This window comes from Molothrus ater, chromosome 1 (genome assembly GCF_012460135.2).
Source record: "Molothrus ater isolate BHLD 08-10-18 breed brown headed cowbird chromosome 1, BPBGC_Mater_1.1, whole genome shotgun sequence".
NCBI lineage: Eukaryota > Metazoa > Chordata > Aves > Passeriformes > Icteridae > Molothrus > Molothrus ater.
This window is the reverse complement of record NC_050478.2, coordinates 120721371-120793459: the sequence shown is the minus strand read 5'-3', so window position 1 is coordinate 120793459 and position 72089 is coordinate 120721371. Positions and strand designations below refer to the sequence as shown.

Sequence of the window (72089 nt, the reverse complement as noted above, 5' to 3'; positions counted from 1 at the left end):
GACAACTCTGTGAGGCTTTTTTGGTTTTATGCCCCATTGGAGATGAAATACCACACAGCTGCCCACTCAACTCCACCTCTCTTCCCCTAATCCTGGTGGAATGGGGAGTAAAATCAAAGTAAAACTTGCATGTTGAGGTAAGAACAGTTTAATAATTGAAAATAAATTAAAATGTGATAATAATTGTAAATAATATTAATGATAATGATAATAAAAAGGGATAAAACAAGTGATGCACAATGAAATTGCTCACCACCCACTGACCAATGCCAGACTTCCCTTCCCAAAACTGGATCAGCCCCTCTTTCAGATAACTTCCCCCCAGTTTATATACTTGGCATGACATTCCCTTCATTTGGTCTGCTCAGGTCACCAGTCTCCCAGCTGCATTTCCTCCTAATCTCTTTTGTGCACCTCCTCACTGGTAGAGTGTGAAACAAGTGAAAAAAAAAAAAAAGTCCTTGACTTAGGTCAAAGACAACTTAGTAAGAAAACAAAACATCAGTGTGCCATCAACACCATTTAAATTCTAAATCTAAAACACAGCACTGTAACACCTACTGAGAAGAAACATTAACTCTACCCTTACTGAAATCAGGAGAGATGCAAATATATATATTCATGTCAAGCTGTGAATATTATTCTATTATTTCAGTTAACATGTAGAAATTAGTAATGGAGTCGCATGACAGAAGACAATAATCATCATATACAGCTGGATTCAGTTTTGAACTTCATGCAAAGGGCCTGTTGCCTCACACACACGAGAAAATCCAAGAGATTTCAGCCTGTGTAAAGGACACTGATCTCAAAGGGAGGGACGTACCAAGTGCTGTCAGAGCAGCTGAAAAGGCAGCACCTTTTCTGGCTCCATTGACTCAGTTTCCCCTGATACCAAGTGATAACATAGCCTGGCTACTAAATTTTCAGGCCTTCATCTCCTACTTTCCCCTCTCTTCCCCAGTTCCTGCAAAATTTGTGAAAGGCAATGTCCATCCAGTTCTATTCTCAACACATGACCAATAGCTGTTTTCAGCTTTCTGGTGCGTTCCTTTGGCACCGAGCACAGGGATAGGGTTGGTAAGGAATGGAGGACAAGGAAGCCACTGCCCATCCAGAAGGGAACACGAAGTTCAAGGCTCACTGTGCTTTGCAAGCAGGACACCCACCTGGCAGTGATGGTGAGAGGAAGCTGGGTCTCTGCAGGGGGATAGAACATAAGTAAATAAAGGTAGTGTAGAAAGTAATCTTACCCCCTAAAGAGTTGCAGCTGAACCAATTACTAAAGATTAGGAGCAGGCCTGACTGTTAACAGGCCACACCTGTAGCCAATCCGAAGAGTGTTATAAAAGAGTGGAGTGGTGGGAACTGGAGTCAGTTGGCTGCTGTGAGACAAGGAAGAGTCAGTGCCTAGAGGAGCTGCCTGTGAGAAACATCAAGGAGGTAGGAAACTCTGGCAATATGGAACCCTTGCAATGTAATGATAATAGAACTCTTGTGCTATAACGATAGCAGGCCTCTGTCCATCCTCTGAGAGCTGCTCTGTCTCCTGAAGCAGTGGATGAAGGATGGGACCTGCCCTCACCTGAGTGGGTTCTAGGGAGGCACCCTGCTCTGAGCCCATGGGGAGATGGGATGGATGAATTCCTGCTTCCAGAGCTCACTTGGATTGGATTCAGCCCAGTCTGAGCTTCCTCATCATGAGAGCAGATCCAGAGGAGGCTGGAGGGGGCTGCCTGCAACAGGGGGTGACCTGGGGGCTACAGGATGGCCAGGGTGGCAGGATACCTGGGGCAAGAGTAAGGATATGAGCCTTCTCCTTAGATATAGCTATCTCCTTAGATACAGCCCCCAAAATACCTGGGAAAGGACCAACAGAGGCTTTTTCTCCCTTGGCTGATCGAGGGTCCTGTGGCACAGGCAACTAAAGCCATCAGCAGAGAAAAGAGGGTATTTTAAGCACCTTGGTGTCTTCAGTGCTACAGGGCAGGACTCCTCCATACTTCAGACATCCTTTCTCCCTCTGCACTTGCTGAGCTTCCCCAGGGACAAGGGGATGGATGGGGGCTGGTAGGACAGTCCCCTGTTGCCTTTCCTTTTCCTGCACATCTGTGCACAGCCAGCCATTATTTGGTCTGAAATATTTGTTTTGAAAAGTGACAATCGTGTGGTGACATGGTGCAGAAAGTACTTCAGAGTTGCCTGGGGAACAGCAACAAGATTTTAAGTAAAGCTCTTTTTGTTAAGTAAAGAAGTACAAGGACAGGAATGGATAATGCAGGAATAATTGAAGATTAGAGAAAAAGAAAGACAAAACCCCTGAGCTTTGACCAGGAAATATCTTTTTTTCAACAATATTCTCCTACTGTGTAACTAAATTGTGAAAATACTGCCATCATCTGGATGGTTAAAAATATAGTCCTTATTTTTTTAATACTGTTTGGAAAAAAATTGAGAAAGTAGTAGCAAATTTTTGCCTAAAAATTTTTTTTGCCAAATCAGAACAAAGAATAAACAAAGAGTTTTTGAGATGGAGGACTGTGGTTCCATCTTTGATAATCTATGGTTGTAAAGATGCTAGACTTACTGAGCAATTCAGATAGCTGTGTGTTGGGGGCTTCTCTGTGAAGGAGGGGGCAGATAACTTTAATGAAGCATAAAGTGCTTGTCTGCCCTTAAAGATCTTGCAGGGCATACCTAATTTTGAGAGCAATTAAAATAAAATGCATGAAGCTTTATAGTTTTATTCTGAATGGAATTTCTCTTCAGAAATATGTTTTTTCAGACTTGGAATCTGATTTTTAGTTGGCATTTCCTCCACACGCCTTCTTTTCCTGTATTTCTTATGTCCAGTGACAGCAAAACTTGTAGGTATTTACCCTTTAAAAATTCTTAGTAATAAATATTGTCACAGACTGAAATCTCATACCTACTTTGAGGCATAACACTTGTAAAAATTAGTGTTTCAAATATTTTTAGGTAATGTACAAAACTTGGTTCTGCTTATTACATCTGTACTCAGTAAAAGACAGTGGCTTAATTACATTTTAAAATATGAAAGATCCTTTCATGCTTGTACTTGAACAAGTTTGTTAAATGAACTGAACCTTTGTTGACTTCTTAAATTAACAAGGGTATAAATTACTTGAAGAAAGGAAGCCTGCTTTTTTTTTGTCAATTCAAGAAAAGCACAACCTTCCTACATTAAAAAATAAACAGACTTCTTAATTCCTTAACATTTGAAGTCAATCCAAATGGCACACTGCCAAGATAGATAAAATGAGAAAACTCTATATTTTATATTCATTCATACTAATCTAGAAAATATATAGCTCCCCAAGGAGGGCTGTGAAAATGTCTTGGGAATACTAAACAGACAAACTGCATAGTTTCAGAAGAAATCTTTTCACAAAGGGACTTGATTACCACAGCATCATGATATTGTCAGCAAGCTTCAATGGATCAACTTTCTAGAGTCTTTCTGAAACTTGGAGTTGTTGACTGCATTTCACTTGCCATGTCTATATTTGAGTGTACAGTAGATTTCTTACATTCAGGATATCACACATACACATATATAAATTATATGAGTAAACAGGAGAGGGGGAGGAACTTAAATCTAAAATATTGGTGGCTCCAGCAGGATAAAACCTGAGAAAGTGATTGCAAAAATTGATCCTCATACGTAGACCCACCATTTGCTATTGCATACTTGTTTAAGAGGAATTTCCTTACCAGTCTGTATAAGTTCAGCTGTCTGAAATAGCTGAACCTTCTTCAATGCAGTTCAATGCACTACTACAAACCTCAGGTGCTTTTTTTTTATCTTAGGAAAATGAATGTGCATAGAGGCACCCTGAAGAGAAACATGGAGAAGATCTGACTAAGGGATGGAAGGTTTTAGTTTCCCTGTATCTCATTCATTTACCCATGACGTGATGGTTGAAAAGCTGAACACCCAAACCCCACAGGCTTACTGAGCGTTTACCGTCAATTTGAAAACAGCAATAAAATCAGCAAAACAGCATCCAGTGAAAATATATATCATGAAAACCAGTAGTTTATCATCAGGGAAAAGTCTCAAGAAAATATGCTGCTTAACTGCTGTCTGAGCACAGCCTTGTGATGAAAATGGTATTGGTGGTGGGAACTCCAGAGCTGGCATGTGTCAGTCTGTCCCACAAGCTGCCCTGGGCTGTGTGTGAAGCCCTTGGTACCCTGAGCTGATTAGGATCCTTAAAATCCAGGAGTTGGATCATCTAAACTAATTTTATTTTTAAACCCTGTAAAATATTATTTAAAACAATTTCTTTCTACAGAAAATATTAGAATTCTCTATCTTTACTAATTGCAGGTCTCTTTTTCCCTTCCTAGGCTGGAGTTGAAAGCATCCTGCATCCAGTCACCTCTGTGCAGGGCATGGTGTCCTTCCCACAGCACCCTGCCAGCCTTCTTGGCTCCCATCCTGCACTCCCTGCTGGCATTGGAGACTGCATCCACCCTCTTGGCTCTTTCCCATTCACCAGGATCAGATGAACTCCTCTGCAGCAGCATTCTGGATGGGAAGGAAGGAGGGGCCTCATATCAAACTAGATGATGCAAAGCTATGAAGACATCAGAGAAAAGTCTTGTTTTTTGACAGAATGAAAAGTAACTCTCACAATACTTATTCAAGTCAGAGTGCTACTTCACTTCTAAGGAGGAGAGAGGTACAAGTACATTGTTGCATTAATATATTGCTTGCAATTTTTTTTTGATGGTTAACTACGGTTGGAGGGGAATAAATAATATAATATAATATAAGAATGATACAGCTGCAGTGATCTATTCAAACTGCCAAGCAGCATTATACAACTTCCCTTATATTTAACTAATTCTAACTTTTTAGTAAAGTCTGAATGCTCCAAATTGAAGTTATAGGGTTTTTGTTTAAAAGAGATGGAGGACTGGTTCCTGATTATGCTCTGCTTGCTGAAACAGGATATTTCATGTAAACTGTGGCTAACAGTTTTGAGCAGATGGCAGTTCCAGGGGTCAAACTGTGATCACAAGGAAAATACTCGAAAACATTTTCTCCTTGTTGAAATGTTGTGTATTCACAAGGAAATTGTAAAATGACTGTTCCATCGACAGGAATAAAATAATCCTGAATGAAGTTTTAAAATAGTCTTTAGGAAATGTGAGTTTTGGCAAAAGTCCTGAGATGAGATTGTTCAAAGTACTGATGCTAGGAAGGATGGCTTGTGATAGGAGTGCTTTAGTCTGCAAAAGAAGGAATGCTAAAGGGAGAAGGGAAAAGAGTAGAAATGCTTAAAACATCTGTCAGACAGGAGCATTCTTATGCTTCAGTTCATTAGTAACCACTGTGAGTGGTGCCACTCCAAGAAGGAGCAGAAAAGCAGCCCATCTCTGACAGCCTTTCTAAACATTGTACAGCCTGTCTCAACCCACTTCTCCAGGCCTTTTGAAGAATTAAACTAATGGCATATTTTTATTTAATTAAAGTGTACCTTAAGTGCAGAGGTGTGGTTTGGCTGTTCAGCGTATTGAGCCCTGAAAATTGATAGGCAAAATTCATTTTAATACAGTGAATGCATGTTTTAGTGAAGTTTAATGAAAGGATTTCTGCAAAGCCAAACTTTGTTAAACCAAAGCTAAACATCCCTTCTTTTTAGTTTACTTAAAATATTAAAAAAAAAAAGAAAATAAAAAGATTGTATTTAATGGGTCTGTATGGTTTTGGCTTTCATTTGCTTGTCCCATGTAGAATGTCTAAGTCTACTCTCTCAGCTCATTTCAAACAGGCTAAATCTAATTTGGATGTTAATGCACTGCTTTAAACAAAAGGAGTCTTGAAAGTAATTAAACCTCTATAGATTGGTATTTGGGAAGTATAATCTATTTGTAGTCTTATGTAGAGAATGTAAGTATGCTGATGAATTTGTGACCTGGAAAATAATATTAATTTTAGAAACTTATCAAAGCTAATGCCTTTCTTTGAGTATTGTCCCACAACTTTATCAAAACCTTATTGCTTATTTCTCACCACCATTGTCTGGAATAATAAAAAAGAAAAGCAGAGTAATAGGAAAACACCATCAAGGAGCCAAAGAAATTCAATATTTATATGTAGTAATTTCTGTCTTTGGCAAATGTATCATATTTCTTAGCATACAAATCCTACTGGTATATGAATGAGCATTCTTTCAGCATCAGCATGAAACAGAAAAATGTCATCTATACCAAATAGCTACATAATTTGTAATTTGGGCTGTATAATAGTTTTAATAAACAGTAAACATTTTTAAATAATAATATTAGAAATACCTGCTGTTTTATTTTTACATTTCTCTGAATTTAGTAAACAACAATGGTGTCAACATTGAAATTCTTTTTTTTTTTTTCTTTTTAGTAAGAAGCAGAGGGCAAGTGTGTAAAAAGGATCTTCCTCACCGCCAAAAGGAATTTTATCCAAGTCCTGGCAAGATCAATAGTGAATGCAAGTCACATTTTCCTGAACATTTTTTAGAAATATGTGAAATGAACTGCTGGTGGTTTCCTTTTTGTTCTGGACAGATGTGTTTACAAACTACTAGGAAAAGGAATTTAGTTGGCAGCAAATTTAACACAAAAGTGAACACAAAATGAACAGCGAATGTGTATGGAGATATTTTCAAGCACTTTGAAGGCACTACAGGACTAAATGCAGAAAGCTGCATTTGAGTTTTTCAGCTTTTGAACATGTATGAAAATTGACTCTGAATTATTTTTCAGCTTACCTTCTATGTATATTTTCCATTAGTATTTTAAAGGGGTATTCAGTTAATAACTAGACAGTGTATAGACAGCAGACTGATCCAAAGACACATGCAGAAAAGGGATTGAAACTAGGAGGTTAATTCTAAAGGTTTTATCAGCCGTTTGCATTTTTCCCTCATTAATAATAATAAAGCTATATTAGAGTAAATTTAAAAATAGATGAGAAAAAAGAAAACTATAAGAAAATTTAAAAATTATTTCAAAACACTGAATGAAATGGAGCTAGGTGCTGGATGCACTGCAAAAGACAGAAAAAATACAACATTGCCTCATGGCTCATAGTCCAGACTGAGTATACTGTAGGACATTTAAAGCTACAAAGCCAGTATGAATGAAAGAACCATCAGACAGATACTTTGCTCATCATGACCCATCCTAACGCTGCATCACACCATGAGAACTGAGAGGAAAGCAATCACATAAAAATCCCAGTAAAGTAAAAGGCAACATCTCTTCAGCCTTCTGTATTAAGACCAGAACTTTTTATGGCACATCTTCTTTGATTTAATGGTTATTGCTCTAAAACACTCTTCAGTAATGAACTGAAATAGAAAATTAAATACAGGATCTCCCTATCACATCTTTCCTTATTGAAGAAACTTTAATAGTCATAAAATGATAGTATTTTCATCTTTCATTGAGGCTAATAGAACATAAATTCTTTATATTTATGATCTTGAAAATCAGTCCTTGCCATTCCTTCATCTGTGATTCCGTGATCCTATTTATTTCCAGAAAAAATATGTTTTGCGCAAAGCAAAGATTATTTCTAAATAAGTTTTCCTGTTCTGTATGCAGAGGTTCAGACACTAGTTACCTCTTATATAGTAGAGGGGGAAAAAAGCATATTGAGCTCATAACTGTCCTTTAAAATAATATTTTTGTGCCTTAAGGATATTGTTACTTCTTGTGGTAAGCGTTAAACTTCTAAGTGGTCAATAATGTTCTTTCTTTTTGTTGAATAGTAGGCTAGACATTTCAATATACTTCATTTAAAAACATTTTAAAATTGAAGTTCTGTATTTCAGCAAGGATGCTGCTTTATAAGGCAATAAAAGCTTTAAGAAAGACTTTTCAAACTTCCACAATAAAAGCAGCTAAACCCTAATCCCAGTGTTGCCATGGAGATCTGAGGTTTTGTGTAATAGCTTAGGATGATGGCTTCAGCCATAATTGGAAGCATCTTCCTGAGTTTCTTGACTATTGTAAACTACTTCAGGTAATCATTCCTTTTTGAGTGGGTGAGGAAAATGTTTTGAAAGAAACGTCATGCAGAGTCTACAAAATATTTTCTGTTGGCCAAATGGAAGATGGCAAATGAACGCAAGGGTTTAGCCACTCAAACACACTCCATGATCATGAAAAAGATCCTCAAGATGCCTGTTGCAGGTGGGTGCCTGGCAGGACTTCTGCTCATGTACAAAAGAGCTGTCCCATTGTCCTGCTCTGATGCTCAGCCTTGTCTCTAACACAGCCTTTCTTAGAAAATTCAGTTTATTAATCTATTTGCCTATTTCCTGTGGCTCACCCAGTCCAGGAGGTGAACTTGGGATATTCTCCATGTTTGCTACCCTGGGTTCCTTACAAAATGTTGTTGTCCCTCCCATTTCATTTGAGGCAGTATCTCTTTGTAACTTGTGCTGTGTGTTTTGTACTACTCCTTAGGAGCTTTTTAAATAGCCCACCCATGCATGAAGTAAGAAACTTGTATTTAGTTCTTTTTTTAGTGCAGAAGACATCCAAATCTGTATTTCACATTTAATGAGTGTGCCAAATGGCTAAGCAAGAGGGCAGTTAGGATTCAAGTATTCTCTGGACTCTTTGTTGAAGCCCTTTCAGAGGAAAAATGCAAATTCTTATGGCCATGCAGCTGAAGCACAGTAAATATGTTTTAAGATGGACAGAAGTGCAATTATACATTTAATGTTTAATGTATACTCAATTTCATTCTGAAAATTTAAGTCCAAAATGTGACAGTCCACTAAAGGTCTAAATGTAAAAACAGTTGTTTCTGTGCTTCAGCCTAAATTTTATGTTCTAAACCTCTGTTGGGGCCTAATATTTTAAGACCCTAGGGCCTATAGTCAAAAATTAAAGTAGTAGAGAAGGAGCCAGCTGCTGAGGAGGACTCTTCAAGCTTTTATCCACCTACATTTTTCTATATACATATGCTATGTCCTCATAGTGTATCATTGAATTATAATGTGGTTTGTGTTTAAAGGGACTTAAAAATCCCTTAGTTCCAAGCCCCCTGCCATGGGCAGGGACATCTTCCACTAGAACAAGTTGCTCAATGCCCATCCAGCCCAGCCTTGAGCACTACCAGAGATGGGACATCCACAGCTTCTCTGGACAACAAGTTTCTGTGCTTCAACACCCTCACAGTTATGAATGTCTTCCTAACACCTAATTCAATGTATCTTCTTTCATCTTAAAGCCATTACTCTTCTTGAGTAGACCTGAACCAATTCCTTATTCTCTAAAAAGAAGTCAGCTTGTAAGCTACAGAATGTGCTACAAATAATCCGGTTGGAAATGGTATTAATTCCATTAGCAAATTTTCATAACAGCCTTGCCTCCTGTCTCTCAGAAGAAATTCTTGCAACAGAGCTTAATGCCCACATATATTAAATGGAAAATCTGCTCTCTAACTCCAGTGGGAAGGCACCAGGAATGTAGATTTTGACTTCTACCTTGTACAACAGTGTTCCTCCCATCTTATGTAGTATAAAATAGAAGTTTTAATATGGATGTATGAAGCAAGATGTTGAATTCTTCAGAAAATCTCAGGTATTTTAGTGAACTTTTATTAAGGTCCTACTGCATTCCAACCAAGTGACAGAAGGTAATTTATCTTGGAGAGTGTGACATTTTTGAGACTGAAAGAACTCAAGATTTAAGGTGCTTTAAAGCAAAACCAACAAAACAAAATCAACAAAAAAAAACCATGAAAGGGTGAGTAGTGTAGTGGTCATAGTGTAGTGATTGAGGTCAGAAAAATTTCAAAATTGGTTTTAAGTAACTTCTTCCTATTCCCTATGGAAACACAGAGTATTCTTTCTACTAGAAAATGTATCTGCACTGGGAGGTTTTCCTTCAATTACTGGTCTTCAGTTTCAGCATGTCCTTAGCTTTATGCATTTCATACATTGTAAACCTTGCTCTGATCAAATCCTACTGTGGGTAATCCACTGACATCAAGTTACAGAAAGGCATTCTGCTTAAACACTTTGAAAGACTTCCATGCTTAAAAACATGGATGTTATAAAAACTAAAACATTAAAAGGTTGGAGGTAATGTGTGTTTTTATCTGGATACAACTTTAGACTAAACTTGTGTTTAACATATATCTTTCTCAGCACATTTCATAAAATCAGACTATCAGTTAATAAAACTGTACTGCACTTTAATGGAGATTATGGAGTCAAAAGAAGGTATGGACCCAAAAAAAAATGCCTGAGGTTTAATCTGCATTTCAAAGAAAGATTCTATAGAACAAAAGAATAAAGTAGTAATTGCTTCAGATTCACTGGTGTTGTGGTGGGCTTTCTTACCCGTGGCAGTATATCCCACTCATGCAGCTTCTGAAGGTTGACATCTGAGTACCCCCATGTGGGTTGAGCAGACACATTACTGCCTGCACATACCCTGGGAACCAGTGAAACAGATTCCGTATATGCAGCTCCTCTTGGCTCATAGCTTTTCTCCTTTGTAGTATTTCGTTATGTCTTTCTTGCCATTTTGGCTTTTTCCTCCACACTCTTCGGTTTAAAAGTGTTTAGTCTTCCTTTCTACAATAAGGAGGAGAGGGGAAACAAAAGCTTGCGTGCTATGAACTCAGATTTACTGTGCGATGGCAGCTCCACTCGTCATGTACAAATGAACCCTGCAAGATGCATTTCTGCTTTTCTGTTTTCACTGACAGTATAAATTGTGTCTAAAGGTCTGACACTTCTTTTATGGATCATTTGGATGAAAATGTTCTCCCATACATGCACTTCTCTGCCTGTACACTTAATATGGACACAACTTTTGCCACGCTGGAATGCGTACATGGGTTTGCAAAAAGATAAGAGCATTCAAAGGGTAAGCCTATGGATGGGAAAACATGCAAGGAGATTTAACAACTAAACAGAAAGCTAGATTAAAGGATGGCATCTTTTCACTGTGTTCCTTCCTCTACTAATGTAAGCTCTCATTTCCACGCAAATGTGGCTGAGGAAGTAGATCAGTCTCCTGCAAATGGGCTATGTCAAAACAATGTAAAGTAAGAGGAGCACAGGAACATTTACTGCATATCTTATTCCACCATAACCCCTTAGCACATCACACCTGGCAGTAATGTAAATATTGTAGTCTCATTTTATTTAAACACACATTTAAAGTATAAATATAAGAAGAGAGAAAATACCTGAAGAGATGTTTAGAAAAGTGACATCTTTCTCATTTAGAGGCTGATGATTAAACAACAGGTGTTTTCTCATTTGGTTTTTGGTTTGTTTTTTCTTTTGAGATATGTTGATATCTCCCCAGATATATTAGGTTGATAAGAAAATAGTTTATTTCTGAGCACTGGACTGAAAGCTAACGCTTCAGTGAAACACTTTTTCCTTCCATGACCCTATGGAAGTTGTTTGATCTCTCTGCCCAGTCTAACAGGCAATCTGTAAAGGCAGCAGGAAGAATATCTGCTCCCTACCTCAGTATGATATTTGAAATACTCAGTATTTGTAGATTACTTTGAACTAGAGATCAGTCAAGCATGAATACAACTCCCCATCAGGGGCAGAAGACAGCAGCCTTCCACTGCTGTAATATATGGTGGAACCTTTGTCCTGCTCCCACTCATACTTATAAAAGAGTGATTATTTTCTCTTTTCATCTGATTGATAATTTTCTCTTTTCATCTGATCACTTCTGATTTCTTTGTTTAAGAAACATGGTCATTAACTAAATGTGTTTGGTGTATCATCTACAAGAGAATTATGCATTCAGCTACTTGAAACAAGTTTTTCCAGTTCCATAAGGATTTTAGGAGATTTTTTTCTGTCCAGTTTGAAACAAGGAGAGAAGAGAAGAGAAGAGAAGAGAAGAGAAGAGAGAAGAGGAGAGCCCAATTTTAGTCTTTCAATAAAAAGCGATTTTTTATAATTTTGCCCTCTATATTTGCTGGGGGTTTTTTGGGTTTTTTTTGTTTGTTTGTTTGCGTTTTTTTTAATAATTAGAAATTTTAAAAAGCTGTTTACAATGGCAAAATCTGTGAATATTTTTGGAAGATGAAAATGAGATATTTTCCATTTTGAAGTGGGAGTGCTCCCCATATTTGAATTGATTATTTCCTGGATTTCAACAGTGACAAGACGTAGACTGAAGGAATTGAAGCATCTGAGGTGTGTTTTATTTGCTGAATGAAAACCATAGCACCAAAGAGTTTTCCCATATCCTTGCTTTGTATTTCCTGATGCAGATTATCTCTGTAAATATTGACGTGAAATTTTACGACCATAGGACAAGCAGTTGTGAGACTGAGGAGTCTTTCTGGAGGGAATTTGATAGAAAACCAGTGACCATAAGTCCTCTGCAGGCTGCTCAAATGCCTGCAGCTGCCATAGTACAGAGCCTTTCCCCTGTGAAGATGAAGGCCAGGGTGTGATGGTCTAGAGCTCCTCATACCTATGGAATTAATTTCCAGTCAGTTATCTGCACGCCACGGCTACTGACAGGGCTGCAGAGATAGCAAAGCAGAGGAAACACTCTGGCCTGTGTTAGACACTGTGGAGTGCAGCAAAGCCAGGAAGCTTATCTGTTGTCTGGGGACATCACACTCTGTAATGGCAATGTCTGCATCACCAGAGGTTCTGGCCAAAGAGAAGGATCCACGTGCAATCTGAACCAGATCAACCATCCAGGAAATTCTACTGTCACTCAAAAGAGCCTGTCCCAGCACCAGACTGTTTTGTTTCCTCAACATCATGAATGTACTTATATATTGCTAGTGCCATGTGTTGAGTACCAACTTATTGTTAGCCCAATACAAATATTTCATTAATTTTAATTCCTTTTTTAACCTCAGTTTTTCAAAAGGCTTAAGTCTGTTTTAGTTTTTCACTTTGTTTATTCTGGGTCATAATATTGAACATCAAAGCATTATTCAGAAATTTTGTTACTTTTTGCTTTATACTAGAAATTCAAATTGAGGGGAAAACCCCTCAAAATTCTTTTTCAGAATATATGGAGAAAAAAGCAGCACTTACATGATATTTCTCATATGAACCATAAGAAATGCATGTAAGTATTTTCAGCCCAAATCATAAGAGGCCAGGCAGTTTTGTGATGATGGGTAAGGGGACAGCTGGTGACCATGGGGAGCTTCAAGATTTTATAGTCACTGCCACTACTAACATTTTCAGTTACATTAATACAGTTGTTCATGGCAGTTACCTAAACATGCCAGTGGATTGCATAAGTATCTGTTCATCCTGGTTTCAAATTATGTTTGGTGTTTCTCCATCCAAAGTTTACATGAGCTCAGTCTCAACAATCACAGAGTCAGAGGATGAATAAGGTTGGAAGGGAACACAGAGGGTGACCTGATCCAACCTCCCTGCTCAAGCAGGGTTATCCTAGAGCACAGGGCACAGGATGGTGTCCAGATGGTTCTTGAAGACCTCCAGTGATGGTGCTGGATAAGGACATTCTGTACTAAATCATAGAACATGCACAAAAGATGAGAAGACATGGTGTCCTAAGTTGTATACAAATGTTCAATTATGCAAGATTTAATGGCTGGAGCTACTTCCAAGTTACTACAGAGAATATAATGAATGTTACATTTGCCCATATCAATACCTCAAAATCAACATTTAAATTGCCAAAATTACTTAGTCTACCTCATGGGAAAAACATTGTAACATTAAACTAAATCCTCAACTACTTTGAAATGCAGAACAAAAACCTGGAATAAAAGGCCCTAAGAATCTGTTTTGAATATGTGTTTCAAATGTTCTTTTCCAGACAATACACAAAAATGATTAAGAAAAGTTAATAGCTAAAGTTCTGTGGTTTATTCTTTATTATGTTGATGGAATAATGTATGAGACAATGATCTAGCTCTACCAAATATTAGAAACCTAAGTCCATTCCTAGCTCCATCTGACTTTGAAGCCAGTGTGATGCTAAGTACAAAGTGTCTTCATGGATTTGGACTTCAAATTTTATGCTGCTTTTAAGTTGTAAGCTGAATTTTTCAAGGGATGCAAAAAAATAATAAAGGTTCCTACTGGTACATTGGGCAGAAAGTGAAGGTCAAAGAAAACAATAAGACAGAAAATGTGACAACCAACATGGAGGAAGCTAAGGAACTCAGCCATTTTTTCACTTATTTTCAATGGTAATCTCTCTTCCTACATGTTTCAAGGCCTTGAACCTTAAGGCAGTAGCAGGGGCAATGAAGTCCCTCCTATTTTAGGACAAGACCAGGTTCAAGACCACCTGATGAACCTAAGCAGGTATCACACTATGGGACCTGATGAGTTGCATCCCAGAGTCCTGAGAGAATTGGTTGGTGTTACCAAGACACTCCCAAGGATATTTGAACAGTCATGGAAGTCAAGCAAAGTCCTCGGTGACTGGAAAAGGGAAACAGCAAGCCCATATTTTTAAAGGGTGGAAAGGATGACCCTGAAACTACCCACTAGTGAGTCTTATCCCAGTGCCTGGTAAGATCATGGAACAGATCCTTCTGGACATGTGAACAAGCATGTGTGATGGGGAACGTACATCAGATGAATAAGTCTCTTCACAGATGCTGTGGACTTTAATGAATACTTACATGGATAACATGAATCCTTACATTAATCCTTTCTCATAGAGGCAGTGGTAATTACTCTCAGGCCAGCATGGCACAGTTAAAAGAGTGGGGAATGAAAAAAATGCTTCAAAAATCTTTTGAAACCACTAATTTTTGGTAAAACTGGTTCTCTGTCTATTTGACAGACTTATGTACTCAAGGGAGATAGTATTCCTGATCCTGAGAGCTACCAACCAAAATTATTATGTATCCAAGAGTCTCAACATACCCTTGAAAGAAGTGTGAAGATCAGCCAGCTGAGGACTTCAAACACAGACAAAAGATGTTTATAATTCCCTCAGGGTTAAAGATTTCAGGTCCAGGTGTCTTGGTGGATCTGGGCATATGCCAATGTCACAGTCAGAGAAAATATGGACATCTTAAAAGCCTTCGTGGCTTGGATACACTAATGACTTGTGTTTGCCACCCTAGGGAGTCACTGGAAGAGCAGATGACTGAACTTGAATCCTGTCAATGCCAGGCAAGTGTCCAAACCAACAGACTCATTTTGCTATCTTGGGTGTTTTTGTTTAAAGTTCTCATGTTTAGAAGAGTTTTGGTTTTAATGCACTGTCTGCGACATCCATGGAAAAGTTGGATACCTTTTGCTGGTTTGGGCTGGGGAAAAGTTGGAAACACAGAACTTTCAGTTTCCTCAACCTAAACCAGCCATGGGTAAGCAATGCCCTGTGCAAAAACGTATTGTGGTTTTAGCTTAAAAAAAAAAAAAAAAAAAAAACAACAATTTTAGATAGAAAAAAACGTTTTGGATAGAAAAAATGGTGTAGATAGAAGAAAGAGTTTTAGATAGACTAAGTTAGCAAAACCTTTCCTATTTTCCATTGCTATACTGCACACAGTGCACAAACTGGGTAAGAAATTTTCTGTTACTGCTGAGATCTGTAATTATTGACTTAAAAAATTCTATCAAGAAGCCATTATATTTTAAAAATGTGTTTTTAGACTATAATCTGAAAATACTGCTATGGCAAAGGCCAGTAAAAATCACCAACCCACAAGGACTTACATTAGCTATATTCTCTCTTTACTCCTACTACCTCCCATGTCCTACTTTGACCTGGATTTTAAGGCAGGTGAAGTGAGATCTGTGGGTTTGTACAGTGCATAGGGCCAGGAAGCCATGATTATAACATCTGGATTTTGCCTCTGAATGAAGAGCAATTGCTTGGGGAATCTGCTTGCACTATAATTGGATATTGTGTGTAATGGACTGTGCTGTACTTGAATTGTCTAGTTTCAGATTCCCTTGTGCTCAAGCATCTGCTCTTCAGTAGCCTAACCCAATCAATTCACAATTCAGCCTAGAATTACTGAATTTTTTCTTGTTTTATTTCTCACATATTGTGCTACCATCTTCCCTGATGCATAGCAACATCACTGAAGTAAAATTTCTCAGTGCAGTCCTTTTTGTAGCCACAGGCCTTGGTCAGCTGTTGGGTTGTCAAGTCATAGCAATATTTTAGCTGCAATTTTCTGCTGCTTTCTTTTTATGAAATTAAATACTTGCCCATCTGGATCATATATTTGGCTTATATTACTAAGACTTTCTTCTGTCTTTCTGAAGAACATTAAGAATAGCCCTTTTTTTCATGGAAGATTATATCACACAGTTTGGAGCTGATTACTATCAGATATATACAGCTGTATAACATACTACACATCTTGGCCCCATTTAAAAGCAACATATGTAGCTAAATGTAAATTTATAAATGCATATGTATAAATATTTTTCTTTTGATTATAAATCTTGGGACATTTTAATCTCTGGTCAAAACACACATGTAAATACATTTTTTAAAAATACAATGGTGAATGTAGTTCACATTAGCTGGTGAGAATTTCAGCCACCAATTGTGACAGATCCAACTTTTTTTCTCTTCTGAACAAGTAACAGCGACAAAATTCAAGTATTGACTCTATATTGGAAAAAATCAAGATGTTTAAGATGGATTTAAAATGGAAACACTGAGCCCATTAGCTAGGACAAACAGTACTGAGAGAGAATTTATTAGATCCACCTGGTAGTGGACCTATTTGTAAGGAATTCTAATGGACTGGCATGCCATATTGGTCTTCCTAAGAGGAATATTCCACAACAATCAAGGTTTTACTCTCAATTCTGGACTGCATAACTGAGGCTATTTTCTTCTATTACTTCTATTACTTTCCAATTACATTGCTCTATTTCCTCTTTTTCCTTCAGTTTGTCGAATCCTGAGGCACAGTCTATAATGATTATGCTGCTTTCACTAATAAGACATTCCACTGAACTGAGGTTCATCAGCTTTATTGCCCCAAAGTTGATAATTGTTTTATATCAGTTCAGTGTAGGTGGCTTAAGCAGACCGATGGCTTTGTGCAATTGCACGTCAGGTTTTCTTTTCTGTCATTAGGGAAGTGCAGACAGAAACTGTGTGTATGTGTTGAGCACTTCATCATCTGGGATTTGCTTCTTGCTGTATTGTTTCCAGCAATACAATTTTTAATTTAGACTGAATCGGGAAGTAAATGAAGTCAGTTTACTGTGTTTGTAAGACTACTATTAATATCCAAGCTAATATTTACAGTCCTGACACAATCCACGTAATAAAGTTTCTACTAACACTATAAACATTAAAAAGGACCCAATGTAAATATTTAAATCACACAGATCCTCATCCAGCTTCAGATAAGGTATATGGAGGTGACAGATGCAGACAGTATTTCAAGCCTGATAGCCAGCTTCTGACAGAGGCAAGGCATGACCTAAGGCTGATGGAGAAGTTGTAGAGCCCATCTTTCCATCATCTGATAACTTAGTTATTATGAGCCAGTTGAAAGACATGCAGCATTTTCAGACTTTCAGCTTGTATATCTGAAAATCTTTTAGATACAAACATCTTACAAATCTCTCTAAAATGTTCTTATTTTTTCAGCAGCTCTCACTTGTATTTTCATTTTTCATGGCAAGGCATTCTCAGCTGGAGTGACCAATTATCTTTGCATATTTTTAACAATACTTTAAATGAAAAAAATATTTTTCAAATGGCTTCTGACCTTGACTAAACAGAATGAGTCACACTAACAGATCTAGTAATGCCTGTAACCAGATGTAAACATACTGGTGTCTTGTGACTTCCTGTGTAACACCATTGACTGGCATATGGCTGTCATCCTATTTGTGGCTCTGTTTAAGTAGTACAATCACTATGGGCTCTCCAAACACACATCAGGAAGTTCAATGCAGTGGGCAAAGCTGGCAAGTAAAGCATTTCAGAGTGTCTAAGACAGTTATAAACCTTTATTTAGTGGAGTATTTATGATGCTTTGAGCAGCCTGGTCTGGTGGAAGGTGTCCCTGCCCATGGCAGGGGAGTTGGAACTAGGTGATCTTTAAGGCCCCTTCCAACCCAAACCATTCTACCATTTACTCATGTGGGGATCCATGAAATGTACCAATAGGAAATAAAGCAAATTGGCTCCTGTCATGGATACAAAAAAACCATAAAACTCTGGATTGCTGGGCTACTTATAAAAACCGACGAGTATTTACAAATCAATTCATTCATCATCAAAGAGGAAGAGACAATGGAGAAGCAGTAGTGGCCAAGAATTCTCCTTATCTCCCCCCTGACCTGCCTCCCTCTCCTTCCTGCCTTCTGCCAGCCTCACTCACCCTTGGCCTCTCAGCCTGTCTTCCCTCTCCTTCTTTTCTTCCTGTCTCCCCTGATATAAGGTTTGAAGTTTTTCTTCTCATTTTAGAAATAGCTGGTATTATACATATAACCTGAGGTCCTCTGTGTACTTATGAAAGATAGAAACTTAACACTCTACTAATTTTCTGTAATTCACATGCCATTCCATGAAGCTTCTGACAAAATGAGAGATTTTACAGTTTTTTCATTACCTAAAAATCCAGCATCATTTCAGTGAAAATTACTGCTAGAATGCTCTATAACAGGATCTACTATTTTCCAGCAACTAAAGAGTGACTGTTGCAGTTTAAATGCATAATTACTAAATAATAACTTAATGTTAATATAGGTTTTTAACTTCGTAAATACTCCCATAAAATCTACCGGTTTTGACAACAGCAAATATAATGGTTAATAATAGTGGAAACAGTTAATTAACCTCCTTCATGGTCCTGAGACAAAGTATAACTGAAGCTTTTCTGAAAATCTACTTTCACATCATAGTTCATACAAATTAATGCAAACATATATTTCGACATATAAGTTTCTTACTTGAAACTGAGCAAATTTGGAAAGAAGAGAAATAAACTCTGCTGACTGCTAATTTTAATTCCTGAATAAAAATACATAATGTCTCTGAGGGTCAATATAATATGCTCAGGGAAATCATACAAGCTGATTAGACATAAGAGAAAAAGAAATTCATAACAGCTCATACTACTTTAGCACTGAATGTAGACTTTTAGATAAAAACACAAATATTTGTGAAGTACTAGTAGCTACATAATTGAAGAATGAGTACTAGTTGCTTTAATTTCTTTAGTTTTGAAATCAAAGATACAGTTTCCATTTCCATTGAAGGTATCCTTTTCTGGTTTTCCAGGTTGGTGAAACTGCAAAAATACAATGGACAGGTTTATCTACCCTGTATTTGAGAATTTGAGTATTTGAGAATCCTGTGCTAGGAAAGGAGTGGCTCGATGCCATCCTGCTTACCCAGGGCAGTTGCAGAGCATGCTAATGTTCTTGGTGCTGAATCAGTAACTCAAACCCTGGAACGGCCGTTGTATTACTGGAACAATTTTGATTCTAATGAATGCCAGAAATCGCACTCAAGAAGAAATGAAGGATTTAGAATTTTTTTAAAGATATCTTCCAGTCTGGCAATAATAGATGGGGTGATTCACAACAATCTGTATTGAAGGAGTTCTGTCAAAATGTTAGAATTCTTTAAAATACATACTAATGCCTTAAATACACTGGATAAAATACTTCACACTGTCATCCCATTGAAATCACCTGCATTTGTAGTTATTAGAATTTTCCCCAAGTAAAAAAAAAATTGTATCCAAGAAGCAAGGGTTTAACACACTGTTTGCAATGTGATATTAACTGTCATAGTTTAATGAAATTAAGTGATAATTAAATTCTACATTTAAAAAATCTGGTTCTTCATGAAAGTCACATATTCATTGAGAAGATAGCACAGTTCAAACAATAAGCTTGAATTAATATGGGTTTTATCTTCATATACATTCTACATAATTTTAGTAATAATTATCTTGCTTCTTGCTTTGAAATCTAGTGCAGTATCTCCACTCCAGAGAGCCAAAATGAAATCATTAGGAGAGGAACAAATTGTAAAATAAATGAGCAAATTAGCTAGGGTGTGTTCAACTGGTTGTATTTAGACAACAATTCTGATTAAAAGCTTCTAATTGTGAATCTTCCAAATTGTTTCACCTTTTACAGTGCTGAGCACCTGGTGTGTTTTGTCACTGAGCATGCCCTGTGCATAGGTTTCCTCATCTTCAGTTTATAATTAATTTCATTAAAGCACAACTTGCCTTCAAGAAAGGAAACACTTGAATACTTTTAATACTTTCTTAACTCCTCTTTGCTCTCCCTTCCTCAGAGCACCACCATATAAAGACAACCTCATAACCCCCTTTATCCTTTTATTCACTTTTTTTAATGTTTATATAGTGAATCTATGAATCTCAGCTCTGTACATACTAGATGGCATTTGTAAAATTTTTCCTCTGACTTTGCCACTGCTAATCTGATTTTGGTGCTGTAATAATATTTTATCGTTTCTCTGATGCAGTGTACTTTGCTTTTCTGCTTCTCTGTATACATTATCACCAGCTGACCCATGACACTGCTGATTCCATCCCAGCCTCTCCCTTAACTTGTGTCACTTCAGTGACAAGAAAATAAACTTTTCACAGGTCCTTCTCCTAATCCTTTTGTGTCAGTTTTAAAAACTGAATTTTTAAAAGTGGGTAAAAAATATTTAAGTACCTAATACCCATTCATTTGAGCAGGGCTTACCTTTAATGTAGCACTTATTGGCTTTTAAATTTCAAAGAATGCTTTTGATATTCATATGACAAAGTATCTAAAGGATGCTGCAATATTTATTTCCACATGTATGCAGCCTAGGCACTCCTCTAGCTGACACAGTTGTATCCTGGATATTTTCCTTCATCATGTTATACTGTCTCTTCCTTGCTTTTTCCTTAAGAGTGGTATCTAGGAATTAGGGGCCTAAGCATCCTTGGTGCATGGGTCCCAGCAGTTCTCAGCCCTCATACTTGATATGTAAATCCCTACCCCCAGAGGTATATGGGAACAGCTGACCATCAGTTCGACCATCAGGAAAAGAGAGAGACAAGGGAGACATCTTTGAAACACTCCTAGTCTATGTTTGAGTAGTCAAAAGCATTACTTCAATCTCAGGACAACAGAAAGGGTGCAACAAGTTCCTTAGTCCCATTAAATGTTCTGAAATTGTCCTAATGTACACTTGGAATTCTTGAACATGCTGTTACTTGCATAGCTGCCTATTTTAATAATCACAGAAGGCAAAACCTACAAATTGCCAATTTGGAAACTGTAAGAACAAACAGGTCTTGAGAGGCTATTGGAATTTTTGAAAAGAAAATCAATGGTTTGGTTTGCTGTAAAGGGCTGTATTGTCCTCTTCCAAGTAAATCAGAACATATCAGTATCAGAGACGGATACTTCAGTGAGGGAAAGATAGCTTAAAACAGAACACGGTGTTGATCAAGAGGAAATTATCACCCCTAGATCATGAATAAATTTAATTTGGGAGTTACAGAAACATCCCTAACTATGAAAGCAGTAAAGTATTAGAGAAAAAATAGAGAAAAGAAATTCAACAGGTTTCAAGGCAGACACTGTTCACCTGGTGAATGATATGGTGGGAACACCTGGACTATCAGGTGACTGAATTTAGTGAAAATCCCTTTTTAAAAAATTGTTCATTTTGAAGTTTTCTAAAAAATAATGCCATGGTGACTTGACTTTTTAATTTTGAGAAAATTAGGTTTTCTAGCTGACAACCACTATTCAATATCCACAAAATTCCAACCATCTCCACCTTAATAAAACAGTGCACTGTAATATTTATAACAACAGTCCATGAACACAATAAATTTCATGTCTCAAGCACTGTACAGCATCACTGGAAAACAATTCAAACTGCACTGGTAAGTTCACAAAGTCTGTCAAGACCATTCTTTCTTGGTTCCATGCTTTTAAAGATAATCATGTGGTGCTGTAAAACTTCAACTAGCACTTAGACTATTTTTGTGTTCATATCTACTTTGTATTTACTGAGATAGGGACTTCATCTCCAAAGAGACAGATAAATAGAATTACATAGTGATGCTAGACAACTTTTGTAGGGAGAAATGTCCACGTTGCTTGACTGTTGAGAAGTTATGAAGCTCCATCTGTCTCCTCAAGTCACTAAGCAATCTGCTCAAAGCCAGTACTAGCATGACTGAGTGGCAATGCTTGGTGGGTTTCAGCAGGCTGGGCAAAGATGAGCTGCAGAATGAAGAGCCCCAGTCATCCTTAGCCAATGTCAACTAAGAAGACTTTTCTAAATGTCTTTAACTAAAAATAAATTTAAATACATTTTTATTTAAATTTAGAATAAGTATTTTATTCTGGAGATTTTATTACTGTCCGGCTTCTATATTATTGAAATGGTAGAAAACTTGAAAATGTTACTCTCTGAACCACAACCCAATCCTTTGTTTGAGAATCAGCAAGGCTTATGGATTCTGAAAGAATATGAAATCACACAAAACTTATATTTGTGATACTGCTTGAAGTATATGAGCTGTTTTCCCCCGACTGCACAATTATGTACTCTAGTATATGTGGTAAGACAATCAAAAACTTGAAAACTTGTAATTGATAGGTGCTAGTACAAGGAAACTTTGTTCTTTATCAAAATGCTGACCACTGTAACTATTTCAACGTCAGGAAACTGTGTAATCTTGCTTTCAGTCTAATGCAGATGGGGCTAAGGAGTCCTCTGAGAATTAGCTCAAATGAACCAAGCAACATCGTGGTACTTTGAAAATAAAGTGCAGAAGACAAAGTAAGATTTATATTTCAAAGAGAAAGCATATGCAATTCTTACACTGTTCCATATTGCATTAGGAATTGATCACAGTCCACTACTTTTTATATGGTAATTCTAATTTTTGAAACATTTATTAGTAAAGTGAATTTCATAAGTAGGCAGTTTTCCTCTTCAGTGATGTTTAGATTTTCCATTAAAGGCAATTAGTTCACTGCAAATAGGTAAACAAGCACCCTCCAGTGACTACCTGACAAACTGAAACTACTCTAAGATATTGCATTAGAAAAAAACTTCTTGTATGGAAGGTACATTTGCAGCCAGAATTGAAATGGGGTTGGATTAGAGGTATTAAAAATAGAGAGCTTCAAGGATGCCTTGATGAGCACTGATGCTCCTCCCACACTGAGCAAAGCATACCTGCCTCTTTTAAATAAGCATCTCCTTGCACAAAGTGAGCCACCAGATGACACAACTGGTGGCTTCACCTGCCACAAGAACTTACTGATGTAAACATCAGATAAGGATTCAAACAGTCATATCTTTGTGTTCTTTATATATGTGTTGCTTCAGAGAGAAATCATCTGCAAACTTCTTGAATGGTAAGCGTAATATAGTTTTCGCTCAAATTCTGTCACTCAGATTTTTGTTTGGCCTATTTTTCTTTTGCTTTTAGGGAGATTTTTTTTTGTTAAAAATACAACATAGAATTTTTTTGATTCATATTGAAATGTAAATTTGGCATAATTTCAGATAATTGGAAAAATGTTTATACGTATTTTAGTTGATTTTCATAAAATCTGTCTTTTAAAAGTAGGAAAAGCAAGTAATATACAAATAATATTACATCCCTTCATGTTCAGTATGGACTTTACATTTCTTTTTATTGGCAAAATCTTTTCCACAATCTGTATTTTTTTTCTTTTTGGCCACCATTTATTTTCCCCAAGATATCCATATGAAAAAAAACATTCTAAGTATTGTACCTACCTTAGTGGTAGATATTAACTATATTTCCAATTGATGCTTGTAAAAAAGGAAATATTTAATTAAATATGCTTTAAATAGAATAAAATAGATCATTACTGATAGGACTCTGGTCATAGTTTCCTATCTACTAAATATGAAATAGAAAATATATTTCAAACAAATACCCATATCTACTCCATCTAATAAGCCTACATAACCTCATCTTAGGCAGTGAGACACAATGTCTGACTGATTTTAACTTAAGTACCATCCTTCAGTTAGGACAGGAATAGCCAGAGCTTGTGGAAATCAAGTCAATAGTCAACAAGTCTTGAAGAAGAGCTAAAATACCCAATACTGTACTTATAGCAATTTCATTGGTTTTGCCTATTTCTTCTTTCCTAAATTATAGTTGTTTAAACTGACTAATTTAAAACAAGACTATGTATTTTCAAATTTTTTTAGATTCAGTTATGTGAGCATGATTTTTGCTTCATTATAGATGTAACCATTTCCAAGATAATGTTTTCTTTTATTATGTAATAATATATATATAGCTTATGTGCACCATATAACTTACCTTTTAATAAAGTTAATTTTTGATTAGCCTTTTTTTCTAACCTGATAGAAATATAGTTTAATATACCAAAAGTTGTCCTCCTGCTTTCAGTGCAATTGCACGGGTGATTCATAGAGAAGAAATAGAAGTGATACAGAAAACTTGCAAAACACATTGTTGATATTTCAAAGAAGTGAAGACCTGAGGTATAACTTGACAATGAAAATAGAAATTGCATTCTATTTTGAAGAACATGGTACAGTCTATGATGATCCATAGAAAGCACTTATGAAGATTTCCAGTGTTGCCTGTTTCTGCAAAATAGATTCAATGCATTATTCCCAGTTACTTCAACAAGAGGGTCAGGTTAACCACTGGAAAGTCAGGATCCATGTCTCTCTTTAGATATCAGAAACCATGGAAGTGCTTTCAGAAAATGTGTGTCCCTAAGAAAGTTAGAGTTAAGTGAATCCTCTTTGTTTAGAAAAGAGAAAATATAGTCAGCAGAAGCTAATAGGAAGACACACTTTGGATAGATAATATGAACAGAAAGAAAACAATGTCAGGGGAAGAGAAGAAAGAGGATTAAGACTTGAAATATAGAGAAGCCAAGGGAGAAGAACAGAAAAGATAGATAATAGGAAGGATAAAGAAATTGTCATAAAAATGAGTTTGAAATGCCAAGATGAAGATACTGGAGATCATATGTGCTGTTGCTTTACTAATGCGGTACTTTTCCATGTTTGAGATTGTCATTCTTCATTTTCTATATTTGCAAACTGGTGGCAGGGGAAACATCCATGACATTATCCAAAACTAGTTCCCAACAACTTATAGCTTATACTATGAAAAGGTTTGCGCTCTGGTATCAGCAGTGAAATGTACACTGCACTCTGAGGAAATATATGACAAAATGGGGGAATTCCAAGACTGCGAGCTTAAAATTTACTGCATATTTTCATTAGAAAATATGCATGGAAACATTTGGCAGAATTATAAATATTGCAGTTTATATAATTGTGATAAGAAATTATTCCTACTTATTTTGTCCTTCTGTTACTGCATATGGTAAAGACAAGTACATCCCAACAGAGAACTATGAATTACTAGGACACATTCTGGCAGGCTTTCCTTCATACAGTCGTTTTTAAAAACTCCCACCTTTAAAGACATTTATCAATAACAGCTCAAAATCAGTAACCACCAAAAACTGTATCTTAGGAAGGACAAAAGTAACCTAAGGCTCTTTTCAGAGACGGAGAGAGAGAGTAGAAGTTGTCTGATCAAGATGTTTTTGTAGAGGACAGATTTGGCTGGATAGGATGTCCATAGGAGAAAAGGATTTCTAAAAGGACAAACTAATGAATGAAAAACACTATTGCAATGAGGATGCTGTGTTCCCTGACAGGAAGCAAATATACAGGAGGAAAATTCTGTGGATGCATATTAGTGATGCCTTGGTCATGTAAATCACAGAGCTGCTGAGGAAAGACCAAGCAGCACAAAGAAATAGTGTTTCTGAATGTATTACTGGTCATCAAGAAAGTGCTTGAATTAGATTGCAGGTGAGATTTGGGTTTCTGAAATCTAGGACTGTCTTGCCCCAAACAAACTCTTGTCTTATTCTCACATGTACAAATACCCTGAGGCACCAGTATCTTCAATCTGATGTAGTTGAAGATGTCTCTGCTCATTGCAGAAGGATTGGATTAGATGCCTTTAAAGGTCCTTTCCAACACAAAGTAATATTTAGTTCTAGATATTTTATCGAGATTGTCCTTTTTTTCAGATATGGTACAACTGAAGGTATATCTCCACAATCTCCAAAACCAAAATAAGTTCATTCAAAATAAGCAGTGTAAAGCATATATTCAATGTCTTAGTCTCATTGGGCTGAGGGATCAGAAGTTTTCTGAAGCCTGATAATTCTGTTAATCCTAAATTTCATGGTTAAGGAAAGCCCAGGATAGAGTTCTCCAGCTTCACAGATGGTTTCTGGGTCTGGTCAGTGGTAACTGAATGTGAAACCACAAAACCAGTGCTGAAGTCAGGAACAAGAAGATGAGTTTTCCAGGGTGGTGGAGAATCAAACATTAGCACTTTGACCCAGTCTGTGGCTGATCATGGGCATGGGTCCAACAGGAGGAAGAGAGAGCACCACTATCAGAAAGCAAGCTACCATTTGGTGACCGTGATTGTTTTCATTATGAAGTAGAGAGAATGTTTTAATCTCTTTAATTTGAGGGAGAAATATGATGCCTGCCATGTAAGAGGCCTTTCACTTGTTTAAAAGGTAGTTTGCAAGAGATTGTTCAGATCCAGCTTCACAGGAGGATTCCTGAAATGGGTGACATAAGTCACCCCTCACCTGTACACACTCCACTCTGAAGCATCCAACCCACCCAGGGACAAGGGCTTACATTCAGTTTTGCTACCATACCCCTAAACTTCTAGATCCAGCATAATGTTTTTTCTCTAGGAGCTAATTTGAAGCCAATAGTTTCTTCAATTAATTGCTGGGCTGCGCTGGATACCTTAGGAAGTACCCTTACCAAGACTGTTCTCGTGGAATGACACCTGCTTATTAAATAGATAGTAACCATAAAATCAATTTATACTTTCTTTCAAATCATTTTATTTTATAATCAGATTTACTCTGCAGGACTCTATTTAAATTTCTTCTTGCCCAAAATAGTCAGAGTAGGACTCAAAATCTGTAAGTTATTATTTCATATCATGTTTTATCATTAGAGAAAAAAAAAGGCTCTGCAGTGTAATAAAATTAATTATTGTTTTCTATACCCCCTTTTTTATTTTTTTTTTACAATTAGGCATGTAACAAACCTGTCAATAAGTTAAATCCTTCTGCTGAGCATAGCAGCATATTCCATACTACAGCAAAATCTCAATAACAAAGAATGCAATGAAAAATCCATTAGACATAAGTGTAAAGTGTTAGTCAAGTTGACCTCACTTGTTTGACAATGACAGTAGCATTTTTTTTTCCTTGGTAAGTACATTTCTGAAAATTTGTGGGAGACAATACATTCTTGCTTGTCAAGGCAGTAACTCAGATTAATTTCTGAATGGCTGCAATCAATATCTAAAGTGGCATCATGACTTCGCTTGGCTTACTGAATTAAGCTGATTCACTAAAACCTAATGATCATTTTACACATCATAATTTATATCATACTGGCTCCAAATAAATCACTTCCAAAGCAAAAAAACATACAGTGCATCCTTTTCATTACTGCCACTTGCTTGAATTTATGGTTCCTGGGTCTGGAAAATTAACAAAATTGCAGTACTGTGTTACTCAGGCTCCAGTATTCTAATGGTGCATATTTACTGTATATACAATTTAATTATTAAACAATCATATTTTTAATGAAATGCTGTGGTATGATTACCCTTAGTGAATTTTCCTAGTACTAATGGATCCACTCCTTCCATTAGCAAGATCATGTTTGAAATAAAATGGTATAAATGTATTTTAATCCACTCTAGGGAAAAACAGCTGTAGGAAGGGTCGCTCTTTGACTACTTCTGTGAATTAGTTCCTTATGTCAAATCATTATGCAGAAATAAAAGCTGTGGTCAGACCACTTAAAATTCCATTTGAATCCTACTGGGAATGGGAAACCTTTGTACTATTTTTCATACTCTGAACATTCTTCTGAACACTTACTAGAAGACTAAAATGTAGCAGTAATTTTAAAAGAAGGGAGCAGTATTACCAGATTCAAGCAAATTAGTAAAGCTATGGCTGGTTGAGGTTCATGACTTCTATTGTTTCACAGTATTTCTTGAGCTTAAATTGAGAGGATTTTAAGAAGAAATGGATGACAGTTTTACTAATTTTTACTGATATTTCAGTGACACTTCTATTTCCAGATAATGATTCCTACAGAAAACGGCATTTATTTTCTTTATACAATACCCAGATGTTGAGTTTAATTTCTCACTAAGAGGACTGTGAGCAACAGTCAAGGCCAGACAGGGAATTCAAAGGGATCTCACCACAGGAAGGTGAACATGCTCACTAACTGGGGATGCTTCTAATCAAGGCACCATGAAAACAATGGGAAATACAGAGATCTCCTCCAGTGTCTTAATCCCAGATCACATAATTAGAATCTCTGCAGGCACTAAGTGCTAGTTTTCCTGAATATAGCTTTCTTGCTATAGTATAAATATCCCTGTTCCTTTTGGTCCTAATTAATGATGATGTAGCAACAAAAACATACCTTAATGCACTGCTGTTTGCAATACCTGTGGCTACAGCACCTTATGGGAGGAGGTTTTTGTCTCATTTTTAAATGTTGCCTGATAATTGACAGGAATGTGGGTTTATACCACAAGCACTTAAACCCACCCATTTAGTCTTAGAACTATTTTGGTTTATGGTCTTAAGGCTACTTAGTTAAGGATTTGTAATTTCAGCAACTTACAACAAATAATTCTGGAGTTACAGGCTCAAAAATAACAGGATCAAAATAACAAACAGCATTTGTAGAGAGAAGTCTGGTGTTATGCACACCAGTGAAACTCTCTGAAGGAATCAGCAAGCAAAAAAAGGTACAAATGAGGCCAGAGATAAGTGGATTTGGGAAAGTTCTTCAAAAAGGTCCCTCCCTGTATTCTTTTAGTGAAACTAAACTGTCATAGGACAGGCAAGAATGCTTTTCTGAATTCGGTTAAGCATTCAAAAACATGGAGTAGGGATACAACTTTGTAAAGCAAGGAGGTTCCTTGGGACCCCTTAAACTCAGTGATGACATTAAGGTGCAAAAAACATTCTGGTGACTTGGAAGGCACTACTGAATTCTCAGAATGACCAAAAATACAGATGATTGTGGCAGATCCCAAAAGATTTGTGATGAAATGTCAGATAAGATTCAATGTTGATAAATTCTAGCTAAGTACCCATAAGAAACATAACTCTAACTAGCTTCATACCTGAATGCTATTTATTGATACTATCACTAGCTAGAAAAGGGACTGTGGTGGAGAAAATTTATATGTAAACTCAGCTCAGTGGCATACAAAAAAACCCAAATATATTTGTGAACATTTGTGAGAGGAATGAAGAAAAAAATCAAACACTACTGCCTGAACATACCTTAACCATGTAAGTCTTCCCATTCCATTTCTAAAGGAACATGGAAAAGATTCAGAGTAGCAGGATGTGGCTATTCAGAGATAAACAGTGGCATCTGTAAGAAGGAAAACCACATGTACAAGGCCCCATCAATGAGCAAAGTGCATCAAAGTGCATCAATGACTTTGTGAAATAATGAGCACTAACCGGGATGAAAGAAAAGGGGGAAGAACTTTTATTTTTCAAAATAAAAACACTAGGGCCCAGTAAGTGACGACAGTGGTAAAAGAAAACATTTTTTTCACAAATATGTAATGAAATTATGGCACTTAGTGCCACAGGATGTTGTGGCACAGACAGTATAAAAAGGATTTTAAAAGGGAATGAGCGAAATAACGGAGAATTGCTTGTTGACAGCTATTAAATAGGCTATATGGGGTGTGACACTTGGTTTTGGCAGTCCTTAAACTGCCGCTTGCCATAAACCATGAAAACACAGGCAAAAAATCACCTCCTGTGGCTCCTACTGCTGTTCCCAACCCTCTGCCCCTTCCACTACCTTTAGCAGGGCAACTCATTTCATGTTAAGTAAAGTAATAAAGTAATACGAGTTACTCGTATTTCCGTAAACATTGATTCAGTTACGGGCTCTTTAGGATTAACCCTTTGAAACACCTCGCGCTCCTTCTTTCTCTACTCCTCCTGCAGCTTTCCTACACCTCCCCAAACTGTCCGGTCAAACAAACTCTGCAAGAAAATGTTACGGCTACACAGAGAAGCTAGCAGTAGAAAACCCGACGCGCTTTTTCGGGGCGGGAGGGCAGCGCAGGGGCAGGCAGCTCCCCTTCAGGCGATGCCTCCCGTGGGGCACGGGCGCTCCGCTCCCGCGGGGCCCGCCGCGGCAGCCGCCGCCCGCCGGGATGCCCGCCCCGCCGGGATCGCCCCCGCCTGCTTTCCCTGCTTTCCCCGCTTTCCCCGCCTCCCCCGCCGGGCCGGGGCCCGGCCGTCACTCGCTGTGTCGCCCGGCAGGTCTCCGGAGCGGCCGGGGCGGGCGCGGCTCGGAGCCGGGCGGGCGGGCGGCATGAAGCGCTCTCTGCTGCGGCTCTGCCGCTCCCGGGAGAAGGCGGCCAGCTCCAGCGCCTACCAGGGCGTCGTGTGCGAGGCCGATGCCGCCTCCGTCGCCTCGCAGGATGTCTTCAAGGTGCGTGCTGGGAAAGAGGGATGAAGGGGGAAGGTGAGGTGGGCGAGGGGGCGGAGGGTCTCTGGGCAGGGGTGATGTCCCAGGGATCCATTCCTCCGTGGGATTCTGTCCCCTCGCTCAATGGACCCGGGAGGGAGGATCGGTGCGGGATGGGAGACAGGCTGGGAGCGTCCCTGGCCGTGCACAGGACACTGAGGATGTGCAGTCCAGGCTGAGCAGCAAAGTAAAGGAGCCGGGGAAGGAGGATGTGGGTGGCAGGCTGCTGAGGCTGAACTCACATTTCCCCTGGGCACAGGAGGAGACCCCCTCTTAGAGGGAAGCCGAGGTCACGATGGAAATGAATAGATCATCTGAGCAAAAATGATACAGGAGAGTATAGAAACACTAGAACTGTTAGAAAACGGAAAGGGAACCATCAGTGCAACCTACACGAGTGATATTGCAGGCAGAAAGACAAAATATCTTCTCATTTTTAACAGAGATTAGGATGAGAAGTCATGTATTTGTATTGCTGCTTGGGAGACCTAGACCAAACTTTAGTGGAGCCTTTTTAAGCATAAGAATAATTAAGCAAAGGAAGAGTTTGTTTACAGGATGGAAGACTTGGATAACTTTGGAGATTTTTAACAGCAGCTTAAACAAATTTGACAAAGTTTGTAAATTGGTTTAAATACCTCCTGAGGCCATTTCCATTCTCATATGTTTTCTGTGTGCTAGCTGGAGAGCTGAGCAGCACCTCTTCAGCATAATACGGCTGATCATTCTGGTGGGTGATCTGTCACTACAGAGCTGTTCAGGTACAGGGCAAAGGAGTTGCTGTTGTTTAAAATAGCTTGCTTTACTGAGAGCACCAAATTGACCTCTTTCTTCCTTATTTTGTTAGTGAAACACTGCAGTATTGGCTGATAAATCTTACTTTATCTTACTTATTTGATAGAAATTATAATCATGCCACATTTTGTCTTACGCTGAGAAATAAATCCAGTGTTAAAAGTAGAAAAATGTGGTCTTGATCAATGGAAATAATAAAGGCAGAATGTTAGAAGAAATAGAAAATACTGGGCTCTCTAATAAGGTTTTCTTAGACAGCTTTTCAGTGTGTTTAAAATATATAGATACTGCGTGTGTAATTGAGCTGTTATTTTTGTGACAGTGGATTAATCTTAAATATCTTTTCCACAATTATATCACATGTTTTCAATTACCTTTTTCTGATTGCACTGTTGAAGCTGATACCAGCCCCGTATTTGGCCTCAGTCTTATAAATGTTTAAACACATTTGTAACATTATTGACATGAGTAACCTCACTGAGGTCAGTGGGACCATTAAGCTGAATGAAGCTAAACACGTGCTCAAGCACATGAATGAGCTTGCCCTGTAATGTACATTTGCTTATGGCTGGCAAAAATTGTTGAGTCTTTGACACTCAGGGCATGCTGGAGAGCAAAGTTTTCTTTTTCAGGTGTGAAGTGATTTTAGGGAATTCCCTCTTTTCATTCTTTGCTTACTTATACACCATTTGAAGGTTTGCATTACTTTAGATAGCATTTTTCTCATTTTTCCCCACCCAATGTATTTGAACTGTTTTACTTTTTTATTCTCTCCTGATTTTTAGTGTCTGTTTCTTAAATTCCTGCCCATTCTACTGCAATCATGTTATTCTATCCCTTTACATAGAAATATGGGATTTTAATAGCTTTAACAAAAATATTTGGAGAATATCATAAAATAATAAACAGCAGAGTTTCCGTAGTGGGCTTCGGTTGTAAAGCATAGTACCTGGAATGTATCAAGCTGTCAGTGGGCTCACTTGGAAGATACTGAGTTGTTTCAGGCTGAGATAATAGTCTGATATTCTAAGCATGCTGCTGAAATTAAAAAATATATTGGTTTCTCTGACACAAAGAGCATCACAGAAGCCCAATGGCTGAACTTGAAAGCCAAGAACACAGTATCAATGTCTGTAAAAAGATCTAAAGAAAGGAATTTATCAAGACTAGTTCTTTTCCTCTCTGTTGGATTCATTTTACATGGCCACCACTAGAAAGAGTGTAAAAACGTAAGGGATGAATTTGCTTGAGATTTTCCATTGTAAAGGAAGGATCTTGATCTCACTACAGAAGAGAGAACAGTGTATTCAGGATGATTTTCAGTTTTGTTCATTTTGCACTGTTTCTCATCTGGATCTTTTATTGCAGTCACTTAAACCAATAACCAATCAGAGTTTCACTGTTGGCTCAATCTGCTCAGGATTTGTGAACTTCTGTATGAGCCCACACAACTGGGCAGGGGTTACTGATGGGTAACATGCCCACAAAATCACATTACAGCATTGCTAACTTCCTGCCTTTTAGGAGAATGAGAAAATGAGGATGTTTTTACCCAAAACAGGTTATTTCAGATGGAAGTGCCTGTAGGCTCCGGAGCTTCATTAAGAAGAATCGTTCTGGGCTTACAAAAGTGGATGAATTAAATGCCACCCCACTGCATCACGCTGCAGAAGGAGGACAAATAGAACTCATGCAGTTGATCATAGATGATTCTTCCTATGAAGGTAACATGTAGTTTATGAACTACTTTATTTAGCACAATAAAAAGGTGTGCTTTGGGTTGCTTTTGTTATGGAGGACTGTTTTCTCTCTAATGCAGTGAAACAATATGTCTTGCTTTGTTTGACACTCAGATATATAGACTTCAGATGTGAAAAAGAGAACTGCAATGATTGAACAGAGGACTTGACTTTCTGTCTTCCTTATTCATGTTATGTGTCTCTTACATAATAAGCATTGTGAATGACATCAGATTCCACTGATAGACTGTATGCTACTGAGTAAACCTACAATGGCCCTGAACAGCTTGGTTTTTTTCACCTGTTGATGGCCAATCTAATTTTAGATTAATCCAGCTGGAATATATATTTTTTTTATTTTTAGTCTGTCATTTTTGTCATAATTTTTTAGGATATTTGTAGAAGTTTATGTTCAGTTTTCAAGCTCAAAATGTATGTTTAGAACAGACCACTTTTTTAAAATTGTGTGAATGGATTTACCTTTGTGTTCTGAAGCAAAACAGAGTAGATATGATCTTTAATTTTTTTACAATTTGCAAGCACTCATTTGTTACCTCTTATTTAGGTTATTTGCACTCATTTATTCTGTGCAGTCTCTAAAGAAATTGCTGTGAAGTCAAATAAAACAGGAAAAAGAAGAATCAAGTAGAGAGGGAAATCAAGTAACTCTTGGGTGAGGAGAAACATGTATAATAGTGGGCAAGAAATAGACAGGTGTTTCACCACTTGCATTCCTCTCACCAATACTGTATATTCAGCACAACATTTAATCAATTTAACACAATGCACTGCATCTCATGAAATCTTTTCCTTTCTCTTTCCAAAGAAATGCAGTAGCACAGACCTAAACCTGACACTGAAGACATCTTTTTTTTTTAGTGCAATCAGAATATTTGATGGTTTTGCTTTGTTGTTTTTGATTTGTTTTGTTTTCTCTCCTTTGATCTAGTATTAAATGTGATGGATTCTTCTGGAAATACCCCACTGCATTGGGCCACAAAGAAAAACCAGGTCGAAAGCGTTCGCTTGCTTCTCAGCAGAGGAGCCAATCCAAACATTCTCAACTCCAATATGATGGCACCTCTGCATATGGCTGTCCAGTCCCTGCACAATGAAATTGTGAAGGTAGGTCTGAAGTCTGCCTAAATATACACACTTGATGAGTAGCTCAGGAGCAGCCATGTGCAGAGCACCAAGGCCTTGTTGATATATGCCTTATCTCCTCATGTGCTTTCTTTAGCAAGCAGGATGTGTAAAATGATGCCTGTAAAAATATTGGTGTCCTCTTAGCACTGCCAGTAAAAAGTAACTTACTGATTTATAGAAATACTGAAGTTAGTGCTATAATAGTAGCTCTTATGTTTCACAGAAAATGCTTTTCGATTTTTCAGACACAAGGAACTTTCTTTAAAGGTTTTTTTTTTTAATGGAAACTTTATGTAGGCATGTGTATTTCAAATTATAATATTCTGTTTCTTTTTTTACAGTTGTATAGGGTGTCTTAGAAGTATTAACATTCTTGAAACTAGTGTATTTTAAAATAAAAAACAGATTAAAACTAGTCAGAAAGCACAGTCCTTAAAACCAACATTCTAATAATCAATTGAATGGTAGCAGAACTAAATCTGCAATTAAAAATCACAAAAATATCTTGTGATGAAATTACCAAGGTGTCTAAGTTGAACCTTGTAAAACAGTGATAGCTATGAGATTTTAAGCAGCATAATTTTTAACCATTTGTCTAAGTGCAGTGAGATTTTTTTCACTTCATATGCAGCATTTTTAAGTTCTTTAATTTTTTAGATGAATACAACCTTAAAATTGCAACACTTCCTTGTCTCTTTAAATTTGTCTCTTTTTCTAGTTCATCCAAAAGAAAGAAACACATGTTATCTATATTCAAGATAAATAAAGAGTTCTTTGGAAATATTTCAGTGTCCTCAAATCTTTTACAAAATCTGTATTTATTATGAATTAAGAACAATGAAATCTGGAATCAATGACATTTTTAAAATGGGTTTTTTATCAGCTTCTGTGCTTTGGTTTTTGTCTAAATCTGTGCTCTCATTTTTTCTCCACTCTTTTGTTTATTCAAACTAATTCTCCCTTGGTTTTTATTGCCAAATTGCCTGAGAGTGATTAAATGTACCAGTTCCTCTAGTGCAGAAAAAATAAATAACTGACATTACAGAAAGACAATTAAATAAATATGTAGCTAGGGGAATAAATAAGCCAGTATGGTCATTATAATTTCCAGATCCTTTGCTTCTCAAAAAGTGCGGGAAGCAACCATAGAGATAATTGATCGTACTGATGGTCCAGTGTCAGCTGTTAGCATAGAGACTGGAGCAGGAGTTCAGGACTGCAGGGTCCCAGTTTCATCAAGACCCATCTCCCCTCATTTTACTGTTCAATTGAGCAGATTTCTAATTGTGCAGATTTCTATATATTGCCACTTGCCATGGAATTTTCTGTTGAAAACTTTGGTTAAAAATCCTTATCTACGATGTGCGACAGAATATACTTTCTCCCATTATTGAGAAATTGTTCAATCAGACTTTAAAACACTTTGCAGCTATGTGCAGAGTTTAACTTAGTTACCTGGCTGCCCACTGGAAAGAATTGCACTTCATATCTGTTCATATCTGCATTTTTCACCAGTATATTTTAGCATTCTGTAATTTTCCCTCTCATCTGCCCATGCATTGTGGGCCTTTGGCATGCCAAACGAGGATGTTGCAAGGGTTCTATGGGTTGTAAACAACAAAAATAATGGAATAGGCTTTTATTGTTGTGTTTGACTTATGATTGTCTGAATGTTTTCTTAAACATTTAGGTTTTAGTCCAACATAGCAGTACAGATGTTAACTTGGAAGGTGAAGCAGGGAACACACCTATAATTGTAGCGTGTTACAAGGACAATCCTGAAGCACTGACACTCCTGGTAGGTATAATTATCCATCATCTTTTGAGATTATTCTCTCTACCTTGATGCAGAGTGATTCTGTTCCTGGGTTTGGTCTTTGTTCAGTGCAGGAAGGTTAATCATGAACCTAGTGTTCAACTGGCTTTGCATGGGTTACTAAGAATCTTTAATCTTTTAAGAGGGTATATTATATCTATAGCTATGTGACTGGCAAACTCAAGCAAAAAAGCTGATTTTGAAGGTCATGAAAACACAATGAAGTCTATGCATTGTATGGCTACACCATGCAAAAGATACTTGTATAAAAACTTCATAATCCATATGTATTATCCATTAATAAAAGGAGACAGCTACCCAGGAGACTATATCTATAATAGCATATTCATTTGTCAGATTTTTCTGTATGTCAATAAGCTGTATTGAGACATTATTTTTCAGATTGAAAATGGAGGAAAAATATGTAAACCAAACAAAACAGGATGCATGCCTATCCATGCAGCAGCATTTTCAGGTGCAAAAACATGTCTGGAAATTCTGTTGAAAAAAGGTAAATACAATGTTCCCAAGTAGGGAGTAGCAATTTGCTGCTTTAGTTCTCAAATACCTGTGAAAACAAGCAATTATAACTGTGCTTGAACTTACAAGATGTTATTGCAGTTATTCCTATGGATGGTTTAGGCTGACAACTTTTGTATGATTGCAGCAGCAAACTAGCTGCTTTCCTAAGTGTATGTTCATCCATTGCTAAATGACAGATGTGACAGGTTCTTGTTTTGAGAAGGGAGAATATTATTGCACACTTAACATGCTTGTTTTGAAAGCTTTTATATCTTCTGCTATGTCATTCTCACTTTAAAAAAAATCCATTTCTTTTCATCTCTCAGGTGAAGAATTGGGTCACTCTGCTAAAACCCACATCAATTTTACCAATAATGGAAAGTGCAGTCCACTTCATTTGGCAGTTCAGAGTGGTGACCTCGAAATGATTAAAATGTGCATTGAATTTGGAGCTCAAATTGATCTAAAACAGGTAAAACTCAGACTGGAGTGAAATGTATTTTTGATAAAACGTAGTTATCTCTAAATCTCTGAGTGGTATGAAAAAAAGACGAGCAGATAATCATTGTTCATTCTCTCTTCTAATGCAAAGCAGAGGGAGCAGAAAATGAAAGCAAGTCTTTGGTTCAAATCAGGCAGAATGTGATGTTTCTTTACACAAGTTACATTGGGTCATCCTTTCCCTGAAGTGGAATCATAACTCTGACACTTTCTGATCATTCTTCTCTATCATCAGCCTTGCCTTGGCCTTTACATTATCCGCTTTCTAAACAAACACAAATTTGTGATACGACTGCTGCTTCAGGGTGTAGTACTGCTGGTGTAAGGGTCTGTGCCCACTTGCATTCATGAATAAACATTTTTAAAAATATCTATTGCTAATCAAAATGTTTGCAAGGATGAAATCAACTCATGAGAGCAAAAGTAAATATAGTTTTGCCTTCTTTTACTGGTTTGATTCTTTGAACACACAGAATTTTCGAATGAGATGATTTATGCTACTAATTTTGTGATGGGTAAAACTGTTTTGAGAATGCTTAAAAGCAGTCTCAAAATAGTTTTTGAGAATTTTGTGGATATTGTGTAAAAGCCCATTCCAATGCATTCACCAAAATGGTCCTGCTCTAAAAATGAGATATATATCAAAGCTTATTAGTCCCATCTTGCTAAACAAAAATCCCATTTTGGCAATATTGTCTTTTCATCTGTATATTGCTTAATTATTTATAAGTCTGGTTAATAATAGTTTTATAGCATACTGGACAATGTTATTTTTTACCTGCAGAAAAGTTGATTTAAGAATTACTTCTAAGGAGGATTCAATTTTAGGAAGTAAATGAAGTTTTAAAATAATGCAGTTTCTGTATAATATAGGCCCATTTGTTTGCTTATTCATTTGTATTGGCCTAGATATGGTTTTCTGTATCTTTTATTTGATTCATCTCCTATTTTAAAGGGTGCTGCATCTGTCTGGATTTTAATTAAACTACAAAAGGTTGTTAAGAGTATAATTATCTCAAATCTTAGGGACTTCGTATAGAGTGATAAGAAGCTTCATAGTAATCCCTTAAAACTATCTCTTTAGTCTTTTTTGGTTTTGTCAATCTCTTTAGAATTCCACTACAGTTAAAGACTAAAGCTTTATTGCTTGCACAGAAATTCAGGCATTTATCAATTACAAATCCTGGGCTGGTTCACTAGTGTGTTTAATAGATTGGAAGTTAGGTTTCTGAGGTTTAAATATTTGTATTTTGTCTGGTTTCCCCATTTATAGAATGAAAAATGCACAGCACTTCATTTTGCTGCCACTCAAGGAGCGACAGAGATTGTAAAGCTAATGATGTCATCCTATGCTGGGGAGGAATCCATTATTGATGCTGTAGATGGGAATAAGGAAACATTGCTTCACAGGTAGGAAACTGCTGTGCCAGATTTCATTATGAATTGTGAAGCATGATATTCCTAGTTTATTCCTTGTGTTTGGAGCACCCTTCCACATAATCTGGAACTTCTCCATGGTGTGGGAGATGGTTGTAGTGCAGTATGAAAGAGGAAAAGATTTGGTCAGAATATTAAAAACCTTGGTGATGATACCAAAATGAAAACAGTTCCAGTTATCTTGGAGCCATGTCAAGGAATGGTCACTACAGTTTGCATTGAAAATTTACTCCAGTAACATTGTTAGGGAGCAAGTCTGTGGAACTGTTAACATCTTCTGACAATGTGGAAGAAATGCTCTTATATAATCACATGATGTTCTCCAGAAAATGAGTGAAAAATAATATGAACTGTTTAAAAGAATATTTTCCTTTATTTTCAAAAGGAAATATATACCTGATCAGGTAAAAGGAAATGTTTGTACGCTTCCCTGTGACTTCGAAGTTGCAGAGATGGTGTTTGTGTATGTCCTAATCCTTAAGACTTGTAGTCTTTTATACTCCATTTAAACCCAGAGCACTAGACTGTGGAGAAGTTTCCTAAATCCTTTGTAGCAGAAAGGTACTTAGTTAAGCAAGCTGGCTCCCAACTCTATGGAATATATATTTCCCTATCTATACATTTTTTGCAAGAAAAATATGTTTCTCTGCATTTAACTGTAATAATTTGACAGTGTTATTCTACAAGTTTTACAGTATGAAGTAAGTGGTAGAAGCAGTGGATATGATTGTTCATTGGACACAGTATAAAGTGGAATGATTCAAAGATAATTGAAGACATTAAAGAGTTTGTTGTAAAACTAGGGTAATGTTTGGGTACACTTGGAAATGTTACCATGGCAGAACACGATTATAGATAAAGTGATGACAGAATGCCAAATCAAATTGTGCAGACACATGTACTATTTAATAGATAACTGGCTGCCTTATCTCTGAAAATTATTGTCCTTGAAAAAAGCTTGGTTAAAAGGACAACTCTATTTTAGTCCCTGTGTCTGTGAAACAGTAAAAATGATATTAGCAAGAATCATCATGAACATAGAAAGTCACCCAGATATTGCAGAATATAAAAAAAAACAACCTGAGTAGGAACGTTAACTTGTTGAGAAACAAAGAAGCAGTGAAGTATAGGTAGCACTTGATGCTTTCGCATTCTTACTGTCATGTTTCCAACTAAATATTTCATAAAATAACTTTGCTTTCTCTTCAGTCACATTGGAATTTATTTTAGCATTTGTGAAGCATTCAGTATTAATGTGTGGCTGGAAAGGTCCACTATAGATAATGGAGGCATCTCTGCATATTTGGAACCATGACTTGATTTTTAAAATATGTCTTTTGAGCAATCAGTTCTAACTATAGTACACCCAATGTTTTATTACCTCTTATAATGCTAAGGCAACTGTTATCATCTGAGATACAGTACAACCTTGGAACTGTCCTTCTGTGTTGCTTATTGAGTCAAAATATTTTGCAGAGGTCTGACTTGTGGAAATGTTTTGTGTGTGCGTATTTACTGTGCTATACTTTCATGCTTCGACCATTTTTTTTACTGTAATATATAATTCAATGCCTTACTGTAGAATAAAACCTGAGAAGATTCCAAATGTATAGACAGCTTTAAAATATTTTTGATAAATAGCATAAACTTTTTATAAGTATAAATAACTAATGCTACTGACTATGCTCCAAACGCCCAATTTATACCAATTAGTTTGTTCATAATTTTTCAAGTAGACTTGCCTGCCACAGTCAGAATACATGCTTAGACATTGCCATTTTAACCTCACACTGGCATTATTGCACAAAAAACTTTTGTACTTTTGTATAAAACCAAATTATTTTTGAATAATGAAATTAATTTGAGGCTCCAGGAATGCTTGAACAAAACTGCATATGAAATTTATGCAATTCTGTACTGACCTTGTGTGGCACATTGAATGATCTGACATAAGAAATTGCTGTTTCTCCTAAAACTCAGTGGTAAAGTACCTGTTTACCTACCAATAAGGTCTTTGTTTCCTGCAGTGAGTTTTCAATGTAATAACTGAAATGCACTTAGTTTGAAAAGATAACGCCATGCAAAAATATAAAACCAATTTATTAAGATGAATTATGTAATAAGGGTATACCTCTGTCTTTTTATTTTAAAATTGATTTATTTGAAAATATTAGAAAATGGAGAAGAGTGCTATTCTTTGGCTTGAAACATCTTTGTCCTTTCTAATATTACTGTATTTTTGCATTTTTCTCTACAGAACAGCACTGTTTGATCATTATGAACTGGCGGAGTATTTGATTTCAATGGTAAATATTTAATCAAGCAACATATTTAGAGAGATTATTGCTATCTATTGCTGCAGGTCTGCGTAGAGAAAATCATAAAGTAGAATGTGTTCTCAGGTATAGGCTAATTAGATAGGTAGATATATGCATTTCATAATGTATAATTGAGAGTTACATTACAACAGTAGTTGTTGATCCATTATATCATCCCACAGTTACAGAGGATGAAATCTTACATTTTTATTTCCATTTTACTAACTCAGAAAAGTTTCATAAACATCTTTTACCAGATATAGTGAAGTGGTCTGGTCATTCTACACTCTTCAGACATGAAATATAAAAAAAAAAGGCTAAATATGCATAGAATTTCATCTGACCTTTTTCAAGACATAAATAATTTCTTTAAAGAATGTTCATATGATTACTATGGGATAACATAGCCATATATCAAAGTTTTTGTATGATCTAGAAAAATTTTTTATTCTGTGTGGTTTGGTTGTATTTCTTCAGTGAATAATTATGAAGAATAAAGGGAAGAAATATAATCAGGCATGCTACTGGCTATGTTCCCAATTTGTCCATAGCTACTGGCTATGTTCCCAATTACGTCCATTATGTCCATTTGTGCCAATTAAACTAAGGCTCATAATCATTTTGTGCCCCTCTCAGCTGAGGACATCTTCAGAAATCATCAGATTTCTTTTTTGTTTTATGTGTGTTTTGCTTCATTTCATGGCAATTATACTAAAAGCAATTATCTCCTACATACAGTTTTGCTTTTCTCAGAAAGTTTGCTACAGAGACTTGATTTAGTTAGAACTAGATGTTGGGCTTACTTTTGATTTAAATATGAAATGGTGAGGTTTGACTACTCAAACTTGTCTGACAAAACCAACTGTCAACAAAACTTATTACCTGAGAAATGCAGGTAAAAGTTTTTGCATTTGGAAGCTTATGTGTGCAAAACATTTTGTCATAAATATCTTTAACGCTGCATTTGCTAAGAATAAACTTTCGTTCCTTGAGCGCAATTTGACGAGTTTGGCCTCTTCCATAGAAGGCTTGCTGAGGGTTTCTTTGGCTTTCCATATAAAGTATGTCAGGTTTGATGCTTTAGGACTGTTTTAGTTTTCCCTGTCTAGGAATGGCTCAAAATGTGTCAGTGGAGTGTTAAATGTACAACCTGTGCTGCCTCCTCCCTTGGACTCCTGGCAAGATCATTGAGTTCTGCCTCTGCTGGGGTGTACATGAGTGTGAAAATAAAAGGTGCAGCAATGTTACTGCCTGAAAGGACTAGCAAATTCCAGTTCATAAAGGTTTTCCAGTTTTAGGAAAGAACAAGATCTATTTATTTTACACATTAAATATTCACATTTTGCTCAAAATAAATAAGCAGTAATTTTACATATTTTCTTCCTGTTTTTTGGACTTTTTTTCCCTTTTGCTTCTTTCATCTTTTCTAAAAGGAAAATGAAAGATTAAATAGGTATAAATAATAATTGATATTTACAAAATTGGCATGATTGTTTTTATATTAATATCTGTTTAATTCATTTATGTTAATGCATTTGGGGCAACAGAAATGGAAAATTAAATGAAGTTCAAAAACTATTTTCCAAACTCTCAATTTAGTTGTATCATAAATGTGGTAAATATATAGTTACTTCTTACTGAGATAAGTATTTATGAATGCTGCAAAATTCATTTTACTGAAAGCTGAGCAATTATGTTAGCTGGTGAGAAGGTGATTGAATATTACATAAGGAGCTAGAAATTGCTGCCCTGTATTCATTGAAATAAATGAGACAATTGGATAAAAAAGATCTGTTTCTTAATAAAAAAAAAAACTTTTAAGATGTTGTCTGACCTTGTAGAAAGGTACATGGGGAAAGGGTCTTGCATATATTACTCCCAAATATTTAATGAACATACATTTTAAACTCCCTATTCTCTTTGGTAATCTTTGCACATTTATTATGTGCTTCTTATTACCACGTTACAGGTGTTACCATCCTGGAAAGTAAATATTACTTAGGATTGTGATTAATTCTCTCTCAAATTAAGACTGGAACCAAAGATGGTTCAAGTTAATGGAAAAACTGCCATCAATTTTTTTTTCAATCATCTTTGGATATTATCTGAAATAAAATAGATTTTTTTGTGTACTTTGTTCAACTCATCAAGTTTGACTTGCAACTTGGTATCTAGAAAAATTGATATCCAAACTGTCATAAAATATACATACATCTCATTGGTTCATTTGTGTGTATCTTCCTGTTCCCTTGGTGGGATTTTTTAGATAAATATGTTTATGCTTGTAGTAGTACTTTGCTGATATGACCATGGTGATACTGTGACTATAGTGACCATACTGTCCTGGCAACAGGTGTCAGTGCAAAAGTAGACATCACAGAATAAAATATGCCCCTGTTAATACAGCTGCTTTGGCATCAAAATGGACTTGGTTCAAACCACTTGTGCTGAAGGATAGAAAACTAATATAGATTGAACTATATTAATGTCTGGATGCATTATTTCTTGAATTATGTTCATACAGTGTAGAGGTTTAGAAAGATCTTTTTCTGGTAATTGTTTGATAGGTAAGACCACATCATTGAAAGGGCTACCATTTTTGCATTTTTCCGTAGCGTCAGTCCTGGTATTTTCAAGTTAGAATTTTATATTGAGAATACATGGAAAGGTTCTCTAACAAAAGACGATAAGCTGTAAGTTAAGTACACCTAGAAGTAGGCTGCTATTATTTCAGCATCTGAATATTTATATAAAGATGACTGGACTGTGGTTGATGGTTAGAAAACCTGGTAGTTTTATGGAGAGATGTAATGTGTTTATTTATTGATTGATTTATTTATGTAATGTGAAATTATTTATCTGGACCATCTGGAATTACTAAGAATGCCTGTATTTCTGCTATACTTAAAAAGGGCAAAAGGGCAGCACCATTTTAAAGTTTCATTTATTCATTGTTCACCATAAACTTGGAATTCTTTTTCTCAGGGGGCTAATATTGATAGTGTTGACATAGAAGGTCGATCCCCACTTCTGCTGGCCACTTCCTGTGCATCATGGAAAATTGTGAACTTACTGCTTTCTAAAGGTAAAAAGGAATATACACATTATCTATCTATCCATCTATCTATCTATCTATCTATCTATCTATCTATCTATCTATCTATCTATCTATCTACTTTCTTTGAGCAGGGTTCATTCATTTTAAAACTCTACATCCAGCTTCCCTCTCAATTTGACTTCACTACTTCAGCATCCAGCCCAGGAGCAGCTGAGCTAAACAGCTGCACACTGCTGGTATCCCCTGAGATAAAGGAAAAATTGGTGTGATGATTTCACCCCTTTTACTACAGCATGAACAGGCTGTAGAACTATCTGTGTGTGCCATGTGTCATGCTTCTCAAGGTGGAGGTGGCACTGGCAATCCATCCCTGCTCTCCTTAGCAGATCACAAAGTAAACAGAGCTGCAGAATAAATACACCACTTAAACAGAGCTGTGTTTCATACCAGCAATCATCTTTAAATGTTAAAGCCCACCATTTAATCCTTATCTGTGGTTTTATAAAATCACAGTCACCTTGAAAACTTTTGAGCTTTATCTCTTTCATTTGCTGCATTTTTGTGCAACTTAATGATTATTACTGTATTTCCTCTTGTTAATAATATAAATTATTTTCCTTAAGAGCCTTATAGTAAGTTTTGAAACTGCAAAAAGGCTACAGCTTTAAAGATTAGAAGAGGTGACTATCTGCATCTTTAAATTTCCTCTTGATTTGTAGGTGATCAGCATCTTGGAATGTAAGGGCCCCATATAAAACATTGTGCTGCTTAGATGAAATACAAAATGCATACACACAAAATGCTGAAAGCTGAGTTTCATTAGGGGTGATTTTTTTTGGGAAAAAAAATTGTACATTACAAGATTGACTTAAAATATTATTTTATAGATTTATAAGAATTATTTTATAAAATTTTATAGATTATTAAATATTTGTTCAACATTTGTCCCTTTGTCTTAAACATCATTATGTAGTGTCAAGAACCAGCATTTTGAAGTTGCTGGTGTTTATTTCCATATTTATTTAGGAGCAAATGTGTCATTAAAAGATCATCTTGGTCGGAATTTCTTGCATTTGACCGTATTGCAACCTGGAGGATTACAGCATCTGAATGAGAAATATCTGCAGGTACAGCAAGCATCAGTTTATGTCTTTGTGTTACCCTTTCTAGGAAAATGTAAAGAAAAAAGCAACTACCATTTTATTTTGGTATGTTTGTAAAAATTTTTGGTAATTGTTAAATAGTCCAGTGTCACAAAAAATGGTTTGAAGAGGTACATATCACATATCTCTCATGAAAACATTTCAAAGCCAATAATACAGTTTTCTTATTGCCAGGCAAAGGAATAACATAATCCCATAAATTATTTTGCTGTTGGGGGATTGAATAGCTCAAGAGGTAGGCAATAAAATATAGAACTTTTCACTTCTATTTTCCCAGCTTGCATGCAGCAACGCCAGGAGACATGCTCATAATCACTCAAGATCTAGAACTTTATAAATCGTTTGCAGCATATTCTGCAGGAGCTTTTTGTGGACTGGACCATAAAGAAGTCTTGGATTTGGTTTTTTAAATATTTCAAACATAAATTTGTATTTGGCTATGTTGAAATGCAGCAATCATATTGATAGAGACCAAGCTTGCCTGAAAAATTTAAATTTGTTGTCCTCCAGAGCTCCAGATATAGCATTTTAAATGTGAATCAAATATAATTCATCTTACAACATGCGATGAAATCTGTGAACACCTTTGATTGTTATTCAGGATGGGTTTAACCTCCCTTTTCAGCAGATGTAGTGAATCTGTTTCAAAACAGTGATGATAACCTTCAGCATTGACTTTCTGATTATTGATCATATCAATAATTCAGAGAAATAAGTGGATAGGATGGTGGGAGGAGTTTTTTAGTTGTGTTAAGAAAGGTTGTAGAATAGTGTTAGACAAGGAAAATGGGGAAATGAAGATGAAAAACGGGAAATAAATTAACACTGTAAGACAGTGAACTGCTGGGTTTTGACAGTCAGAGGTTTTGCTACTGACTATAGACTATAAGACTGCCTTTAGGTTTGGTACAAGCCTTCTGCTGCCAGCAGTGAGCATTGCATTGGAATGGCAGCAAAGAAGAATTTCTTTTATTGTGCTGTGAATGGGTTGCAGTGAGGAAGCAGGATGGTAAACTCCTGTGCTCTTTAAAGAGTAGTCATTTGAAAAAATTGTGACCCAAAAATCAGCAGATAAAAACAGTGCTCTTTGTTCCTAAATTTTATTTTATTTCTTATTTTTAGATACTGCTTTAGAGTATTAATGCTATTGTTGCAAACTATTAGAAACTATGGAGCAGAAGAGATATAGATGTAATTCTGTGCTTTTGTTTTTGGGTACCTCTTGGGGGATAACAGATGGAGCATATTAAAAATCTTGTAGTGGATGAAGATAATGAAGGATGCACTCCATTGCATTATGCATGCAGACAAGGTGTGGCCCTCTCTGTAAATAATTTACTCAGCCTCAACGTTTCCATCTACTCCAAGAGCAGGGACAAGAAGTCACCCTTACACTTTGCTGCCAGGTTAGTAGCACAGTCCAGGCCATGGAATCCATGTCTTGCCTTTCATCCCTGTGTCTCTGACATTAATTTCTGTGCATTAATTTCTGTGCATTAATTTCTGTGCATCTTGCAAAGCTATGGGCGCATCAATACTTGTCAACGACTTATCAGAGACATGAAAGACACAAGACTTTTGAATGAAGGTGATAAGAAGGGAATGACTCCCCTTCACTTGGCAGCCCAGAATGGTCATGAGAAGGTAGTTCAGTTTCTTCTGAAGAGAGGGGCTCTCTTCCTCTGGTAAGTATACAGATTTTCATTGATTAAGTCAAAAAAAAACCCTATCCCCCTATGTTTTATGTTCATCTGCTGGGAAGTTAATGCAATATAAATATAAGTACAGTATATCAAAATAATTATTATATTCATATAGGCAAATACAAACATACAGTATAGGAGCATGGTTATAAAATACTTGTAAGTCAGAGACTAGCTAGCTGTAAAACCAAGGCTTCTAGTGCTAGGGGAACTGAGGTTTCTCTAAATCCAGCTGAGAGATTATTGAACATTTTCATGTGAAAAAAAAATTGGTTTGGAAATGTTACAATCATTTCAGCTTCACTCACAGGCTTGAGAAGGGTTTCTTAGTTCACAGGCGTTCTGCCTTGCACTGTTAAGTTCTGCCTTCAGGTCAAAGAGCCTCAGATCTCAGAAACAGATGAAAAGGGAGAGATCTAACTACTATTATTGAGTTGAACCTTCTGCTTCTGAGTGGTGCATTGATCATCACATAATATTTGACAGAATGTATGGACATCTCTGCAACAGTCATGCCAAAGAAAAGAGGTCGGAGTCAAAGGAACAGGCATTTACATTCACTTTAAATTTATAAAAAGCTTTTTTATTTATAATTTCTAATTTTATACCATTGCATGTAAGTGATTATAAAGGCTGGACAGCCCTGCACCATGCTGCCTTTGGAGGATACACTCGCACAATGCAGATAATTTTGGATACTAATGTGAAGTGTACAGACAGAGTGGATGAAGAAGGGGTATGTGTTAACATTATTTATGTTATTATATGTTTCTTGTCTGCTGTTACTTCTAGAAGAAATGTCAGGGCTAGGCTATTGGTAGCTTTCCACTGTGCATTACATGCGTAATATTTTATTTCCTGTGGCAGACTCAGTGATAAAAGATTTCTTGGATAAATATATGATTGCTGAAATTTTTATCCAATTCTTTTAAGCAGGAGATAAAAAAGATTCAAATATTCTAATAGAAGACATGAAACACTGAATGTATTAGACATGTTCCTCTTGCCCCCTATACAATGCAAGCATATTTTAGCAATGTAGTACAAACACTGCTAATGCAAATTTAAAGAACTTACACAGATGCGAAAAAATCTGGTATCAACTATAGCTCATTAACATGTTGTTCGAAATCCACTGCACAGTGATGTCCAACAAAAACAGCACCTGTCTTGCTCTGGAGTTTGGACAGATGTAGTGTGTTTTAGGTCAAGACAGAATCCCTTTCAAGGATTGAAGGCCTCTTGTATGAACCTGTCCCGTCAGAAATACAGGGTGACCATTTTAAAGAACTGTTTAATTCCCAACACAGAAGCTGTTGCGAATTTCTCTGAGAACTGGTGTTGAAAATGTTTAAAGTACTAGATTAGAAACAAATCTTGACTATAAATTTATGAGAAGCCTTAACTTCAATTCATGAGAAGTCCTTAATTTCAATTGGAAAAATCTGTGTGCAGATTCTGTGCTCAGAAGACTCTCAAATGTCAGTTTTAGTGTATCTTTATTCCTAAACCACTGATTCCTTTACTTTTACAAAAAATCTAAAGAAAAAAATATTGAAAAGAAAAAATACAAAATTGCACTCTCAAATTTTCTTGCAGATTTTTTTTGTATGAACACATCTGGCTATGACTGGATGCTTCTCTTGTTGATTATCAAATAAGGTGTTCTGTGTCTGTAGATGCCATGATTTTTTACCTCTTTGTGACTTGAAGTTCATTAATTACAAAACTAAAAGATATTAATGATCTTACCTATAGTGAGTTTCCTCTTCAGATTTTGCCCTGGTGTAGCTGTAGACATAAAGAACATGTCTGTAATCTCTGTCAGAATCTGACAATATTCCAGTGTTTTGTGTTGCTAGTGAAAGCATTCGAGACTTGCAGCTGAGAAAAGCATGTGGCTTTTCAATGTGGGACAGCATTGAAATGTACTTTTTTAAAATTACTCATGTACTGCTTGTCTGCACAGAACACAGCTTTGCACTTGGCTGCACGAGAAGGACATGCAAAAGCAGTGAGGTTACTTCTTGACTATGGTGCAAAAATTCTGTTCAACAAAGCAGTAGCTTCTTTTTTCCATGAAGCAATACACAATAGGAGAAAAGATGTGGTGTCTGCTGTCATTTTGCACAAAAGGTAAGGCATAGAGAAAATGCTTCTTGAATTTTTTTGCCCTTGTGTTTTGTTTTCATTTTCTTAAATGAGATTAAGTTCTGAAAAACTGTTGTTTAATAAGTAAAACAGAGTACTTATTTTACAATTCCAGAGGTTATGTTCTGTTCTAATCAGCACAAATAAAAAATGGCATAATTGTAATGGACATCAGATATATGGCAAGTTGCTTTTCATATTACATTGAGTATTTGGATTCTGTGTGTAAAAGACATGTAGAAGCCATCAGAAATAATTTTGACCTTTCACATGATGCTTTAATGCCTATAAAATATTAATAAAGATGTGAATACAACGGAAATCGTTCAAGAGATTTAATTTAAAATCATGCTTTTTAATGTTGCAAATATTTTAAAATGTAGCATTTCAACTGCAGTTTAGAATATTTTAGGTTAAGGCATAGGGAAGCCCCACTTTTGGAAAAAGCAATGCACCATTGCCTAATGATGACATCTTTTGGTAAGAGTTACAGAAATACTGACAGGATTTCACTGTATTTATTATTATTCGTGTAATTTTGTAACCCAAGATTCCAAAGTTCGTTCCAGTTTCATATTTTTTTAGGAGGTCTTAGCATAATTGAAACATTTCTGTTTAACTGATAACAGAATTTAACATGAATCATTCTTACAGAAGTGTCCAGAATATTACTCAACTACTCCCCAGACAGCTTCGTTTCCATTTAATAGTGCATAAGATTAGCACATTATATATTATGCTTTTCAATATCTTAAATGAAACTCAAATAATCTAAAAGTAGTTAATTTAAAGCAGATTTAGTTAATTAATTTTCTATTATCTGAAATAATTTTTTGCAGATGGGAAGAAGCTGTTGTGACTTTCTCTCACTCTTCCAGTGCCAATAAGTGTCCTTTGCTGGAAATGGTTGAGTATCTTCCGATTCATTTAAAGTAAGTTTTCTACACATGTTAAAGAAATGACTTCACAAAATAACCTTTGTTGTACTGCATTCATTCTTCTGCTTGCTGTGCTCTCTAATACGTATTATTATAAAATAGAAATAAGTTCACAAAATTATTTCATAGTATTTTAGTGATAGTTTGTCCAGTTTAAGTTCTGTATTAGAAAAGTTCCTAGCTTCCTGAGATCAATGGATTTATAAAAGTAACATAAAAATTATGTATAGATGGAATGAGAGTCGTAAGTGAATTGGGTTCAAAATCATCTGAGATATTTTCATTCTCTTAGCTAACTGCTAAATGACACAGCAGAAATGATTTTTAATTAAAATAGCAAGTGGTGCATACATATATCACTGAGGGGTTATTGGGGACAGGCAAAGGTGTTGCAGAGACTCTATCATCAGAAGGCATGAAAAGGCACTTTATTATTAAAAATCTGTAGTTCTTATAGAAACAATGGTGGACCTAAGACCTGACTGGCTTTTAGGAATCTTCTCTCACATTATTGGTGAACTATGGATGGCACACTCTGGAGAGCTAAATCTATAAACAGTGGTTACAGAAAGAGAGATAATAGTTGTTTGAATTCTTTCCTCTAATTTTCCCACAGCTTCTAAAATCTTGGGAGAACTATGTCTCTATCTGTTCGGAGGATATGTGATTAATACATAGGTATTCATAAACTATTCACACTTCATACTGGTAAACTGGCATATAGCCTTGTAAACTGCATTTACATTTAACTCATACATGAGAACTCTGAAATTTTACGTCTTCAAAGCATACATCATAAAATCTGACTGAGTCATCACTTCTGTTAGCTGATCGTTGTATTTGACAGTCATTTTCTTCTGGTCTAAACATATTCTTTCTGTTGAATATTGCCTATTTTACCTTAATTTACTTTTCTGTTCCTCTGCAAAGCTGGTGTTGGACAACTGCATAATTGAGTCTTCAGAGGAGAAGACAAGTCGAGACTTCTATGTAAGTAGAAGAAGTCTGGGAAAGTACAAAACACATATATTTTAATGAACATGTCAAGCTCATATATATATAAGGTACTGTTGTAGATTAATCTCAGATCTAAACACAGACCATAGAAGACAGATTTTATCCCTTGGACTGTAAATAGTTTGAAGTTCAGTTTCTGTAATCTTCATGCTTATATATTTTAATAAGTGTGACATTAAACTTCTACAATCCATAATCTATCTTTGCTGTGATAATTTTTTCAATCAAGCTGGGTATCAGAGGTTATGGGTATTTCAAAATAGCAGTGAGAGAAGACATGCAATATCTATTTATGAATATTGAAAGTATGTTTATAATAAGTAGTGCAATTGTCATCCATGATTTAGAGTTCAACATGTTTCTTTGTTTTGTAAATACTTGTCCCAAAATCTTAAGCAGTAGATTGCTTTTAATGCCAGGGAGACATGAATGTTCTCTAGTTATGTTACCTTTGAAACCATATTGAAAACCACCTTATCAATGATTATATTGGATTGTGTCCACATCATTAACAGAAAACTTGCAAATTTTTTGCTACTTTGCATTTTCTTTATACTGTATTATCAAAGCCATATAACTTGTAAAGACAGGCTTTTCTTTAAAGTTGTCATTAAAAAAAATCATGGCTATGAAAATGACCTTTCTTAATTGTAACATTTTAGCAAGAAATGTGCACTTTTTATTTTAAAATTCAAAATGGCTGTTCATTTAAACACCTTGCAGTCACAGATGTGTATCTTGATGGCATGTGTTCAGCTAACAATGATATACATCTTGATTCTGACTACCTTGACACAATATGCTCTCTAAAAGACAGGCTTTTTGTATTAAGAACATTATCTAAGACTGAGATAATCATTTGCATTATATTTAACGTCCGGTGTATTATATAGATTGAATACAACTTCAGATATCTTCAGTGTCCCTTGACACTTAACAAGAAAGTAAAGGATGGTGAAGATATTTTCTATGAACCACTTACCACTTTAAATGTAAGTTTTACTCTGACATCATTGCCTGCTGTCTTGGTTTAGATAAAATGAAGAGGCTTGAATTTTTCATCATAATATTTCTTCTCCAAAGCCTGTAACTCTGTATATTAAAAGTATATTGAAATTAGGTTCTAAGTAATAAATAAAATTTCTTTAAGTTTAGATAAAACTGTGAATGCTCAAGATATTGTGCTGTATGTGCAGGTAGTACATCAAAGAAAACCACACTCCAGTCATTGTAGTGACATGCACTGGAATGTAAGGCACTAAAAAACCTGACAGGCTGATTTGTTTCATATGGTAATTGCAAAATATTTATAATATGAAACAAATTTGCTAGTTTTTTGCATTGTCAATCTGTTCTCTCATTCTTTGTCAGAAAATGTCTATATAACAAACTTTCTGGCTTAATATATTTACTTTTTGGAATTCGTATTGGCAATTGGTTGTTATACAGTCTAATATTAAATAAATAAATAAATAAATATTTTTCTCATTAAATGTAAAACTTGGTCTCACAGGTGTAGTTGAAAATAGGCTGTATAATTTTTGAAGCTTGAAAGAGACTAACGGAGCCCCAGCAGAGAAGCTGAATGCCTTAGCAGGCAGAGAGGGCAAGATAGTGATGGGTTTGGGCCAGAGTGCTTAATCAAAAGAACTTTGCAATATCTTACACACATTTTAGTTTTCATTGGGCTAAAAATCAGGTAAAAAAGGTGACCTAGCCAGTTTTGTAAGCACTTTGCTGGCCTAGATGAATTGAGTTTGACCCTTCTGTATTTGTGTTTTGCAGGCCATGGTGCGCCACAATCGCATGGAGCTACTCAGTCATCCTGTGTGTAAAGAATATTTGCTTATGAAATGGTTGGTCTATTTGAGTGGATATAAAATATAATACTGCATGTCAAGATAAAGATTATTTTGCCTGAAAGTTGTTTATTAAAATGTGCATGTTTATAGAGCTGACTGGGCAAATGTCTTTTCCATAAAGTACCACTTAGTATTAGTAAATTTTTTTTAATATTTACAACAAAGGCAGCTACTATCTTTGTTTACTCTTTGTTATAAAATATATAATAAGGTTGCCAAGTAAAAGTGAAAGGAACATTATTTCAGAGTGGCAAATACACTTTTGTCCACATAAGTGATGAACATATTCATCACAAAGGGGCATTTCAAGAAATGTTTATTTCCTTATCTTGAAGACTGTTAAATTTGTTATTGACTGTTAAATTTGAATGCATGCTCTTCTAAATTCGAAGTGTTGTAACTTTAACGTTCTCACTTTCAAGGATGGCCTATGGGTTTCGAGCACATTTAATGAATTTAGGCATATATTCTCTTGGTCTCATCCCACTGACTCTTCTGGTCACTCACATACAACCAGGAAGACCTTTGAATGGAACAGAGCTCTATGAAGCAAGACCATTAGAATATGAGGTACCTTTATTAGTAGTTACAATCTGTTTAGGATTTTTACAGCAAAAAGGTACGATTACTTAAATAATGTCTAGATTAATTTATGATCTAGCAATTCTATGGAGTAAAATCGAAGTATATATTTCTACGCATTCAGCAGCAACCTCTGCTGACAGATAATTTTCAGTTTAGATAATTTTCAGTTCTCATTTCTTATTTTTTTCTGAGAAATTTATATTGGTACATGGTTACTTCAGTTTTTTCTCTGAAGTGAATAATTTTTTTTTCATATTGAAGAAAAAATATTCATATGAGAGAAAAAGCATAGAACTGAAACAGGAACTCAGAAAGCATATGCTAGTAGAAATATGAAATAAAGTAAACTCAAGGGATATCAAAGGTTCATGAAGATATCCTGATGTAAGAAAAAATGATGAGATCACATATACAGCTCAACCCAGAACCTGGATTTCACAATACATATTAATTAAACAGAATATAGATAGTAATAAGTATATGATTAAAGCTAACAAGCAATATAATGTATGTATAATAGGTAGAGATCAAATGAACATTCCTTTAATAGTTTCTAATTTAATAATTTAATAATTATAATTAATAATTATTAATTATTAAATTAACTAATAATTTAATTTAATAATTTTTAATTTCTTTTGTGCTCTGATTTTTATTGCAGGACTCATACTTCACAAGGGTGTGTATGTGTTTAGTTTTAATTATGAGTTTACTGGGCATCTGCAAAGAAATATTTCAGCTGATTCAGCAGGTTAGTACAGAGAGAAATAACATTAATCAGACAGTGTACTTGCATGGCAGTTTGTATGATATTGGAATGAATCTGTTTTTTTTCTGATTAGAAGTCAAATGTCAAGTTATACTTTTTAAATTATATATATAATGATTAAAACTGATTTTAAATAGTGAATTTACATAGTGTATTGAACTCAGTGTTTTAATGATGGATGACTTGTAAATATTAACCTTTCTCTCTTAAATCCTAGAAATTGAAATATTTGTTGGATTACTCCAATCTACTGGACTGGACCATTTATACTACAAGCATAATTTTTGTGTCTTCTTTATTTATTAATACGCCAGCTCATTTGCAGTGGGAATGTGGCGCAATTGCTGTGTACTTGTCTTGGATGAACTTCTTGCTTTATCTTCAACGGTAAAAATTTTTACAGGCTTTCCAATAAAATATTTTAATATTTTCAGATGTTTTACATCTCCTAAATTGTGACAGATCAAAGTTGAGAGACCCATTTTGTATTTTTATTTTTTTGAAACTATAGAAGTTTCCAGATTAGGACCATAGGAATTTTTTATCTCTGATGAACTGTAGAGTCATTTTCAGTGTTTTTCATGTAGAGCATCACAACATATGTTATAGCAACTATAGAAATAACAATATTTATTTTAATGTTAATTAAGCACAGTCATGCTGAATTTTATCGTTTTTAAAATCATCTTTCACTACACTGTATAGACTTTGACTTTAAAAGAACCCAGAAGGATAAGAATTATGAATGGCATAAGGAAGTCAGGTTTTATGAGTAATACCCGGGAGAAGGTAAATTCCTTTATCATTTCCCATATTAAATGACATGTCTGACTTTATGCCATAGTGTCCTGTAAAAGAATTGCAATTGATGGAATTGTAAATTTCTTGAGTTGACATCATGTCTGTTTATTGCCCTTAATTATCTTAAATCTTGTCACTGGTACAATAGTGTCCAAGAGTTATGAACTGCAGGAGATCTGGGTGGAGGAAAAAAATAGTGTGGGTGTAGTGCTTAAGACTAATAAATTACACACATTTGTGTCTGAGCAGGAGTGCATGTGGTAACACTGCATAAATGTTTTTCTAATTCAATTCAAATAAATTCAATACAATTATTGTATATATGCACTAATCATCCCCATGAAGTCTTGCAGACAGACAAACACAACATTTGCTGATTAATTTCAGGGTTGTTTTACTGTGGTAGGGATGTTTAAGGACACAGTTTGTGAGCAGAGTTAATGTCAGAGAGAGGACCTTTATGGTCTTGCCTCTGCTGCAAACCTCGTCCCCACTCCCCCAGCCCCGTGTCTGATCTCAGGTGACCAATGAATGGGTGTGTCCTGTCTGCTCCAGGCAAAATGGGGGTTGAGCCTAAACAGGAAAAAGTAAACAGATGATTGCACAGCTTTTCTCCTGCTGTTGGATGAAATTCCTTCCTGGCCTGACTGTTATTTCAAATGTGTTGTAGTAGAACTCTACACATAATTTTTCCAACTCATTCAGGCTCTTTTCCCAAAGCAAGCTGTGATTCCATTGACTTCAGCTGTATTTTGCCTAATAAATGCCTTATAAGTACGAGAAGATTGGGTTTGCTCTATTTCCAGCTTGACCTTTTCAATCTTGCACATAATGTTTCAGAGTGAAAGATACCTTCAGGGATTTTCACAGTTACTACTGTGAGCTTAAAAAATCTCTTGGTCCCTGGATTTGAGAGAGGACATAAATTCACAAGTTTATGTTTGAAAGAAAAAAAATTTAATCTGCTTTATGGTAATTCCTGTTTTGATATTTTGTTTTTGTGTTAACCAAGAATAGGAGAGGCCTGCCAACAACAGATTGTTGTTGGAAACACAGGTGTCTTAAAATTATGCTATTCTCCTTCTCTTCCTGAGCAGTGTGTTTCTTTTTGTTTGCTTGTTTTCCTCTCTTTGTATTACACTAAAACTACATAATGTTTCACATCTTGTAAAAAGTGCAATCTTTTAAATCAGGCATGTGGCTGCTGCATAGATTATGGTGCCAGTTGTCCCTTGTTCTGGTTGCTACTTTGTTCTGAGAAGCAGAAAAAAGTTGCATAGCTTGCTTATGTTTTTATTCTGAATGCAGCAGTGGTACAATACTGCCTATGCCTATGGAGAGAATAAATGTCATCCATGAAAAATACTACCTTGAAAATTGTGCTTGTGCATTAAAATGTAAGATTATGCAGTTCAGAGTTGCTGTGTGTAGGATCACTTGCATTCTTTTGGATGTGAAAGTAGAGCAGGTTTGTTACCATCACAGTATCTCTCAGAGAGGCAGTGTCTCTTTCCACAGAAGAAAACCAGTGTTACTTACTGCCTTACAGAAATAACTGAAAGGGACTCAAACTTCAGTATTTAATGGTTTAGGGGTAGACTTGGTAGTGCTAGATTAATGGTTGGAGTTGATTATCTTAGAAGTCTTTTCCAAATTAAGTGATTCTATGACTGATTCTATGACTTTTTTGTTCACTTATTGCCTAGATTTGAGAACTATGGAATCTACGTTGTGATGTTCTGGGAAATTTTGAGGACTTTGATTCGGATTGCTGTGGTTTTCTTTTTCCTGATACTGGCCTTTGGGCTGAGTTTCTTTGTCCTTTTGGGTTCACAGGTTAGTTCAATACTCTAGTTAAGTTTTTATCATTATAAATATTATCTTTGGCTAAAGCATCTCAAGACTTTATTTACAAATTTCATCAGTTGGGTTTTTTCTTTATTTTGATGTTTCTTTTTGCAGCAAACCTACAGCACACCTCTGCTTTCTGTAATGAAGACATTTGCAATGATGCTGGGAGACATTAATTACCATGATGCATTCCTGGATCCTTTACTAAGCAGTGAATTGCCATATCCATTCCTGAGCTACACAGTTCTCATTATATTTACCTTGCTTATTCCAATCCTTCTTATGAACTTACTAGTAAGTATAAGTTATTTATTAATATACAAAAGTGGTTAAACACTTTTAAACAATTAAACAGTTCTAGTGTATAGAATTACTTCAGTAAGTGACAGCCACTCATTATTTAACAGATATTTTCAGTAACATATTAAAATGTCCCCGCTCTCTGCACTTGTTTTCCATCCAGTGTTTTCCCATCTATTTTCCCACACCTCACTCCTGCAGGAGGATTTTGTATATATTTAGGTAATAACTTTGATGGGATTTGAATTGGAGCTGCAATGTATTATTCTGAGGTCTTGATAAAGAAAATTGAGGAACAATGATTTTTGTTCAATCTCTTGTTGTATCATAACCTAACACTAACAATAATTTAAATTATAAAAATAAAGCCCAAAAAGCCCAAATTCAAATCTCCACTGCACACAAAACAGCAATCAGAAGTCGTGATAGAACTAACTAACAAACCTGACCTGAAAGTTAAGAATCAGAAAACACAATAATGGTGGAAAGGGGAGAAAATATGTAATATATCTTCAGACATGTTCCATTGAATATAATTTTTATTTAGGAAATCACATTTTCACTTGAGCTGGGCAATAAAAGTCAAAAACCTCGTGTTTTTTAAACTTGTTTATTGCAGCCATGATTCTACTTAATCAAGAGATCAATATCTTGGTTTCTTAATATTCCAGCAGCAATGAAGAATGTAAAAGAAGGGATGTTATTCTTGGCAAAAGTAGCACTTCAGTGCCTTACCAACAGAGTGTTGTCAGTAAAAACACTCTCTACATTTATTGATACATATTTTACAAATATACAAAAAATATTTCCAAATTCAAGTGAAAAAATAATTTAACTCTCTAGAATATTTTCTTTTTTAAGTGTAAATGAGAAATACAATTGAAATCACAGACTATGAAAAAGTAGATCATGAACTATTTCTCTTTCTTCTAGATTGGTTTGGCTGTTGGTGATATTGCTGAAGTACAAAAATATGCTGCACTCAAAAGGATTGCAATGCAGGTGAGTAACAGACAATGAAAGCATCCAATGCTGGAAGTACATATCATTGCTAGAACACCTTTTAGATAATTCGTTGATTTGTCATCACATTCCCAACTATCTTAGGAAATCTGTAAAGCAAATTGGTGAACATGGCATCTTATCCTGAATCTCATTTTCACTCATATGAGTCATTGCCAAGGAAGTGTACAAGCAAATGCATATTTAAGGAATTTTTCAACCACCAGTTCAAGCAATTCTGAGTTTTTCCAAAACCAGAATCTCAAAATCAGTTACTGCAAAGCCTGAAATTGCAGTTTTCTTTTAGTAGAGAACCTATGCGGCAGAAAGAAGGTATACAAAAATCAAAAGGATACCAAATTCATTCTGCTGTACTAAGTTCTCATTAGTAAAAAGAGTGCACATCTGTGTGGAGAAATTAATTCTGCTAAGATACTCAGTACTGGTTATAACAATGTATTTTTAGTGTCTGGGCTGGACTATTCAGATATTATACCACTGTTTGCAGTGTGGGGTAGTACTAGTGAATTGAATATAATGGCTTGATGGTTATTTTTACATATAATGTGTATTTATCTTAAGACAACATATCTCATTCTAAATGCAAAACCACATTTAGGTTAATCTTCATACCAACTTAGAGAAGAAGCTGCCATTTTGGTTCTTAAGTCGGGTGGACCAGGAATCAATCACTGTATATCCCAACAGGCCAAGATACTGTGGATTTATGGTAAGATGGTGAATATTAGATAGAAGGATTCTTACCAAAAGGGGAGGTGATTGAATTTGTACACACATTGCTAAGGACATTGTATTATTAACTGACATCAAGGGAATTGTGATTAGACCTTGACTAAAGTCAGTGAAAATGATAAATCAGTTTGAGTGCAGCTGTATTCAGATAAAATTAGCGTTTGAGTACTCAGTGCACTGTAACTTTATTAAGTAAGTCAAGCTACAAAAGATGTTCAGATAAAAACTAGAATTACTCCCTTTTGGCTTTTCTTCTTTCATTTGAGCTGTTGTTGATAGACTGAATTTTCTTATAAAACAAACGTTTTAATATATAAGCAAATAACATCATAACAGAAAATATTTTCAATGTTTACACTGTGTGAACAATGTTCACATATTTAATCTGTTCACATATTTATTCTGTTGTCAGACTATAGGATCTATTTAAGTTTGGTTCCATGTTTCGTTTAGAGCGTGTTCCAGTATTGCTTTGGGTGTGAGGACTCTACCACGTATGCACAGAGCCCTGATACTACACTAGAACTGGAAGTTCTGAAGCAGAAATACAGGTATTTTTGTGATATTTTACAGTTGTAAAAATAAGTAGAACCAATATTACAAATATACTCCTATTTTTAAAGGTATTTTAAAGCTCCATACTGTATCTAAAAAGTAAAATTCTGTGTCCCCAGCCCAAACCAGCACAGCTTGTTGCTCATTAAAGTAATCTGAAGTAATGGAGAAGATGGATTTTCATTTTAGAGAGTTGCAAATGGAAGTTTTCAAGGGTTATTCAGAACTCCCAAGTGATGTAATTCCAGTTGGTTTGCAAGTATACACAATCTGTTACTGACTTTTTACTGGGTAAATCAGATTCAGATTGTTTCCCCAAAAACTGATTGGTATTGATTCTCTTTGAACAAAGCATGTTTCCCAAAGCCTTGGAAGGAATTCTTTGTACTTTCTTGATTTACTTGTAATACCAACATATCCATAAGAATGGTTTCAAAAAAGTTTTCTGTGAATGTACAACTAGAAAAATATATTCTCACTCAGTCTCCCTTTCCCCTGACTTGTTTTCTCTCCATTTTTTTTCCGTTCCCTTTTTTTTAAATCTACCAAATTTTTGTCTGCCTGCACAGAATCAGATTGACTATTTTTTTTTTGCCTGAAAGACTCATCGAGAGTTGAAGCATGGTGAGACTACACCCTACAGATATAGGCAAATCATGGACTTTCTTCAGATACATACTACATCATTATAATATAAAACAGCATAAAACAGACTCTTCCTTGGTTGGGATTTTTTTCCCTACAGAGAAGGAAGAAAACAATAATTTTATAAAATTATTTGCAATAGAATAACTTGTGACCTTATCATTATGGAAAGTCATATTTAGTACTCTGAAAATATTGACTGAAAGCTCTTACTACGTTACCAGTGTGTTTTTATCAGAGTTCAAAACTGAGTTCAGTTACTTCTGAAGCTAGTGTCAGTGCTGGGTGTATGTATTTTTGCATTTTGGTTTGGGGCAGGGTTTTCTTTTGCTTTGCATTTTATTACTTGTGATTTTCACATATTTTAAGATGTATTACCATTAAAAAAAAAAAAACCAACAAAAAAAAACAACAAAAAACCTAACTATATCTAAAGCCCCTCAATTGTTCTTCACAAAGAACCTTTTCAGTCACACCAGATTTCTTGTTGTAATTTTGTGAGTCTAGACATTCAGAAAAGTAGATTTTCAAAATGCCTCTTTGGTAGTTTTATAAGGACAGTTTCTAGTCACAATTTCCATTTATTTCTCTGTTTCCTTAAAGATAACAGATACTGTGTTCTGTATGTGTGATGTTAACTTAGTTTAACTACTTCATTGCATCAATTGCTCTTTGGATAGCACTTTGAAAAAGGTCAGTAAGTGACTCATCAGTATTTCTCATATGCTGTAAAAGTGGTTGTGAATTACATACACCTAATGTTTTTGGTTGCTGGCCTTTTTCTTACCAGACAATGAAATAGGTTAATAGGAAAACTTTTGATAGAGCAGTCAACAACTTTATTTTAAGAGTGAAGTTGCTTCTATCTTAACTATATATTAAGTTAATTTTCACAAGAACCAGAAATTTGTTCTTTAATCCTATTTCCTGTAACATGGAGAAGTACTTCAGCTTAAAGAATTAAATGTATTCTAAATAATAGTCTTTGTTAGCAGAAGGGTTTAGTTAAGTACTGTCAGAAGGGTGAAGTACTGTCAATTTTTGCATCTGTAATTTTAATGACCGAAATCAAATGACAAAGCCTGATGCATATTTGTTTGTTTGCTTTTTAGGCTCAAAGATATATCAACATTGTTGGAAAAGCAACATGACCTCATTAAACTGATTATCCAAAAAATGGAGATAGTTTCAGAGGCTGAGGACGAAGACAGCAATGATTTATTTCAGCACAAATTTAGGAAAAGGCAGTTAGAGCACAAGAATAGCAAATGGGATACAGTGTTAAAAGCTGTTAAAACAAATGTGCCTAACCCAAGCACAGAAAAGAACAATAGCTTCTTCTAGACTTGGCTATGATATCATGTTGTATTATCATTTTGTTCTACTTTAGGGTCACTTCTCTTATTGTCTTTGCATAATGTTAATGTGATACATCATGTACTCGAGTATAAAAAAAGGCCAGATCCAAAACCAGGATGCAGGTGCTCAAAACAGTATTTAAAGAGACTGGAGATGTCTACATCCAAAACTGTGATCCTAAAAGTGACTGGCTAATCAGGAAAGTGCCTAACTCAACAGAGGCCAGCCTTGCTGTCCTGGCTTCTGTCTAGATCTGTTCCTGGGTTTGGCCCTAGTACACTTAGGTCTGTATGTAATTACATTATTTCCTGTTACAAATATTTTTAGAATTTCTAAATTTTTAGAAATTAGATTCTAGTCATTTATTATTCAGGTGTTTGGAGAGAGCCAATGGGCTTTGTGTAGCTTAAAAAAAAGTACAAAACTAATCTGACAGAGTGCATTGGAAGTTTTGCTGAGTAGGGACTGCAGGATCAGGCCTGAAAGGTAGGAAATAAAGGATCATGAAGTTGTAATGTTAGGGAAGAACTGTGTTTTTTCTAGATAAGTGGAAGCAGTTCACAGTGGGATCATTTGTACTAGCATGCCTGTAGCAATGATAGAATGACATGTTTAGTATTAGACATTTACAGCTTGCTGTCCTTATACTGCTAATGTGATTTTGGCCTTCCTGATAACCTGAAACTGATCTTGCTACTTTTATCTGCACTTTGGTTTTATTATTCATTTACTGAATATTCAGTGCATTATGTAATATATGGTGATATATTAAATTTAGTAAACATTAATTAAAATGTGTTTAAGTACCTGAATATATTTGTTTCAAAACCAGTGCTAATAAACTAATTATGACTATGCATGGTTGTAAGGCTGTGTGGTCTGCTTTTGAATTCAGACATTTTCTTTAAGAACTTAGTATACATTAATTCTTCTCGCAAAACCCAATTATGATTCCTGTTTATTTAAAAAATACTCACTAGGAGGTAATTCACACTGTACAGAACTTATCCAGTCTTCAGAAAACGCTGGAAGCTGCACTGTTAATTAAATTAATGTGACTTGTGCCTTAAAATTGCCACAGATGTTCAGTAGGCAAAATTCTTTCTCACCCAACTGCTCTATCCCAGCTTTGAGACTTGAAATCCTTGCCAGGTAAAACAGAGAAAGGAGGAGGCTGCTGGAGGAGCAGCTCTGCTCCAGGGCAGGCCTGTTGTGAAGCAGTGAAACAGGAAGAGAACATGTAAGCAGAGTCAGCAGAAAAAGTAAAAATGTATCTATAGTCTCTGAAATTGTTGTGGCTCCTAAAGTCAGATCATTTTTTTCCTGTGAAAAAAATGTGCAGGTTTTCTGCACTGCTGTGCGTCTGCAGCTCCCTCTGTCAGTAAAAAAATGGACAGGTTCTCAGGATAAGGCCAAACTTGAAAAATGTAATAATAGCAATTTAAATTCCTGGCAGTCTGTGCCATTAACACTAGATGGCAGTGAGTGATAGCATTTTTGGGTGAGTAAATGAGACCTAAATGCAGTGTTTTGAGTGAAGAACAGTAGTATGGTTACAGCAGGAACAAAGTAGTCAGCACTCATAGTTTTAAAGTCTAAGCCTTTCAAGCCTCTTTAAACAGAACTCTGAGACCTTTATATACAGCTGCCTCTCAGCTTTCCTGAGTGTTCACAATTTGAGAAAAGTTTTCTTTTCCAATTTTACATAGAAAGATAGAAATAAGTTATTTTATAATTCGAAAATATTACAACATTGAATTAATGACTTAGCTTTCTATGTAAATCAGCAGACTAATATTATTTAATTGTCATATGATAGAACTATCTAATAGAGCCTTAGTACAAGAGATGTAGAGTTTAAGGAAAAGTACAAGTACAGCTGGAATATGAATCATGATTAAAAATTTTTGTAGACTGAGCTGAGGATACTGAGCCATTTGAGCAATCTCTAGAAGCAATCCTGATAGAATCATTATGGTTGGAAAAGACCTCTAAGTAAGGTAAAGACCATTGAGTACAACCATTAACTTAACACTAAACCATGTCTCTAGGCACCATATCTACATGTTTTTTAACTCTTCCACTGATAGTTATTTCATTTTCCTGGGCAGCCTGTTGCAATGCTTGACCGCCACCCTCTCAGTGAAGGAATTTTTCCTAATATCCAATGTAAACCTCTGCTGGTTAGCTTGAGCCAACTCCTCTTACCCAATTGCTTGCTGCATGGGAGAAGAGAGCGACCTCCACCTGTCTTGATGTGTTACATGGTAGGTACAGCTAAATATATGTTAACCAAAACTGTTACAATGTGAATGTTTGCAGTCACACTTAGGGATTGCTATTCAATGGATATGTATCCTCTGGGTATGGATATGGAATCTGCAAACTGTGATGGGTGTGTATCTGTATTCAATACTCACCCACTTCCCTTCAGCCCATATGGAAGTAACACCTTTTCAATTGGGGTGCTGGCAGTTCTATAGGCACTCATAGTCGCTGTATATCAAATATTGCTGATAGTGAGGGTAAATATTCCATTCCATTTCCTGCTGCTCATCAGTGCTATCACTGTTTTCTCCTCAAGATGAATGGCAGCATGGTTCAGGCAGCATCTCCTCCCACCAAAACCAGACCATTACCATAAGCTCCTGGTGGGAAGACTGATTTGTGCCTCATCTGTGTGACACACAGGAGGGTCACAATTTGGGACAAGAAATGACATTTCTGTCTGAGTTGGTAGTCTGAAACAAGATGGCAATCCTTTGCAGAAACCAAAGATCCAGTTGCCTGCCTTTCTAGCATCAGACTCTTGCTGATAAGGATGGAGTGGCAAAATACTTTGCCCATTTAAATTAAAATTAGCTAGAGCAATAATATACATCCTTAGCTGAAAATCTGAAGTGCCCAGATTTGAAGTGGATTAGCGTGAGACTCTTTTCAATATATAAGAAATAACTTGCTTCAAGCTGTCTAATGTACTTATTGGTGTTCTCCATGATATGCTGCTGGAACAAAGACAAAGCCACTCTGTGAGTCTCCATCATTTTTTACTCACTTTTTTTCTTAAAGAAATAGCCTTGAATTCTCCTTGCTGTGTTGTATAAAACCATTTTGTTTTCTGCAACACACTGAAAATGTGGCTTTGTGAAGCATTTCACAACAAAATGCTGTCTGAAAAATTGTGTTGTAGAGGATTGGTAGGGGAGAACATCCCCACTCCCCAAAATCAGCTGGAATGATTTCAAACCCTTGAGGGCTATACATACTAAGAAAGAGGAATCTATGTGAACAAAGAGGTGGTCCTTCTCACTGGTTACATTTTTTGCTTTGTAAGATGAAATGCCCATAAGCAGAGCATGTAGCAAGAGAAAGAAAAGATGAGAAAATATACTCTAATCTGTAGAGGAGGACCCAAGAGAGGAAACCAGAGGCAGGTTTTCCCTTAGGTTAATGGCCTTTTACCCTGCCCTGTAGGTGTAAGGAATCACTTAGGCTACAACAGGACATGCATCAGTTGTAACCTGTCTTACAGACTGGCTTTACCTTGTCTGTCTGACAAGGGGTCTCACTGTGGGCAGGAATTAGGCCCATGTAATGAGCAGACAAAGTGTAGGAGTGTAGCAAACCTCACCCTGGAGTTACAGTCAGCAGGAGAGTTTTTTGAGCTTTCTCTTTTAAATGAGAAACTACAAAGAATGACACAGGAGCTGAGAAAATCTGTGATACCAAAAGTAAGAGCACTGCTTTAAAGGCAGCATTTTCTGAGCAGTAAAAAGATACTGGTTGGTGCCAAAGTGTAAATCCATACTGACACAGGCACTGCAAGAGAGATTTGTATGAGCCAGAGCATGGGTTGGTCCATGAACAGGCCACTCAAGCACATCTGAACCTTTTAGGTAAAGATATTTGCATCCTTATAGAAATGCACCAAGACAATTTTACAGTAATCACAAGAGAAGATGCTTCAGATGCTTGAATGTATCAGTGTTGTAGAGATTAACTCTATCCCAGCTGAAACCAGGACACTCAGGCAGAGGAAAATCTCAGTAATGGTAAGATTTGGTTTAGAGGACAAGGCAGGAAGCAATGAAAGTGATGAGAAGTGATGCATTTTATGTTGTTTCATAATTGGAAATCACAGCTTTAAAAGCAGAGCCAAGTTTATAGCTATTCATTTCAGAAATTGTTAGTACTGTTAGTGTTTATTTATCCAGAGACCTGACTGCAGTCTAAGAATTGACCAGCAGCAGGAAACAGGACTGTGAAAAACAGAAGGTTCAAACAGGCCAGTAATTCAGAGTAAAAAATAAAGAAAAGGAACTGGGACTAACATTGACATTAGTGATCACATTAGAAAGGACAGAAAGCCCCAAGGTACCACTGGCCCATCTGAGCACAACAGTGCTGCTCCCAGCAATGTCAAATTCAGCTGCATTCAGCCACAAGGGATCAAGGATAGGGAGACTTAAGAACATTTAAACTTTTAAAGCAGAAAGTGTGCTTCTCAACTCAGTCCTGATGCTAATCCCTGGAGCTGGCAATATCCATGGGAATGGTTCAGCAAGGCAGCATGGATGCTGTGAGAGATAGCCATAATGTACCTCAGAGTGGCCTCTCATCACCTCAGCTGACTCACTTCCTGCAGAATCAGATTTTTCCTTTTCTTGGAGTATCTGCCTGGTTTGTGAGATAATTACAGTTGTGTTAAATGGCTGAAAGTAATCGTGGTTCAATGCTGCCACTGACAATGTGACTCCCACCCCAGGCAGAGCAGTGCATGGAGCTCTGGAACAGGCTGGAATCTGGCACTCCAAGGACCACCTGAGAGAGACATCTCCCCTTGCTGGATTTTAGTTGTGGTGGTGCAACATGCAACAAAATGAAAGGTGACAGCTTGGATCTCAGATGGCTCTAGTGAGTCTGTAGGGTGCTCTGAATGTGCTGACCTCATTCACTTTTGAGGAGATGTAGGATTAGTGTTTCAAATCTGTGTCTGGTCTAAGTTTGGGCCCTCACTATTTCTCCCTCAAGAAATCTGGCTGATAGCCTTGTGAAATGTTTTGTGGACAAGTTTCACACACTAAGGAAAAGTTAGGGAGTCTGCATCATTTCAGCCTTTAAACTTAACCCAAAAAACTTTGATACTTAATGGAGCTGGACTGATTTAATTTCATTTTATTTAGATTTTATTCCCTTGCTAGTTAAAGTCTTTTTTGAGTATGTAAAAAAAAAAAAAAAAAAAAAAAAAAAAAAAAAAAAAAGACCTCTGTTATTTCATGTTTCTTCATAAATTTATAAAACTAGCCAAAAGCTTTCTCTATTCTCTTCTTTCCTTCATCTGACTCAAATAAATGATATTTTGCTTTGAAAAGTTTTCTAATATTTTGTAACATAAGCAAATAAGTACTGGGGATAAAAAAACATACACGCTACAATTAGGTCAGATAAAGCAGAAGCAGACGGCCACAGTCAGAAGAGTGCACATTTACCCTCTCACCCACAAGTGGAAGGATGGAGGGGCAAAAGTGAGACTGATACAACCACAAAAACCATTTGGACTAGTGAAAGAAAGTGTTTCCTGCATAAACTTCTTACAGGAATGCAAGGCAGAAATACACATTTCTAAACACTGTAAAAGGAGCTTAGAAAGCAAAGGTGTCTGCTTAAATCCACCTCTGCTGCCCCCAAGACACAACATCCACTGTGGCCTGAAGCTGGGAAGTCTCCAGCTTCTGGGAGATTATCCTAATTGTTGCTTCACAGCAGCTGGGGTGGATCTGCAATGCCACCTTTGCCTGAGATGAGTTGTGTGGTAGCTGTTGTGTAGCTGTTGTCACACAGAGAGGTCTCACACAGGTGGCACTAAGGATGCCATGTCTGAGTCCCTCCCCCTGGCCATAGCACACCCTGAGGTGCACAATCCAATATCACTTTCTCCAGAAAGCACAAGCAAATGAACACACACTGTTAAAATAACTGTTTTCTTAATTGTGAAATCGATAGATATGAACAGAGAGGCTAAGAAAAAACAGCGTGGAACAGTGAGTGTCAGATGAGGAGGAGCTGCAAATAAAAAGCATAGCTGACCCAGCCAGGGGAGGCAGGCAATTATGGCAGATCTTAAAGGAGGGGAGAAAATGTGTAGACATGTGTTACACTGGCTCAGAGGTCACCTGGGACCTCTGGGTTTGGGACAGCAAAGTCATCAGTGCTATTAAAGCTTCTTAAATTTCACTGGTGAAAGAAAAGGCGAGGCATAGTGGGGGAATTAAGGATGGAGCCAAGAGTCCACAAGGGCTGTGAGTCACAAGGGAGGTTTTTATGGTTTCCAGAAGAGATAAAAAGCATCGTCCACTTATCTGAATAACAACAACAACACACCAATTATTCCTGAGGAACTCATAAAACATGTATTAATGACTCTAGAGTGAAACAATGGAATCCTCGTTCCAGCATGCATATATTCTGATGTAAAAGATTGTTTTTTAATGTCTAAAATCCTAACTTACAAAATAGCCTTTAAATAAAGACTGAATAATCAGTAAGGAGCTTACTGTTGAATTTTGAAAAAAAAGCAATTATACCTAGCTAGGACTTTTTTCTCCTAGACTTTAAGAAAAGTGAAAACTTCTGATAAAAGAGGCTGAAGGAAATAAAAATGAACATCATAGAATCACAGAATGGCTGATGTAGGAAGGTGCCTCTGCAGATCATCCAGCCCAACCCCCCTGCTAAAATAGGTACAACTAGACCAGGTTGCACGCAATCTCATCCAGACAGCTTTTGAATATCTCCAGAGAAGGAGACCCCACAACCTCTAGATAGCCTGTTCCAGTGCTCTGTCACCCTCAGAAGAATAAAGGTTTTCCTCTTACTGAGATAGAACTTCCTACATTTTAGTTTGGGCCTGCTGCCCCTTGTCCTGGCCCTGGGCATTGGTAAGATCCCCTCTCAGTCTTCTTTCTCCAGGCTAAACAGGATCAGCTCCCTCAGCCTGTCTTCATGAGAGAGATGTCCCAGCCCCCTAATCATCTTTGTAACTCTCTGCTAAACCTGCTCTGGTAGTTCCTTGTCTTTCTTGTACTGGGCAGCCCAGAGCTGGACACAGTACCCCAGATGCAGCCTGAATACCACACCCATGTGATGGGAATTGAGCCCTCACCCAGCACAGGCAACCTGCTCTGAGCCTGTTCCATGTCTTCCAGGGCCATCTGTTTACCTGTAAGCCAACAGAGTGGAATATGCAGTTGCTCTGCTGCTTTACTCAAATGGAACTGAGAGCCTTAGGGTAGTTTACTTCAGATACCCAATTTTTTGTTTGTAAGAGGTGGTTTTTGCAGTGACTTTACTGCCACATTTACCCTTCACATTGCCTAGGAATTTGGGAAATGCTTGAAGGTCCATCTGATTGAAAGTTGCAATCCTGGTCCCTGCCAGGGGACACACACTGGTACTTGCACCTTAGTTAAGGTATGGCATTCCCAGCCTGATAAACTTTAGAAATACTGGAGAAGTCCATGCAAACCTTTCAGCAAATTATGCCAGATTTCAGAGCATGTGTAGGATGTCTGGACACATCCAGAGGAAAACTACCACTGACACTTAGCCCTGTGCTACACAATCCCTGACCAAGACCATTCTAATATGAAGAAGTAGCAGACCTGTGCTCCTGCCAAAGTGTGAGTAGAGTATGTGGTCCCTTGCTGCTCAAAAAGCCTCAAGCTGCCGTTCACTGCCACCAGCGCCATGCTAGCACAGCACTTGGCTCTCGGCTTCTATCAGCAGAATCAGGTCAGCCAGTGCAAGCAGGAACTCAGGGGGATGTGAAACACAATCACCAGGCCTCCCATCTCCATTTGTGGGGTGCACTTAACAACCAGCAGTCAGGGAAACCAAACAACCGATGCTGCAGTGTGAGTTATATATTCCAGGACAAAAATTACCTCCCAAAGCTGTGGTGGCCCTGGTGGCCACCCTGAGCAATTAGAATCTTCTAATCTTCTGTAGAAACTGACCTTCTGCCATTTGGCTTTCACTGGTTCAGTGGCCTGCACTCTTTCTGCAATGCAGCTTCAGAATGTTTATAAGAATATGTATTACTGTGGTAATGTTATAAAAATAAGAAGATATTTTTCAAGATCACCTTCTGTACCAGAACCAGCAAGGCAAGGCAAGGCAGTGACTGGCAAGACGTGTAGCAGGTGTCACAAGTACTCCAACTTGTGTGGCATTTCCCAAATTGAGGCCATATGATATTTTCTGAGAGGCTTTCAGGCTTGCAGAGCCTTGTGGATGCCCTTTCTGCAATGCCACAGCTTGCCAGCATTTGTAACACAGCTTGCAACTGTGGAAGTGGAGAGATGGTGAAGCTGCCTCAAAACCACCAGTGACTCTTCATTCCCCCATTCATATTTTGCTGTTAGGCTAAATAATAGCTGCACAGAAGTAATGACCACGGCAGAAAGTCCCAAAGATCATTGAAAACAAAGTTGCATTTTTACTACAGAGAGTTTGAAATCAGCTCCCAGAGGGGGCTCAATGTAGGCAGCAGCCTGAGATGATTCAAGCATAGTCAGTAAAATGGGCCACTTAAAGGAAAGCAAGTCCCAGTAGAGAAGGAGAGAAAAATAGAAAACACTAGACTGTTCTTCATAATTCCTAAATTAATTCAGTTTTCATTTCAGGCTAAGATATGCCTTGATTTCTTTCTCTGCCATTCTGACCCTGAACAAGGCTCCAGGTTGTCCAAAGTTTCCCTTGGCCCTGCACAGAGCAGTGATGCCCATCACAGAGCCTTGCTCTGCTCACAGGGGACTTCAGACAATAATGGTCACCCACAGAAGGTTAAAGCAGGCTCATGGAACCCGATTCACCCTTTGTGCAGGTGCAGCAGGGCTGGATAAGCAATCAGCTGACTGTGGACTGAGCTGGTGACAGGGCTGGCAGGCCTCTTCTCACCCCTGCTGCATCACCCCATTGCACACTGGACAGTCCTTGGTAACTGTAGAAACTGACCCTTAATAATTTTCCTCTCTTTTGTTAATTTATCCTGATCACAGATTTGCCTGCTGGGGTTGTGCATAACCTGGCCAAACATAAGCTGTCTGTAGCCAGATCCCCCCCACACACACACCAGTTTGGTGTGGCAATCTCTGGGAGCAGTTAAAACCAGTTTAATTATTTCTCTGTTGCTGTGGCTGACAACCATAGCTATTTTTTATTTCCTAGCCATGACAGAATTTTTGTTTGCTATTTTTCTTTTCTTTTTCCCATTAAAAAACCTGTAGTCTCTTTACATAAAGATTTCACCAAATGCAATAAAAGTTCCCCTTATTATAACCTACATACCACTACCCCTGGGATGCTTTTTTTCCTGTCTCAATATTCAGTAGAAATGTAAATTGGATATCTGACAGACAAGGCAGTAGGATTAGACTCTTAGCTCCTGTGCAAAATGAAGAATTAAATCTGGGTTTCAGTCAACCAGGATGCACAGATTGTATGGCTGGCTCTACCCAGTGAAAGTTTAGCAGCCTGAAAGATGCCTCTCTGTACAGCCTGAGGAAGGTGCCATTGCTCAGTTTGTACTCTCCTTCCCAAAAAAATGAGTGAAGATCCAAAGATAGGGCACAAGGCCAGCTCCCTGGAGTGCTGTCTTAAGCCTTTGCTGCTCCAGCCAATGTTTTAGCATGATTGTATCAGGGAAACCAGATAAAGAAAACTCTTTTGTTCTTCCTGCCAGTTCTCAGTTAACCTCTGGGCCCTTTGGATTAGCAATATAGGTGAGGATGTGTGCCTTGTACATTTTTTGCTGACTTCCAAGTTGCTCTGCAATTCTTTCTGGGAAAGTGAGCAGTGAGGACTGACTTAAGGGGAATTGCAGTTTGATGGATGTGGGAGGTTTACATGTTTGGAAAGAAATGTCCTCATTTTCTTCTGATTACTCTTTGTATACATGCCCAGAGATGTGGCTACAGGCCCACTTAGAGCTAATGAATGAATGCTTTTGAGGCTTTGGGTGTTTTTAGGGCAAAATTAATCTACTCAAACCATCACTACAGAGTTGTAGCACCAAGAGGTTTGCTAGACACACTTTTTGTAGCAAAAGCAGCATGGAAGAGCTGGAGTTTTCCCTCTTCATTGCCATCCCCAAGTCCTGTCCCTGACATTCATATTAGATTCAGAGGAGAGTGTCAGCATTAGCAAACCAGCTGCCAGGAGCCATCAGTGGCTCTGCCTGGCATCCTTTCCTTCTTGCCTCCTGGGCCTCTCCAGCTGCCCTCTGAGCAATGCTCAGTCACTGCAGGACATCAGTCCCCTCTCCCCCTGCCCTGAGGGACACTGTCCTGAGGTGTGACACCCTGCCCCTCTTCTGCCTTCAGCAGAGAGCCCAGGGAGCAATTAAAATGCTGTTATAAATCATAGTTATTAGCCAAGTGACTCATCTTACAGCACTGAGAAGGAATCTCCAATCTCAGGAGTGCTGGGTGTCTCTTACAGAGAGGGCTGGGGTGTTGATGAGTCTTTATGGTGTCCTTATCTTGCATTTCCAACAGCAAAATCCAACCTGTGTTTTAGTCATGCTGTTTATATATCTAATCAAAGTGGGTCAGGAAACGTGGAAGACGGCACCAGGGCTGCCTGAGAAACATAATATTTGTCAGAGAGCA

The 72089-nt window shown here is 36.7% G+C and overlaps 1 protein-coding gene across 1 annotated transcript; it reads left to right on the top strand.

Annotated features, from left to right (window-relative positions):
* The first annotated feature begins 30316 nt into the window (after nucleotides 1-30316).
* On the top strand, nucleotides 30317-62276 carry TRPA1 (transient receptor potential cation channel subfamily A member 1). Its single transcript, XM_036406387.2, is given in 28 exon segments — nucleotides 30317-30383; nucleotides 30386-30597; nucleotides 32990-33152; nucleotides 34117-34292; nucleotides 36004-36111; nucleotides 36532-36640; nucleotides 36978-37123; nucleotides 38426-38562; nucleotides 40847-40895; nucleotides 43893-43992; nucleotides 44992-45092; nucleotides 46365-46534; nucleotides 46649-46813; nucleotides 47453-47567; nucleotides 48801-48967; nucleotides 49822-49918; nucleotides 50851-50910; nucleotides 51831-51929; nucleotides 52723-52793; nucleotides 53222-53369; nucleotides 54046-54135; nucleotides 54371-54540; nucleotides 56661-56790; nucleotides 56917-57099; nucleotides 58039-58107; nucleotides 58727-58837; nucleotides 59314-59411; nucleotides 61173-62276. Coding segments are annotated over 28 exon segments (3543 nt in total). The 3' UTR covers nucleotides 61405-62276.
* Nucleotides 62277-72089: the final 9813 nt, after the last annotated feature.